Source organism: Poecilia mexicana, unplaced genomic scaffold (assembly GCF_051168715.1).
Source record: "Poecilia mexicana isolate PSO_F unplaced genomic scaffold, ASM5116871v1 scaffold_17, whole genome shotgun sequence".
Classification (NCBI taxonomy): Eukaryota; Metazoa; Chordata; class Actinopteri; order Cyprinodontiformes; family Poeciliidae; genus Poecilia; species Poecilia mexicana.
In genome coordinates, this window is record NW_028263386.1 from 562015 (window position 1) to 633654 (window position 71640).

The 71640-nt window shown below is 41.6% G+C and overlaps 3 protein-coding genes and 4 long non-coding RNA genes across 8 annotated transcripts in view; 5 read left to right on the forward strand and 2 right to left on the reverse strand.

Moving 5' to 3' along the window:
• Positions 1–5070, forward strand: part of LOC106911465 (uncharacterized) — a 13298-nt gene extending 8228 nt beyond the window's left edge. Inside the window, exons 5-7 of the mRNA XM_088014765.1 lie at positions 4387–4471; positions 4545–4849; positions 5059–5070. Of these exons, the coding sequence (XP_087870891.1) occupies positions 4387–4471; positions 4545–4849; positions 5059–5070 (402 nt within the window). The remainder of the gene's footprint in view (positions 1–4386; positions 4472–4544; positions 4850–5058) is intronic.
• Positions 5071–7018: 1948 nt separating this feature from the next.
• LOC148154475 (uncharacterized) lies at positions 7019–8187 on the forward strand. The gene is made up of 2 exons (XR_015765832.1): positions 7019–7741; positions 7857–8187. It is a non-coding gene; the product is annotated as an uncharacterized LOC148154475 (long non-coding RNA).
• A 6423-nt stretch (positions 8188–14610) lies between these two features.
• On the reverse strand, positions 14611–23055 carry LOC106912511 (uncharacterized). Of its 2 annotated transcripts, none has more exons than XR_015765835.1 (3): positions 22339–23055; positions 22069–22254; positions 14611–15023 (listed from the first exon to the last, which is right to left on the reverse strand). It is a non-coding gene; the product is annotated as an uncharacterized LOC106912511 (long non-coding RNA). The 2 variants fall into 2 exon arrangements; XR_015765834.1 differs by lacking the exon at positions 14611–15023 and adding an exon at positions 20315–20436.
• Positions 23056–24457: 1402 nt separating this feature from the next.
• On the forward strand, positions 24458–25741 carry LOC148154476 (uncharacterized). The gene is made up of 2 exons (XR_015765831.1): positions 24458–24694; positions 24822–25741. It is a non-coding gene; the product is annotated as an uncharacterized LOC148154476 (long non-coding RNA).
• A 15451-nt stretch (positions 25742–41192) lies between these two features.
• Positions 41193–46504, reverse strand: LOC148154477 (uncharacterized). Its single transcript, XR_015765833.1, has 2 exons — positions 46366–46504; positions 41193–42616 (listed from the first exon to the last, which is right to left on the reverse strand). It is a non-coding gene; the product is annotated as an uncharacterized LOC148154477 (long non-coding RNA).
• A 13163-nt stretch (positions 46505–59667) lies between these two features.
• LOC106910657 (E3 ubiquitin-protein ligase TRIM21-like) lies at positions 59668–64971 on the forward strand. The gene is made up of 2 exons (XM_088014727.1): positions 59668–59753; positions 63017–64971. The coding sequence occupies exon 2, from the start codon at positions 63026–63028 to the stop codon at positions 64664–64666; it is 1641 nt and encodes a 546-aa protein (XP_087870853.1). The 5' UTR covers positions 59668–59753; positions 63017–63025; the 3' UTR covers positions 64667–64971.
• A 5768-nt stretch (positions 64972–70739) lies between these two features.
• Positions 70740–71640, forward strand: part of LOC106910675 (uncharacterized) — a 5431-nt gene continuing 4530 nt past the window's right edge. The window contains exons 1-2 of the mRNA XM_088014766.1: positions 70740–70930; positions 71058–71440. Coding sequence (XP_087870892.1) covers positions 70888–70930; positions 71058–71440 — 426 coding nt within the window. The 5' untranslated portion in view covers positions 70740–70887. The remainder of the gene's footprint in view (positions 70931–71057; positions 71441–71640) is intronic.

Here is a 71640-nt window from a genome sequence, read left to right on the forward strand (position 1 = left end):
AGACGGTCCATTAGCATTGTTATCACATTTTATGCTATTAGTTAATAAAAATCTCTAAATGACAATATTATCAGATCAAATCCACAGTGAAGCAACTGGTGATGAAACTTCCAGCAACATAAAGGTCAAAGTTCATTCTCATATTTATTTAGGTTTTTTAAAAACATTTTTTAAAGATATTCAAACTTCAGAAATATGAGCTGAAGCCTCACAGGTTAAACATTTGACTCTTTTCTTCCTGTTCAAATCTTTTGGAATATTTCAGAAGTGATGAAGGTTTTTGGGTCATCAGGATCACTGATCACATCTCAACTGTTCATAACTCCACCTCTCCTCTCCACCAGGGGGCGACATGCTCCAGCAGGCGGCGCTCTCCTTGTGCTCTGTGCTCCAGCATCGTGTCAATAAGAAGTGGTGCTGTGAAGAGAACAACAGTCAGACTGAATGTTGAACATCAGCTGCTTTCTCCTGCTGGTTTAAACCTTGTTGGACAGATGGAACATTGGCTGTGGATTATTCTGGCTGCTCTTTTCTCTGGTAAGATACAAAGATCAACATGTTTCCTCCACATGGAGGAGAAGTCTGGAAAGCTGCTGATTGTTCTCCTTTAATCAATCATCTCTATTGATCCATCTCTTCCTCTGCATGTTCTGTTCTTCCCCAGAGTGTAAAGGAGACTCAGTGACGCAGACAGAAAGAGAAGTTGTTGCTGCTGCAGGAGAAACTCGGACTCTGGGATGTACCTTTGAAACCAGTGTTGGAGGTTATACTGTGTTCTGGTATAAACAAGAAGAAAACAGTTTCCCAAAGTACATGTTGAAGCAGCTGTCATCAATGAAAGATAAAGCTCCAGAGTTCAACAGCAGCAGATTTGATGCTGAACTCAACAGCATCATAAAATCCTTCAACCTGAAGATCCAGGATCTCCGTCCCTCAGACTCTGCTGTGTACTACTGCGCTCTGCAGCCCACAGTGACAGGAAACACCAGAACCCTGTGCAAAAACCTGCAGTACTCCACAGCAGCCACTAGAGGGCCTCACTCCCTGTTAAACCACTAAAACCTGCAGTACTCCACAGCGGCCACTAGAGGGCCTCACTCCCTGTTAAACCACTAAAACCTGCAGTACTCCACAGCAGCCACTAGAGGGCCTCACTCCCTGTTAAACCAGGATTCAGTCTGATTGTGGAGCTGAGAGTAAAACAGACTGCGAGTTTCTGCGTCACTGAACTGTGTGATGAGAAAGTTTGGCTGATGATGTTTGAATCCAGGTCTGTTTATGACCTTCATCTCCAATAAATCTGGATCTAGTTATTTTAAACGCCACATTTAGCAGTAATTAGTTTAATTTGTACTTGAAGTTGTGAAAAAAACTGAACTTTTACTTGAATTTGTTTTGCTTTGAGAAAAGTATTTTACTTAGTTACATTTTAAATCATATAAATTATTGAATAAAAATAAAACATAAGGAAACACCACCTCGCTGAACTTAATGCTTCAGTTTAGCTGTAAGTAAAGACGTGCATTTGATGGAAAAAAACACTTCAGCTTTTTTTCTTCAAGAGAACTGATGAGATTTGATTTCATGCTTTTGTGTAGTTTTGTATTTTCATGCAAAAATCTTACTGTACTTGAATGTGTTTATTTTATAATTATTTTTTCTTGGATCATTACACATCCGATGGGAAATACGTGGATATTTAATAAATGTTTTATCAGGTTCTTGTGATCATAATTTCTATCGACTGAAACTGAAAACAAAATCAGGAGTTTAGTTTGGAGTCGGTTATTTAGACAGGAGGGACAAACAGCTAAAATAAGATATTGGACATTAATGTCAATATTTTGTGCTGCATCTTCATTTCTAAAGTTGCTCCTTTAAATAAACGGTTTGAGGCCAACATGTTCTCCTTTCCTTTGTGAAGAGCAGAACTTTGTTTTGCTCTTCACAAAGGAACTAAAGTCACATTTTAATGAGGGATTTGTTACTTTTATCTGTATCTAAGTGCAGGTGACATCAAATACCTGAGTTACATTATGGGATGTGTAAACCTTGATAATCGATTCATGTTTCATCTCTTGTCTTTTCTGTTGAACAAATTAGTTGTTTTCTGCCCTTTTATCAAGTTTTGATTGAATTAAAAATAATCCATGTCTCGCTACGTTTCATTTTAAGGTGAGTAAAGGAGAAGTGATTTATTGTCGGTCCTGTCCCGGTGCACGTGGACCAGCTGTGTAAAACGTCCCAGTCCATAAATCAAACGCACCAATCCGTTTGGTTCCAGTCAAATCTCCGGTTATAACTTAATAATCAGTTGTTTTCGGGGTGTGCTGTGTTTTAATTGAGCAAAATGACGTCAAACACCAACTAGATTTTCTCCGTTTGCTTCTAATTGGGACGTTTTGTGACCAGCAGACAGACGTTAAACGTGGCAGAGAACGGTTTGAGGGCTGCAGACGAAAACTTCGAGCTCCAGGAGGGGAGAAGCTCCAGCAGCAGGACGGATCAGAAACACTTTGGAATGAAAAATCAAGCACAGAGATAAACAGATTAAGATTTAGGCTGCAAACTGAGTCCAGAACTTCAGTTTGGATCTCTGAATGATCCATGTTGTCCTAATGACTGATGACAATAAATAGAATCACCTGTAATCAAGTCCCGTATAAATGCACCTGCTCTGTGATTGTCTCTGGTTGTGTTTAAAGCGCAGAGAGAATCATGAGGCCAAGGAACACAGCAGGCAGGGCCCAGAAGTTTAAAGCCGGATTTGGATACAAAAAGAGCTTTAAACACCTGAAGGAGCTCTGAGCAGCGATCATGTTGAAATGGAAGGAGCATCAGACCAAATCTACCCAGACCCGGGCGTCCCTCTAAACCTTCATCTGGAACAAGGAGAAAACTGATCAGAGATGCAGCCAAGAGGCCCAGGATCGCTCTGGATGAACTGCAGAGATGTACAGCTCAGGTGGGAGAGTCTGTCCATAGGACAACAATCAGTGGGACACTGGATAAATCTGGCCTTTATGGAAGAGACGATATCCATAAAAATCTGGTTTAAAGTTTCCCACAAGCACCTGGGAGACACAAACATGTGGAAGAAGGAGCTCTGGTCAGATATGTTTGGCATAAAAGCAACACAGCTCATCACCCTGAACACACCATCCCCACTGCCAGACATGGTGGTGGCAGCATCATGGTCTGGGCTGCTTTTCTTCAGCAGGGACAGAGAAGATGGAAAACATTGATGGAAGACGGATGGAGCTGAAAACGGAACCATTCTGGAAGAAAACCTGAGACTGGGACGGAGATTTACCTTCAGCAAGACAAAGATCCCAAACATGAAGCAAAACCTACAATGGAACAGTTCACAAATAAACTTATCCAGGTGTTAGAATGGCCTAGTCAAAGTCCAGACCTGAATCCAATGGAGAATCTGTGGGAAGAGCTGGAAGATGCTGTTCACTCTCCATCCAGCCTCACTGAGCTCCAGCTGCTAAAGGAAGACAAAAACCAAACGACTGGCAGCTGTAATCACACCACAAGGTGGCGCTATAGAGAGTTAATGCAAGGGGACCAATGATATTGCATGCAGCCCTTTGCAGGTTTTTATTTCTTAAAAATGTTTAAAATATCCAATAAATTTTGTTCCACCAAACGATTGTGTCCCACTTGTTGATTCTTCACAAAATAATAAAAATTTTAGATTTTTGTTTGAAGCCTGAAAAGCAGCAAAAGGTTGAAAAGTTCAAGGAGGCCGAATACTTTCACAGGCCGCTGAATGAGTCAAACTGCAGCCGTTCTCCCAGCGCAGAATCTTTTACCGGTATGCAGCACCGCATCGTACCGCCGTCCGTCCTGCTTCTCCCTTTCTCCAGCAGTCAACAGCGAGAGGCGGGGTCCCTCCCCTAGTCCCCAGTCCATCTCAGATATTTATAATTAGTTATTATTCAACACCTGAGAGCAGCTGATTGATCAGATTGAATCTTGTAACAAAACCAACAACTAATTGAGGATTTTCCAGAGTTGTTGTCATATTCAGGAAATGCTGAATATGACCTCATTTAAAATAAAAATAATTCAACAACTTTATTTATTTCAACGTAGACCAGAGGTGTATACCTCCAGACCCGAATGAAATGTTTTATTGGCCAGCTCCTCCAGAACCGGATAACATTCAGAGAGGGCGGTTCAGCCGTCACATTCACCTGAATTCAAACAGAACAGCTGCTAAACTAATGGAATACATTGTGGAATGGGCCTGGCCTTACCCAACATGGCGCTCTAATGTACAACCTGACCTGAATGCAACATGGAGTCAAAACAGCCACAGAGAGGAGGAGCTGATCTGTCCCTGAACTCTAAAGAGACTCAAACTTCCTCCTTCAGCTCAGCTCTCCAACATTAACTCTGCTCAACATGCTGTCTCTGCTCACATCTGGATTCTCTCTGCTGGTTCTGATCACTGGATCAGGTTGGTTGGAGTCTTTCAGAGAATAATCTGATCCTTGTTGTTCTTCACTTATATCACTTTTTTCTTCCTTCAGCTGTAAACTGTCAACAACTCACTGCAGGGAAGACTGAGGAGTTCAGTTCAGAGGGCAGCTCTGCTACTCTGACCTACAATTACTCTAAAACTGCTGTTTATAGTGATTATTTCTTCTGGTATCGACAATATCCTGGAGAACCTCCAGAGTTCCTGATCTCCCACTCAGGAACAGGAGATAAACTCCTGAGTCCGGTTCCTGGTTTCTCCTTCAACGTGAGTGAAGATAAAACCCGGATGGATCTGCTGATCTCCTCTGCTGCAGTGGCAGACTCTGCTGTGTACTACTGCGCTGTGCAGCCCACAGTGACAGGAAACACCAGAACCCTGTGCAAAAACCTGCAGTACTCCACAGCAGCCACTAGAGGGCCGCACTCCCTGTTAAACCACTAAAACCTGCATTACTCCACAGCAGCCACTAGAGGGCCTCACTCCCTGTTAAACCACTAAAACCTGCAGTACTCCACAGCAGCCACTAGAGGGCCTCACTCCCTGTTAATCCTCTGGTTGTTGAGTCTTTGGACTGAAGACAACAGTACGGTGGCCGACAGGTGCAAATGCGCAGCAAAAGAGAAAACATGCAAACAAAAGAAAAGACACCCCCCCGAATCAAATGCAGCAAACAAAAAAGAAAACACCCCCGAATCAAATGCAGCAAACAAAAAAGAAAACACCCCCGAATTAGAAAACACCCCCGAATTAAATGCAGCAAACAAAAAAGAAAACACCCCCGAATTAGAAAACACCCCCGAATTAGAAAACACCCCCGAATTAGAAAACACCCCCGAATCAAATGCAGCAAACAAAAAAGAAAACACCCCCGAATTAGAAAACACCCCCGAATTAAATGCAGCAAACAAAAAAGAAAACACCCCCGAATTAGAAAACACCCCCGAATTAAATGCAGCAAACAAAAAAGAAAACACCCCCGAATTAGAAAACACCCCCGAATCAAATGCAGCAAACAAAAAAGAAAACACCCCCGAATTAGAAAACACCCCCGAATTAGAAAACACCCCCGAATTAGAAAACACCCCCGAATCAAATGCAGCAAACAAAAAAGAAAACACCCCCGAATTAGAAAACACCCCCGAATTAGAAAACACCCCCGAAGCAGCAATGGCGACAAAATAATTTTTGCTGTATTACACTTAAAATTACACAAATTTATTTTTTACAATGTTTTTAGGCGAGAATGTAGATGTGTAGATCTGAAATATCTGCTCGGTTCATTAATAAATCACCTACTTCCAATATTGCTCCGACGTTTTCGGAGATGTCTTCTCCCGCTGCATTAACAGCCAGCTTCACTCGCAAGCTGTCAGCTGGCCGGGCGCTCCATGTAGATATTAATAAAGTATTTAATTTATTCCTGAGCAAATGGGTTTGACTGATTAAAGTTAAGCCTTCAAACATAGTTTATTTAACTGTAATGTCTTACTACCTGAGATCTGGAGAGTATTTGAAAATGAATAATATCCCTTGTATACATGAAACATTTTAGAATCAGACAGATTTTCTTTTTACTATGGAACAACTTTTATTACAAAAGGTGAAGAATAATACAGAAATAAAGAGTAAAAAACAACTGAGTCCGTTTTTTTTCCTTCGCTGCTCTGTGCTTCACGTTGTCACGGTTGCTAAGCAACATAACGCCGAGATGGAGGCTAGGCAGCTAGCCGGAGGCTACAGCTTCTCTCTTCTGGTCGTCCATATTCGTGGCCTTCGAAGGATCCGTCTTCTGTAGATCGGGCCGTTTCTCACATAGACATAATAAAAGGACAGACGCCTAATGAACCGCTCTCGTCTTATCAATACATACTTATATAAGTATACAAACATAAATAAATAATCATTAATACTGAATAATATACATTAGGCTATGCATGATTATGCACGCACACACACACACACACACACACATATACATATATATATATATATATATATATATATATATATATATATATATATATATATATATATATATATATATATATATATATAATGTTTTCCAGCCTACGAGTTCTGGTTTAAGAGTGATTCAGCAGCTGAGATTGGGTCCAAAATCCGATACGAGATTCATCCGTGCTGTGCAGTGAATCTGTCTCTCCCTTCTTCCTCACGTCGTAGGAAACCTTCAAAACAAAAACGGGACATTTTCGAGTTATCCTACGTTGACAGAGTTAAATAATTAAATAATAGCCATTGTCATCTGTGTAAACTTTGCTGGTGAATGTTATGATTTTTATAATATTGTTTCATTTCTATAGTAGGCTCTTGTATCAGATAATCTAAATGTTGGAGAATGACTGAAACATTTTAAGATTTACGGAATCTCGGTTAGCTGTCAGAGCGGGGGCTGAACACCAAGCACTATAGCTAGCATTAGCTGGTATTTCGCCAGTGGACATAAATACAGTATAGTAATATCCTAATCACAAAAATACACAGTAATATGTCCATCTTACTTGCGAAAAGTCTGTCGAGCCCTCACGTCAGTAGTCCGTCGATCCGATCAACAATATTCCGCAGTGCTGAAGGCATCTTCTGCTGTTTTGGTTGAGCAAAGCAAAGTGTATTTGCGCCGGAGCAGCCAATCGTGGGGGGGAGGGTGTACTCTTTTATTATGTCTATGCTTCGAAGGATCAGTTTCTCAGGGCCCTTGAAAGGATGCAGAGCCTGAATTCGGACACAGCTATTTTTTGTTATAGACTCCCCATAGTGGTCTGGAGCACTTCCGTTTTCAACACTTTTTGTTTGCTGCATTTCATTCGGGGGTGTTTTCTAATTCGGGGGTGTTTTCTTTTTTGTTTGCTGCATTTCATTCGGGGGTGTTTTCTAATTCGGGGGTGTTTTCTAATTCGGGGGTGTTTTCTTTTTTGTTTGCTGCATTTGATTCGGGGGTGTGTCTTTTCTTTTGTTTGCATGTTTTCTCTTTTGGTGCGCATTTGCACCTGTCGGCCACCGTACAACAGAGACATGAAACTGTAAAGATCAGAGACAGAGCTGCTGAGGAAGCAGAAAACTCTCTGATTGGTCGAGGTGAAGTGGCCCCGCCCACTGACCTTCAGCTCATCCAATGACATCATTTCCTCCTCCTGCTGCAGTGGAAGAACCTTGTTGATCTGCTGTGTGGCTCTAAGGACTCCAAAGACATGTTGGTCTCCCTCGTTTTGCTTCTGTCTCTCAGTAGAGGTGAGTTTTAGATCAGGGATTCTAGTTCAGGTCCAGCAGGAGACAACATCTGGGTCTCCTGTCCTCCACTGGTCCAGACGTGGTTCTGACCTTCAGGCTCCTGTTTGTCCTCCAGAAACAACACGGTTCCTGATCATGGATCAGCAGCATCGTCTTCCTCCACTGAGCTGACCATCAGAGAGCTAACCCTGGCAGACACAGCTCTCTGCTACTGGAAACACAGTGATACAAAGTGGAGAAGAGGCTGTACAAAAACCTGAACACAGATATCTGACTCCTCTTCAAAGAGGAGGGAAGTGGTATTCACAGCTCAGCTTCATATCAGATGGATTCTGATCATTCCTGCCTGATCAGAGTCTCTGTGGTTGCAGCTGCTAATCACCGAGGAGCTCAGATACCTCACTCACAGGGCGTGTGGGGAAATAAAGACACCAGTAGAAATGCTACTCTTCCTCATTCAATCCATTCAGATTTCTGCTTCTGTAGACGTTCCTCCTGATCATCAGACTCCAACATTATGCCCCACACAGGGTGTTACCTAGTGTTGCATCCCTTACCTCAGCTCCCATTTGCATTTCCTAACATCTGGGTTCCTTTAGGTTAGCTTAGCTTTAGCTTAGCAACTAGCTAAAAGAGACAAAAGGAAAACAGAATTATTTATTCCCAACACTTAGAATCTGTCGGATATCATGTAAACCAGTGTTTTTCAGCCTTTTTTGAGCCAAGGTAATTGTTTTAATTGAAAAAATCAGAGGCACACCACCAACCAAAAATGTAAACAAAGATACTCTGTAGCCGCCTATGTTACATATATAGTCATTCTTATCAAAGTGTCTTGAATAGGAATCAAATAAACACAAAAAATTATTTTTTATCATATTTTACATTTCTTATTTCAAATTGCACTCAACATGTCCACTTCAGAAATACACCTGAACACCTGAACAGCCACAACACTGCATTAATGCAGATAATTAATTTGTTATCAAATCTTTTAAGACCAATTACCGTATTTTCCGGACTATGAGCGCACCATACTGTAAACCGCACCTTCACATCTTTTGAACCCTCCCAGAAACTTACTTATATCAGCCGCACCGGGCTGCAGGCCGCTGGCATCTCTGCCGCTCTCGGTTTCTCCGTCCTGCCTGCTGCTAGCATGTGGTTGTTCTAAATGAAAATTAGCTCGTTCTTCTTTGATTTCCAATTTTGACTTCCAATGACTCACTTCCTGCTAAAGAGCCCCCTGGTGGTTGAAGAAAAATCCACAGAAAAGCCGCATGTTCAAAGTGTAGGAAAGAAGTAGCAGCTTACAGTCTGGAAAATACGGGAGGTTAAATTGGATAATTTCCACGGCACACCTGACCATCGCTCGCGGTACACTAGTGTGCCGCGGCACAGCGGTTGAAAAACACTGGTCTAAACAAATGGTTGTTTAGACCAGTCGTACATCAGTTGGTCCAGTCTGCACTTGCTGTTCAGTCTTTATTTCGGCGTAACGGTGTGGTTCCACAAAATATAAGTAATAATACAGCATCAGTGTCTGATGAATAAATGACTGAAATAATAACACACTTACTACACTAATAACACAAACATTCTGTTCTAAATAAACACAACACAAAAAACCACATTGTGTAGCTCAAATGCGCCCGTGAACGAAGCTTGCAATCAATTAACACTAAAACTTAAATATTCAGATGCATAAACAATATTCTTCACTCTCTAACATCACTTACTTGTATTCCACGCACACATCGAAAATAAAAAGGTAACTACAAACTGCAAACGGTAACTCAAACTACACAAATGTGATCGGTAACTCTCGGCTCCTTTTCTTCTCTCCTTTTTCATCTGCGCTGATCCACAGGTGCTCTAAGCTCCGCCCCCTTAACGGCCTCAGCACCTGAGCAGCCTTTTTCACAACCACAATATAATTATTCTCTCGCCGTTAAATAAAACTCAGCAACACGAAGTCAAACCGTCTCCTTCCAGCATACATGTTGATTTTTCCTTCTTTGTTTCTTTCTGAGACTAGGCCTGACACAAAATGAACTGTAAAATGAAAAAAGTCATTCAGTTAATGATTCGGTAACTTAGAATCAGCACAACATTTACTCTGTACTTCTCTAAGATGACTAGGACAGATTCATCACTGCTGAATTTGTGGTGTTAAAACTTTATTACAAATGATAATAGATGCATTGACATGTAGAAATATAATTTCTACAATATAAATGTAATAGAGCTTGATCCACCATCACTGGACGCAACTGAAGCTCCATAAAATCTCACAGTAAAAGTCACATTAAGACACAATCAGAGCGCATCAAGCTGAACCCATCCTCCACACAAACCAGCTTTTTATTATGTTAAAGTTTTAAGAAGAAACAATAACAGGGACCGCAACCAGTAAAAATGTTGCTTTATAAGTCACAACAGTGGAAGTGTACATTTTATCTTTAGGGTTTTATGTAACATCATGCTAATGCTACATTATTGTTGGTGAATAAAATAGCAGTGAGCACAGATCCTAATCAACAATCACTGCTGGATCTGCTCCTCTCTTCTTCTGCAGATTAACAGGAACAACTAAAGTTTGTTCTGTAGGACACAATGTCTGCAAGAAAAAAATACGTTTTGTTTCATTTACATTGTTTTCCAGCACATGAAAATGATAGCATACGTAATAAATTAAAATAAAAGCTGTTCACTTACAATATATTTGTTTAGAAACAAAGGGAAAGTTATTGGACTCTACAATTCGGAAGAGAAAAGTCTTTTTAATGAGATCCAAACGTTTTAAAGTTTTGACAAACCTTAAAGGCTCTTCATCTCGTGGAGCCGTTTCAGTGAAGTGAGTGTTCGTGGAGGGAAACTTGCTGTTCTGCTCAGTCAGAAAAATCGCATCGTATTTTCACTTAAACTTTTAAAATAGTTTCATGATTTTGGTTACGCCCATAAAATTTAAACCGAGGTAACACTGAACAATAAATCGTTGGGTAAAATGTTTGAAAAGAGGAGAGTTAAAGACGCAGTAACCTAAAAAACTGCAGATGCTGAGAATGAATCAAACTCATGTAACAAAGCGTACTGATTCACCTCTGCAAAACTTTGAGTCACCAAGCTTGATTCATTTTAAACCTTTTCTATTTAATCAGTTTGATTTCAGATGCAGGCAATGACATTTTTTATAGAAACATAAAATGTACCAATTTTCCACCTTTAAGATGACTAGAAGACTCACTGACACACTGATGGCGATGAGTTCAGCCAAAAGTAAAACATTCAGATTCCCAGAGACACACCGAGGCAGAGTCTGTCTTTGCAGCCGTTCGAACCTTAACAAAAACCTGAGCCTTAGAAAAATGTAATTAAATACATGCTAGATTTCTCTGTAACTTTATTCTTACCTGTGTGATTAGACCTGTGTGTCCAACAGGCTCCATGTGTCAGAGGGTGGTTTGGTGGTGGTGAAACGAGGACGCAGGCAGACCCAGGATGTAGATGAAAATGATGAATTTAATGGTGGAATCCAAAGTACAGAACAACAGGGAACAGCAACACGAGGAACACACGACGACGATCCGACAAGGGACAAAGACAACAGGAGGACTTAAATACACAGGGAGGGTAATCAAGGAATGAGACACACATGGGAAGCCATCAACCGGGAAGACGCAGAGACTCTCGGGAAGTAAACTGAACACAGAAAAACCTTAATATAAATACGCAAAAACAGGGATCATGACACCATGTTGACGTAAATTTCCTCCATGGCTTCAGACTCTGTGCTGCTTTTAACACTGACTATGAAATCCCCTGCAGTTGAACTAAGTGAAAAACTGTGGGGAGGAGGTGAGATGTCTGGTGTTCAACATAAAAAATAATGTATTTTAGAGATGACCAAATAAAGAAATTCATGTGTGCGGTTTCACTATTATTTTCTTAAATATCTTACTGTCAGGAAAATAAATTTAAAATAAGCTAGTTTTAAAACTTAACATGTCTTGATTCAAATGGCCTAATTGTGGTTTTAAAATCAGTAACTTATTCTGGCCTATTGACCTTTATGTTACCTGTAGTTCCAGCAGATGGTTTGCTAGGATCGTTTGAACTGCCTTTTGTCTGTGTGGGAAAACAATCAGGAGAAGTTCCAGCTTTTCACACTCATCTGTGAAAGGCCGTAAACACAGCAGGAGTTTCTGGCTTGAGATAAAGGGTCAGAGATAGCTCCTGGTTGGATGAGCAAAGATACGCCTTATTTGAATAAATTAAAGAAAAGAAGATAAAACTTTCCACACAGAAGTAACAGATTAGATTTGCTCTTGCAACTTCTCCAAAGACGTCTTTGCTTTTTGTTTGTCGTTTCCATCTTTTGTCTTTTTCTCTCTCAGGTAAATTCATGTGTTGTTTGTGCTCTGAGGTTTCTGATGTGTTGTGATGTGTTTGTCTGGTCATAGTCTGCATCTGTCTTGAATAAATGCTGATTATTGTGACGCTGTTATCTCTGCGTGATCTCAGTCTTTGCGCACAGCATTTTTCTGAACCCGGGCATAAGAGAGGATTTAACGAGTCAAAAGGTTTTTAAAGTTCAAGAATTTTTCCTCTTAACACTACACAACAAGACTCTTGAAGGTTTCAATAGTTACATAAATTCATATTTGCTGATTTGGTTCTGTATCAATGAATATTTATTTCTCCTTAGTTTTCCTCCAGCTCAGTTAATCCTACTTATAATAAACCCTTTAAACTTTTCTATTGGTGAAGAAAATAATTGACTTTTACATTCATGCACCACTTTGTTGGTCACTGCATGGGATCAAACATTTAAAATAGTTTTAAATCACTGATATAAGGATGAAAAATACATCTGATGTTGTGATGGTCCTGCTCCTGTGTCCAAACATATTTCCTACAGAGTGATACATTGTTGGAGCAGATGACCGGTTCTCTCCTTGGTCATATGGACCCGACAGTTTTACAGGTCTCATTCTGTCCTGATAACTAGTCATAGTCTTTCTCCCAGTAAGTACAACTATCATCTTAGTATTTTTCTTTCTAAATCCTCTTTTATTTCTTGTCCAGTAGCAGAAACACTGACATCAAGAAACCACAATCCCTGAATTAGGAGGGAATGTGGGGCAAATGTGACGAAAGATTTTCATTATTACCAAACTTCTATCAATGTTGGATCAAAGAATTATGGAATTGTATGTATTTATTCATATTTTAAAGCTATGGACTTTTAGATCTTCCATCTAGTAAAAGCTGCATGACTGGCTACTGGAGTCTAAAAGTCAGTCACCAAGTTTCCTCATCTTCTGAAACAACCATGAGGCAGAGCAGCAGTTTGACAAACAGCTTAGTGAAGCACCGCCTCACTGGGGGGGAATCAAGAGGCTGACATGCCAATCAGGTGCGAGTTGGGCAGGTTAGAGTAACGGAAACCAGACGCTGCATTCAAAGCTTGATAAAGACCATCAAGCCCTGTGAAAATATTCACAAACCTATCAAACATTTGTTTATATATCCAAAAGTTCCTGCTTTGAAGACGAGGTCTAAATGGCCACACACCACGAACTCCAACAACACACTTATAGTCTAAAAAACCTAGTAAAATTCACAGCATCGCTGTGCCCTAGTCTCTTGCCGTATCCAAACCCCCCCATCCCCCTGTCTCTCTCTGCGTGTCTCCGTTCTACCTAGCAACAGACCGTCAACACATTTTCATTGGTTGTTTCGAAATGTGGTACATTTAGACCCCACAAAATAAGGCAGAAATGATCGATCTCATTTCTGGCTTTATTTTGAAGTAAATAACCACAAAACCAATATAAAAACACCACTTTTATAAAGTTTGAAGTCCGTGCTGTCCAACAGAGTTGAAATGAAAACTCGGTATGCGTCCGTGTTATTACGAAGCCTTATTAACGCGTCACATGCTTGTACGCCACACGGCGGGCAGCGACTCCTAGGGCCCTTGTGTTTACAAATGGGCCCCACACACATAAAACTTGTACCATTTGCCTCAGTCCTCTAAGTTTGCCTCAGTCCTCACACGCACAAGGGTTCAGATGAGTACAAACAACAAGTTGATAATTAAGTGATGTTCACTTAAACTCTTTTTTTTTAAATCTAATGTTTTATTTTACCGTGAGGAAGGCTGGAGTCCAGCTTTAGCAGACGGCTGGAGGCCTCAGTACCTGTTTGCTCTCAGGCAAAACTTTGGTAAGATTAAATTTAGTCGGCTAAAGAGACAGTTCATTCTCTAACCTAACAAATCCCTTGAGGTAGTCAACTGTCTTGTTCAGATCTTGTTAGTCATTTCCATAGTATAACTATCAATTTGTTTGTGTCTAGATGCAATATAATCATTCAATTCACAATTGAAGTTGCATTATCAGGATTCAGAAAATTAAATATTTCATAGTATATTTCAATCATTCCATTCAGACAGTTTAGGCTCCCTGATGAGGAGAGATTACCTGTTCAAGAAAATATAAATATTTTTGATTGCTTTGAGTTTAATGATATTTTAGTTAATCTGACTATGATCTTCAAAATACAGAAACATATTTCACTCTGCTCCTTTAACTCTCCTTGAACAGCTACCCCATCCCCATGCGATAGCCTTGACTGACACAGTGAGCTAACGATTCCTCATGTGGACAGGAGAACAAACCTCCTGTGATATATTTTAACGTGCAGTTGGTTGATCAATAGTTTCTCAGCTTTGCACATCTTGATACTTTTCTTCTAGTGCTACTTGGAGAAAACGATAAAGTACCGAGTGGGCAACAGCAGACCCCCTACTCTGCTTCAACCGATAATTCATGAATGTCCTGGATTTCATGACAATGAGAGGAGCTACCACCCGCTGTGGTCTGAAGTGTGAAATTAATTAACATATAAACCTCCACTCACACATTCCCCACTTAACCCGCGCCAACAGGAAAGTCCCGCCCACCAGTCAAATTTTGACAGATGGGTGTTCCTATTAACTACTGAAGTGAGGTCAGGAGAACATTAATTGTTTTACTAAATCAGCTTCAATCAGCTGGAAGGAGAATTTAAATCCATCCTTCTGGACTAAATCACAGAATCTTAACCGTCTCCTGCTGGACAGACTGGGTCACTTTTTTCTAAGATTTGTAACAAGCAGAGTTTGTAACATCTGATCCACCAAACCTGCTTCCTCTCCACCAGGGGGCGACATGCTCCAGCAGGCGGCGCTCTCCTTGTGCTCTGTGCTCCAGCATCGTGTCAATAAGAAGTGGTGCTGTGAAGAGAACAACAGTCAGACTGAATGTTGAACATCAGCTGCTTTCTCCTGCTGGTTTAAACCTTGTTGGACAGATGGAACATTGGCTGTGGATTATTCTGGCTGCTCTTTTCTCTGGTAAGATACAAAGATCAACATGTTTCCTCCACATGGAGGAGAAGTCTGGAAAGCTGCTGATTGTTCTCCTTTAATCAATCATCTCTATTGATCCATCTCTTCCTCTGCATGTTCTGTTCTTCCCCAGAGTGTAAAGGAGACTCAGTGACGCAGACAGAAAGAGAAGTTGTTGCTGCTGCAGGAGAAACTCGGATTCTGGGATGTACCTTTGAAACAGCTTATACGACACCCACATTGTTCTGGTATAAACAAGAAGAAAACAGTTTCCCAAAGTACATGCTGAAGCGTTACTCCAAAACTGTAGAGAATTCTCCAGAGTTCAGCAAAGACAGATTTGATGCTGATCTCAACACCGAGGCAAAAGAGAAATCCTTCAACCTGACGATCTCGGATCTCCGTCCGTCAGACTCTGCTGTGTACTACTGCGCTCTGCAGCCCACAGTGACAGGAAACACCAGAACCCTGTACAAAAACCTGCAGTACTTCACAGCAGCCACTAGAGGGCCTCACTCCCTGTTAAACTATTAAAACCTGCAGTACTCCACAGCAGCCACTAGAGGGCCTCACTCCCTTTAATCCACTGGTTGTTGAGTCTTTAGACTGAAGACAACAGAGATGTGATGTTGCGACTGAAGTTGGTGCAGAAATACTCCAGGAAGTCTGCAGACATGTGTAACACCTGACATTCAGCATCCCAGAGTTTTACAGACTTTCTAAAATATGTTAAATATCTTTAACTGTTCAAATCTCAGAGAAATTCGATCCTCTTCTGCTCTCTTTAGTCATGTGTCCCTTCAGGCAGACCGTATGGAGAAGCTGGTTTCCTACATATGCCAGGAAAAGGATTTCTGGAGATTTTATCACAACTGCTGAATTGACTACCAGATCACAGAGGCATCAACACAGGCAGGTTGCATTAATAAAGTATGAACTTGTTTCAACGTTTTAGATTTTTTGCATAGTTGAGTCCAGGGGTATTTCATTGTAGCCACTAATCCAAAAACCCCTGGAGGTCAAAGGTTCAGTCCTTCGGCTTGCAGTCGGCTCAGATCAACTTCCTTCATCATCAGAACACTTCAGTAATCTCAAACTATTGATTTCAAAATTCACATTAAAAATAACTTTATTAATACCAAAGGGAAATTAAATGTTGTAACTCATTAATTTATCATTAGTCAATCATTAATTCTTCAGTTATTGAAGATGCTGATGGCAGGAAAGATCTCCTGTAGCAGTCTGTGTTACAGCGAGTCTGAAGAAGCCTCTGACTGAAGATGCTCGGGGTTGGTCATAATCTTCTTGATTTTATGAAGAATCGTTCTTTGTATCATCATCTCCAGAGGTTCCACAGTCAGAACCAGAACAGAACCAGAACCAGCCTTCTTATTCAAGCTGTTGAGACTCTTTAGCTTCTGGTTCTAGTGGTTCTGATGGTTCCGGTGGTTCTGACAGCAGATCCAAACCCTGAAGGATCTTCTCTTCCTCCGTCTCTGTTCCTTCCTCTTGTCCAGATGAACATCCAGGTTTTTATGTTCCTCATCACCTCCACTTCTTCTCCAATGATGGAAATAGGGTTTGACCTTTGACCCTGTTCCTCCTGAAACCAACAAGCATCTCCTTAGTTTTGTTCACATTTCAGATGATTTGACTGTTCCCTCCATGACCCAAAGCGGTCCACCAGCTCTCTGTACTCAGCCTCTGGTCGTCTCTGATGAACCAACAGCTGCAGAGTAATCTGAGTGTTTCTGTAATCTGAGTGTTCCTGTAATCTGAGTTTTTCTGTAATCTGAGTGTTTCTGTAATCTGAGTTTTTCTGTAATCTGAGTGTTTCTGTAATCTGAGTGTTCCTGTAATCTGAGTGTTTCCGTAATCTGAGTGTTTCTGTAATCTGAGTGTTCCTGTAATCTGAGTGTTTCTGTAATCTGAGTGTTTCTGTAATCTGAGTGTTCCTGTAATCTGAGTGTTTCTGTAATCTGAGTGTTTCCGTAATCTGAGTGTTTCCGTAATCTGAGTGTTCCTGTAATCTGAGTGTTCCTGTAATCTGAGTGTTTCTGTAATCTGAGTGTTTCTGTAATCTGAGTGTTTCTGTAATCTGAGTGTTTCTGTAATCTGAGTGTTTCTGTAGATGACAGGAGTCAGACTTATTCTGGAGTCCTGAAGTGTAGAGAGAGAAAAGGAACGGAGAGAGTACAGAGCCACAGCTCGGTCCTCCAGTCTCTACCTGTGGTCTGTCATCAGGTGTCATGGATCCAGGTGAGGGCCAAACAGCAGGGGGTCCTGATATGAGCTTGTTCAGGTGCGCCTGATGATGATGATGTGTTGTCATGGCAACTGGTTTGTAGTCGTTGATGACTAAAGTCCATCAGAAAGCAACTGAAGCTGAGAGTCTGTTCAACAGGAGGAAGAGGAGGAAGAGGAGGAGCTGATCTGTTCCTGATCTCTAAGAGACTCAAACTTCCTCCTTCAGTTCAGTTCAGCTCTCCAACATTAACTCTGCTCAACATGGACTATTATGGTCTGTCTCTGCTCATCACCTCCCTGCTAACAGGTCAGATTGGATCGAGATGCTTTGAACTGTTAAGATTTAAATGTTTCCTATAAAAATCTTTACAACTTAAAGACTGAAACATATTTCTTCTTTAAGGTGTCAGCTGTGATCAACTTACTCCTGTTGATGAGGAAGTCTTCAGATTAGACGGCAGCTCTGCTATTGTGTCCTATAAATCTTCAAAACAAGCCACGACTGATTCTTTCTTCTGGTATCGTCAATATCCTGGAAAACCTCCAGAGTTCCTGATCTCCCACACAGGAAATGGAGCAAAACTCCTGAATCCGGTTCCTGGTTTCTCCTTCAGCGTGGATGATGATGAAACCCGGATGGATCTGCTGATCTCCTCTGCTGCAGTGACAGACTCTGCTGTGTACTACTGCGCTGTGCAGCCCACAGTGACAGGAAACACCAGAACCCTGTGCAAAAACCTGCAGTACTCCACAGCGGCCACTAGAGGGCCTCACTCCCTGTTAAACCACTAAACCTGCAGTACTCCACAGCAGCCACTAGAGGGCCTCACTCCCTGTTAAACCACTAAAACCTGCAGTACTCCACAGCAGCCACTAGAGGGCCTCACTCCCTGTTAATCCTCTGGTTGTTGAGTCTTTGGACTGAAGACAACAGAGACATGAAGCAGTAAAGATCAGAGACAGAGCTGCTGAGGAAGCAGAAAACTCTCTGATTGGTCGAGTTGCTTTGAGGGTTTTTGTTGGATTTTGTTTATTTTTAATTTGATAATTTTAATGTTGCCTACAACTTTCTTCAGATGACCGTTTATAACTGACGACATACATATCGTTGATCATAGACCAGAAAACCTGACCACCTACCTTTTTGGTAGGCTACCCATCATGTGTTTCCTGAGTAGATCAATGTCCGTGGAACCTTTAGACCACATTGTTGAACTTTTTATCAATTTCCTTGAACTAATGTTGTGCAGTTTTGAGGACAGGTTGCGGTACGCAGCTTCTCTGTGTTTTAGAGTCCAGTTACATGGCGACCGCGTTGCTGTCCACATTCCCATCAGTTTCAGTTCAAAGTCTCCATCTCTTTTTAGTCCATGTACCACTAAGTTTTCCTGTTGAAAATGACAAAGCATTAAATTCCCAAACATGAGCTCAAAACTTTTACAGATAAATCCTTAATGTGATGCACTGTCCCCAAGTGCAGAGGGCAACTTCTTGAGTGTCATATTGGCTAAAATGCTGAACTCATCCAGGTAGTTTGCATCATGCATTGCATAGAGAATCTGCAAAAGAAAAGGTTGTGAACCTGAAGTTTTTTCCAGTGAAATCTGCTAATTCCCAGATCTCTCTCTGACAGGCTTGAGATGCAGCGACTGAAGAACAACCTGCAGATGGCCACTAGTATCTCGTTCCAATGGTACTTCAGAGGATTTCTGTTGAAGAAATTTAATTTCTCTTGTTTGACAAAGCTGAAAGGTTTTGTGGTTGCATTAATAATGTCCTGATTTCGTTTCATGTCCAGTAAATGGTCAAGATCCTCATTTCCTGATCTGTGATTTATATTTTCTATGCTTTCATACCGATTATATGTTTTCTCTTGGTCACAAGTGAAAGACACATTATTTTTTTGGATACAGAAGTTAATGGGGCCACAATGCTGGATCAACAAATTCCTTTTCCACATCTTTCAGCCTCATAATCCAAAAGGGGGAACATCCTTTAATTGTTCAATTTGCCATATAATTGTTCAGTCCATCTGCAGCGGATTGTTTTTCACTTATGAAGCTCTGATTTTAATAGTTTGGCCACACAAGCCTCACCCTCCTCACCCAGTTTTCTTAATATTTGTTCATCTTTCTTTTGATGTTTCTTCCTTCAACAGTTTATGTCTCACAGTCAAAGCTGCCAAATCAGCTTCAGCATCAAAATGAACAGATGAAGTAGAAAAAGAAGCTCAGGCTTTTCCTCCAGAAGCTGATTTAGGCGACACACTGGTTCTGCTTTCTACATCTGACACACCTTCACAAACACAAAAACAACTGAGTTTATTCATACAGCATCAATTCACCAAAAAGCAAAGAAGCAATAACTACGGTGGCCGACAGGTGCAAATGTGCAGCAACAGAGAAAACATGCAAACAAAAAAGAGACGCAAACAAAAGTCCCTCCTGCTTTGTAATGAAGCGATTCATTGTTGAACTGAGCAGATATTTCAGATCTATACATCTACATTATCATCTAAAAACTTTGTAAAAAATCATTTTGTGTAATTTTAAGTGTAACACAGCACAAATAATTCTGCCGCCATTGCTGCTTTTCTGAACACCCGTTTTAAAGGATGCAGACCCTAAATTCGGACTCAGCTGTTTTTGTTCGACTCCCCCTAGTGGTCTGGAGCACTTCCGTTTTCTTCTTTAGTTTGCTGCATTTCATTTGTTTGCGTCTTTTTTTGCTTGCATGTTTTCTCTGTTGCTGCGCATTTGCACCTGTCGGCCACCGTGAATAACAGTTAACGTGTCAAGTTCAGTTTATATTTCAGCTCCGTTCAAATTTTCAAAGTAAGTCAGCAGAATGCATCAAGTAACTGTCTTTATAGCAATCAGACACAGAGACCCAGTGGATCATCTCCAGAAGGACTACATGGACTTACTGGCAGCAGCAGCTCAGCCGGCGCCCCCTGCAGGAAGGAAGATGCTCCAGTTAAGAGAACATTGTGCTTTAATTATCCTCATCTGCTCTCCTAGGAAATGGACTAAAGTTTTTACTGAAGCAGGAGCTAGAAGAAAAAAAACATTAAACATGCCTGAATAAACAGCCATCACTCAACATTCGCTGCTATAATTGTTATTTACTGAAAAGCTCCGCTGTCGACAGCATGCAGGTTGTGTCGCGATGCAATAAGGTGTAGCTGAGACAAAACAAGCAGGAGATCGCAGGACAAAGTATCGACCGTCTGTTAGCATCACAAACTATTCAAGGAAACATGATCCAGTTTTATGTGAAGAAAGAGACGAATGTCCGAATGAAAGTCTGGGTACAACGGTTCTGAAAACCAGATAGTGAACTTTACCTCTGTGACCTCTGACCTCCAGCAGATTGCACGTTCTTCCAGCAACAAAAATAATCATATTTACTTTTAAATTGCAGCAGATCACAAATAATATTGATTTGAACTATTGATAACTGCAGTAGGTGATCCTGACAGGCATGAATGCTGACGTCCCAAATATCTAGACTGAATTTCAAACAACATGTTCGGTAGATGTAAAAAAATAATTGCTTCAGTTTTCTTCAGATAAAAGACTTTATTTTAACTCCAAATGTATTTGCAGCTAGTATTCAAATGATCATTTAACACTTAATATTTCAATCAGGGCTTGTGAAAGTGATATTTACCATGCCTCTAAGTCATTGGGCTCTTTGCACGTCAGCTTCCACGTTCGGGGAAACGCGGCTCGGTCGGTTCGGTCCCTAACCCTTATGCTAGTAGGCAATATTCTCGGACATTTTTCTTATAAAAATGTGCTATTTATGCATCTAAACATTCTAATCCATTCTAGCGGACAATGTTTTTACCTTAATTTATTCTTAGGCCAAGTAACGGGGAGGTTCCGGTTCGGGCTTTTTGCTAACGGACCATGAAGAAGCTCAACAGCCTCGTAGCTTAACAGCAGAGCAGCTCTGGAGTCAGAGATCTGGTTCAGCTGTTCAGGTTCAGTGTTGTTGCTTTTACACCGTGTTCCTTCAGGCCTCCGTGTTATTTAGTTTTCCATGTTCAGAGCTCAGATTGTTTACTGCAGGGTGTTCAGGCGGATCGGCTGTCTGGCTCTGGTTCCCATCAACTCTTTCAGGCTGAATACAGAAGTGATTCATGGAAATAACAGGAGGCTCCTTTAGTCACCATCCGTCTGCCCGGTAGTTTTAGGCTGAAGAAGCTGAGTGAAGTGAAGGCTGCAAACTTTAACTGGTAGCGACGGATACAAGCCGCCGACTTCTTGATTCAGGATCGCTTGGAAATTAATGAAAACTTAAAAGTCCCTTATTAGGAAGACAACAATGTTCATGCATCTGAAATACGCCTTTCATTCCAGGTAATCACATTACCTGGAATGGAAAGCTGCAGCTTACCTCCGCATTCAGGGAAGCTGGTTCTGATCAGTTTTGGTTCTGCAAATCAGTTTTTGAGGAATCAGAACTGATTTTTAACCTTGAACTTCAGATTCCAACCAGCTTGTTGCATCAAAACATCCGCAGGTCACATGACCACCACAGCTTCACAAACAGCGCAAAAGCCGCAAAACTGAAGGATTTGAAGCGCAGCAGAAACTTTCTGCGCCTGCAGCTCATCGGCCTCAGCAGAGGAAACTTCCAGACGCGGAGGCCTTCAGCAGCTTCAGGACGCTCTTACCTTGACACGTCTCGGTGCGCCGTTGTTTCATGAGTCCAGCAGATCCTTGTGTGGCTGCAGTGATCTGCCTCGATCCGCTGCCGACCCCTGACGCCATCTTTGTTTTGTTTTCAGGGAGTCCAGCAGCCGAACCGAACGCGCTGAGGTCCGGCCGTTTCTGTTCCGCCGCGCTGCTTAGAAAATCCGCTAAAAAACAAACAAAAGAAAAAAAATACCTTCAGCAACGAAAACCTGAGCAACTTAGAAAAACGTTTCCGGAATATAGCTTACAGGTAAATGATAGCAGCGGTCTCCTGCGGTGTACTGCAGCGCCAAATTACTTTTTCTTCTTCTTGTGTTCAATGGCGGCTGGCAGACCAACTATAATGGAGCATTACCGCCACCAACTGGACGGGTTGATGGACAGGAAATTAACAGTAAAAACAGTAAAATAACTCGGATACATTACCAATAATACTTAGAGCCACTGTAACCGGTGTGTACTAGCAGTGTTCTTCACTAATATCCTAGTCTTATACAGTCGGTTAACCTTGATGTGTTCAGACCAAGAAGGGACTCAGACCACTGGAGCTGCTGGTTGATCTTTAATGCAGGTTGCTGGCAGAGCCCTGCACAAATAGAAATAAAAAAGCCCTTTAACATGCAGCTCTTCCACACACAGGAGTCGGAATTCCCCCAGCAGAAACCCTGTGGCTAACTAATAACAATATCTGCTCTGATATTTAAGAAAAATATTCTGAACCTGTCAAAAGAAATTTATGTATTCAAACATAAACATTCACAGCTGCATGTGCTTTCAATTATTTTATACATTTCATAAAACATGAACTTAACCAAGAGCGAAGAAAATGTCCAACCTCTTCTCAGGCAGCCTAGCGCCATCTGAGGGTACTACAGTACTGACGTCATAAGATGCTCTTAAAGTGACAGTACAGGTACTAGTGTTCACCAAAATAAATAAAATAATACAATTCTTAAAATATAACAATAAATAGGATCTTTCAGTTTTAATCAGGGTTTGGTGAAATTTCAAACATTATAGAAATAAATAAAAGCACATTTTCTAAACTTGTTACACAAGGAAATAAATTAGCATTAGTTAATTTATCTTCATTTATTTGTATTTTTCAAAATGTTTTGGCCTTTTATTTGACTTGCATTGCTTCCAAAACATTTAAAATGGTACATTTGATGTTGATTTCATTAATTGCTTTCTTTAACTTGCTTCCTGATTCACAATTCACTGATTTCCATAAACATGCTGCAGCATTTCAGACAGATTACAGTTATATTTAATAGGGAGATATGGGCTTAAAGAAAAGGTTTCCCAGCTAATACAGGAATGTTTTATGTTTGAACCTGACGTTCTCCAGCCATGTCTGAACATCCACTCATCACAGGACAAATAAATATTGCTGTAATTTGCATGTAATTTTTGTTTTGTTAGGAAAGGTTTGCACCTCTGAGACGTTTTTAGAAGATGACTTTAAAAACGTCTATGCTTTGATATAAATTTGTTATAAATGTATTACTGATTGCACTTTAAAAATGAGGTAACTTTATGTTATTAAAGGTAAAGTTTAGACAGTAATGATTTCTTGGTTAATGTCCACTTTGTATTAAAAGTGTCATAATTTACCGAATGGCACTTTATGACAACAGTCATAAATATTCATGAAGGCTTATTGATGTTTATTACAGTGTCATGTCAGTCTTATTCAACCCCCTTCAAATAAAGTGTTACCATATAATCTCATTTATTCTCCAGAAGAGGCCAGGCAGTTTATATTTAGACATGTTTATTTTTTAAATACATTTATTTTCAGGTATTGATTACTCTGATTTTCATGTTTGTAATGTTTACATGAATTAATTTAGCACATCTGTGCTGTCATAACCAAAGTGTCATTTTGCTTCATGTTGAGTCTCTTTCTATGTTCAGACCATTAAACTAAATAATGAGGCTCATCTTGGAATTTCTATTCCGTTTGGTTTCTAACTAATAATTTGCTAACAGAAAGTCGTTTTGCTGAACATTTTATGTTTGCTGTTTGTCTCTCAAAGATCAGCGACTGACCTTGTAGATGTTTGAGGGTAAATCAGCTCAACCAGAGTTTGGCAGTTAAAACTTTACATTGTGTTACTATATCCCTTAAAGAAGTAGAGATGGTCGCTTGGTGCTGCAGGGTTTTTGTTACTGGTTGTTTTCAGCCACTAAGAGGAGCCACTGAATGTGAGATGATGATAAATCACTCAGTTGACATCTGAAGAAGTTATACTATCACTTCTGACATGATTGTTAAAACTCTGGTTGCAGCTGATCATTTCTGCTATCAATATCCAGTAAAACCAGTAAAACCAGTTCCTGAACATCTGCCCAGCTGCTGGAGCCTCGTCTCCTCTCTGGTGAACTCCACCTCTCCTCTCCACCAGGGGGCGACATGCTCCAGCAGGCGGCGCTCTCCTTGTGCTCTGTGCTCCAGCATCGTGTCAATAAGAAGTGGTGCTGTGAAGAGAACAACAGTCAGACTGAATGTTGAACATCAGCTGCTTTCTCCTGCTGGTTTAAACCTTGTTGGACAGATGGAACATTGGCTGTGGATTATTCTGGCTGCTCTTTTCTCTGGTAAGATACAAAGATCAACATGTTTCCTCCACATGGAGGAGAAGTCTGGAAAGCTGCTGATTGTTCTCCTTTAATCAATCATCTCTATTGATCCATCTCTTCCTCTGCATGTTCTGTTCTTCCCCAGAGTGTAAAGGAGACTCAGTGACGCAGACAGAAAGAGAAGTTGTTGCTGCTGCAGGAGAAACTCGGATTCTGGGATGTACCTTTGAAGCCAGTGGTACAAATTATGCCTTGTTCTGGTATAAACAAGAAGAAAACAGTTTCCCAAAGTACATGTTGAAAGAATATGTGAAGGTACCAGACAAAGCTCCAGAGTTCGACAACAACAGATTTAATGCAGAGATCAACGACAAATCCTTCAACCTGAAGATCCAGGATCTCCGTCCGTCAGACTCTGCTGTGTACTACTGCGCTCTGCAGCCCACAGTGACAGGAAACACCAGAACCCTGTGCAAAAACCTGCAGTACTCCACAGCGGCCACTAGAGGGCCTCGTCACAACATTATGTCCGATCCATCAGATTTAAGGAGGACCCAAGCAGACAGATAATGATAGAATATTTGAATGAAAAGTAAATAAGAAAGAAAACAAAAAAGAAAACCTTAAAACAAGTTTGCGGAAAAGAATCCTGCATGTTCTAATTCTCCCCCTGGTGATTGTAACCATAGACATGAATACATAGACGCCTCATGGAGGGGTTTAGAGGTCATGGAGCGGGTCATAGGTCATGGAGCGGGTCATAGGTCATGGAGCGGGTCATAGGTCATGGAGCGGGTCGGCCCGTTGCTGCGATACGTCACAGCGTCCGCCATATTGAATGTGGAATATGTCCCAGTAAGCTAATACAGGTAAATGGACCGAACTTCACAAAGTGCCGTTCTACAAAGTATTTTAAATTAATTCCTGTCATTGACACATTTTCTCACACATTAATATATTTGGTAATCAGAGAAATGACTAAAGAGAGTTTCTAACTTCTGATGTGATTATTTAATGTTTTGGGGCATTTCTGAATAAAGAGCTCAATGTTTTATTTGGTAGAAATGATTCTGATCATTTTTATATTAACATTGATGAACAGACATTTTTACAGTGTTTAAAGGACATATTTACATAATTCCATAGTTGAATTTGAGAAATGAGTTGATTTATAAATCAGTCATTGTCAAACATTAAACTACATATTTTTCTTACTTTTTTCCAGAGAAAAATATTTATTACAGGACGTCAACTAGCAAAGAGTGAAAATAATTCTAACAGAGTAAATTATTTTTATTTCATTACATAAGCTGCATTAATACACTGATACTTCAGATTGAGATATTTACACAAAGTGAAAGAATAAAACATTTATTTATTATACTAGGAACACTGGTCACAGGCTTCAGTCTGCTGGTCACACTGGGAGAACTCAATGACTTCTGAGACGTCCTGGTTCACAGGCTGAAGCCAAGGATAAAAGAGAAATTATCCAAAAGTGAAACTACATATATGTTTCCTTGACATTCATAAAAAGCCATTTTCAGCATGTTGGGCTCTGACTCGTAGCATCTTTATAGCTAAATACCGACATGGAGAAGCTGAGCTGGAAACAGACTGAAGAACAGCAGCTCCAGCTCTGATCCTGACTTATCTTTCCTCACTAAATCCTCTGGTTTCTAATGAACTTCTCCTCTAACAGCGGTTTCTCATCAGCTCTCATTAGGAAACAGTGTGAAAACGTTAGCTGCTATGCTAACAATCAGCGGTTACTTTGGGCCAATTTAGGAAATATTTCTCGGTTGTTTAGAAGCAAATTTCTGGCTGCAAAGTAATTCTGATCTTTCATCCTTACCTGGTGAAGGTAATCCTAATGAATCCAGTTTGTTTCGTAAATCAGTTGAAACACAGAACAGGACTGAAGGAGCTCCGATCCTCTGCTGCCACATACAAGATGGCGGACGATGTTACGTAGGACTCAGCGCTCAGTGAGGCGTCTAGTATTCATGTCTATGGTGGTAACAACCTCCTCAGCATGTCAGTGTTCTGCTTAGGCCTTGTTAAGAAAATAAATTTAAAATAAGTTTTAAAACTTAACATGTCTTGATTGAAATAGCCTAATTATAGTTTTCAGATTAATAACTTATTCTGGCCTGTTTATGTTGCCTGTAGTTACAGCAGATGGTTTGCTAAAATCTTTTGAACTGCCCTTTGTCTGTGTGGGAAACAATCAGGAGAAGTTCCAGCTTTTCACACTCATCTGTGAAAAGCCATAAAACAGCAGGAGTTCAGGAGAGTCTCTGCTTCCATTTTGTTTAGATAATGGGGACAAAAGGCCTTAGATCGTGACTTGCAGGGAGTTTTAGAGAGGGTCAGAGACAGATCCTGGTTGGATGAGCAAAGATACGCCTCATTGAATATATTAAAGACAAGAATACGTCTTTACTATAAAAGTTTGTACACAGAAGTAACAAATCAGATTTGCTCTTGCAATTCTCCAAAGACGTCTTTCTTTCTTTCTTTCTTTCTTTCTTTCTTTCTTTCTTTCTTTCTTTCTTTCTTTCTTTCTTTCTTTCTTTCTTTCTTTCTTTCTTTCGCACTGCATGCTGGGAGTTGGTGGAGGAGCGTGTGGAGAGAGAGCTGGGAGATTGAGAATTTCTAACTTGTTTGTTCTATGTTTGTTGGGTTTTCTTTAAGTTTTGTTCTTAAAATAGTGTGGTTGTAGAGTTGGGTTGAGTGTAATTGGTTACTTTTCTGTGAGTAACACCGGCATTTTTGCCTTTTTGGCAAAATGCCGGAAATGGATTTGACCAAACTTACGAGACAACATGGTTTGAAGATCTTACCCATTAGTCCCACTATGACAGTAGAGGATTGTAGTTTGGCGGTGGGAGAAGTTGTAGGTTGTAGCAGCATTAAATCTGCTGCTCGGATGAACAGCGCTGTGGTTATTTTTGTTGACAGCGTGGAGAAGGCAAACAAAGTGATTGAGAAAGGCATTATCGTGAATGATGTTTTTTTGTCCGTTTCCCCTTTGAGTACGCCAGCTAAAAAAGTTACGATTGGGAATATACCCATAAGGGTATATTCCCAAAGGTATCCTTAATCTATAAGGGTAGATTATTGGTGGTGAAAGCAAAATATGAATGTTTTAATATTGCGTTTGTAAATGTGTATGCTCCAAATACAAGACGAGAGAGGGGTTTTTTTCTAAATAAACTTGAGGATGTTGTATGTAAATGTGACATGGATGATTTTCTTTTTTTGGGTGGAGACTTTAACTGTACAGAAAACGATCAGTTGGATAGGAATCATTTTGAACCTCATCCAGCTTCGACAACTCTCTTAAAACATTTGATTGATGTGTTTTCTTTGGTTGATGTTTGGAGAGAAATGCACACTCAAAAAAGACAGTATACTTGGACTAGAAATACAGATAATTTCTTTTCTGCAGCGAGGTTGGATAGAATGTATAGTTTTAGACATAATTTTGGAATTTTTAAACATTGTAACATTCATCCTGTAAGTTTTTCAGATCATGCGTTGGTTTCTTGTAGTGTTTTTATTGCCAACATCAAACATAAGTCTGCCTATTGGCATTTTAATGCTGCTTTGTTACTGGACACTAATTTTAAGGAGGCTTTTATTTCTTTTTGGAGAGTGCACAAAACCAGAAAAGAGGATTTTGTATCTTTAAGGCAGTGGTGGGATCATGGGAAGGTTGAAATTAAGGAACTATGTCAACAGTACACTGTCAATGTTTCATCTAGTCTAACCAAGTCTATTAGAGATCTGGAGATTGAAATAGTGGAGTTGCAGGCTTCTGCACAATCCACAGGAGATCGAGGTTGTTTTGAGAACCTCAAGTCAAAAAAAGCTGCTTTGACTGATTTGCTGGGCTCAAGGACACAGGGAGCGCTGGTTCGATGCCGTTTTCAGAAGGTTGCTTTAATGGATGCTCCAACCAAGTTTTTTCTTCTCATTGGAAAAGAAGCAAGGACAGTGCAAGTTCATGCATGGTTTGAAATCAGCTGCGGATGTTCTTTTGACTGCAGACGGTGACATCAGGCGGAGAGCAGCTGATTTCTATGCAGATCTGTATAGCTCTGAATACATTGAGGATGAAGACAGTTTCAACGACTTTTGCAATGATCTTCCAAGAGTTTCTTCGGATTTTGCCAAGGAGCTGGAGGAACCTATAACTCTTGAGGAGATTCATGTTGCACTGCAAAGTATGGAAGGAGGGAAAGCGCCTGGCATCGATGGACTTCCCAGTGAATTTTACAAAGCTTTCTGGTCTGACCTCTGCGTTGACCTGTTGGAGGTTTTTGAGGAGAGTTTTGCTGAAGGATTTCTACCTCAGAGCTGCAGGAGAGCAGTTCTTACGTTGCTGCCAAAGAAAGGTGATCTCCAGGAGATTAAAAACTGGCGACCTGTTTCTCTGTTGTGTACAGACTATAAACTGTTGTCGAAGGTGCTGGCAAACAGACTGAAAGAGGTGATGGATCAAGTTATTCATCAAACACAAACTTATTGTGTCCCTGGCAGATCGATGTTTGATAATATTTCTTTAATTAGAGACATTTTGGACGTCTCCAGATCATTGGGATGTGATGCTGGTTTGGTTTCTTTGGACCAGGAAAAGGCTTTTGACAGAGTTGAGCACAGTTACCTGTGGAAGGTGCTGGATAGGTTTGGTCTCAGCTCTGGATTTATTGCCAAGATTATGGTTCTATATGAAAACATTGAGAGTGTACTGAAAATGAATGGGTGTTTGTGTAAACCTTTTAGAGTCACAAGGGGTGTTCGACAAGGTTGTTCTTTGTCCGGAATGTTATATGCTCTTTCTATTGAACCACTGTTGAAGAAAATCAGGTCACATATTGAGGGACTAGCTTTACCAGGGTGCAATGTATCTTTTTCTTTATCAGCTTATGCTGACGATGTGATTGTTATCATTAAAAATCAAGAAGAAGTGAATAATCTAGGTAGAATTGTTGATCTATTTTCAAAATTATCAGCCGCTCGTGTCAACTGGGCTAAGAGTGAGGCTCTGGCAATAGGAAGTTGGTTTCCTGGACTTCCTCAGCTTCCAGGTAGTTTGAAATGGAAAAGAGGGGGTTTGAAATATCTTGGTGTATATTTGGGGGACGAGGACACAGAAAAAAAGAACTGGGAGGGAGTGATGGAGAAAGTAGAGGGAAGGTTAAAGAAGTGGAGATGGTTGTTACCGCAGATGTCTTATAGAGGGAGGGTGCTCATCATAAATAATTTAATTGCTTCATTATTGTGGCATAAAGTAGCATGTTTAGAACCACCTGTTGGGTTACTTAATAGAATTCAATCTTGTATGCTTAAGTTTTTTTGTGATGACAAACACTGGGTATCTCAGGCAGTGCTCTTCTTACCTAAAGAGGAAGGTGGGCAGGGGTTGGTTCATCTAGAGAGCAGGACTGCCACGTTCAGGTTACAGTTTATTCAGAAATTTCTAATGGGGAGGGAGGAGGATGTTTTTTGGAAACCAATAACAAGCATTGTTTTGAAAAGAATAGGAGGTTTTGATTTAGATGGTTCGTTGTTTTTATTAAACTGCAAACTGCTGTGTTTGTATGAAATGTCAATGTTCTATAAAAGTGTGTTTAGGGCATGGACAATTTTTGAATGGAAAAGACTGGAACCAACTGTGTCTTTGTTTTGGCTTCTAGAAGAACCTTTATTTTTGAGGCACGTTTGGCTTTAGAAGATGAAGTTGGAATGTCAAGAAGATTACTTCATAATAAAGTTCTGAAATTAAGACATCTTGTGGAAACGGCTGGACCAGAACTTCAAAACACAGAGGCGACTGCTTCCCTGCTTGGGATAAAATCGATTCGAGTCATGAAGACTATTTTAGACCGGTGGCTTGGAAAGTTGACACTGGATGAAAAACAGATGCTGGTGGACTGTTATAATGGAGAAGAACTCCCTGATTCTACGGATCCTTTTCCAGAGATGGGACTAAATATTGATTTCTCAGATTTGACGGGTCCTCTTTTGTTCATTCAGAAAAATTTTATTTTTTGCATGTTGAATGGGAATTTTTTTTATAAATTGGTTGTTCAAGGGTTGAATAAGAAACAGTTGAGTGGAAGAACTGATACTGTTTGGAGAGATAAGTTCAAAGTAACAGATAATCAGAAACCAATATGGAGGGTTCTTTATAAGCCCCCCTTGAGTAAGAGGGTAAGTGATTTACAGTGGAGGATTCTGCATGGTGCTGTGAGTGTTAACAGCTTTTTGTCGAAATTTAAAAAAGACATAAATGAATTTTGTCCCTTTTGTGAGGAAATAGAAACTATTTTTCATATGTTTCTTGAGTGTAAACGACTTTTATCATTGTTTTTGTTGTTAGAGGATGTTTTTAAAAAATGTGGTGTCTCTTGGTCTGAAGTAGCTTTTATTTTTGGTGCAGGTTATACAAAAAAGGAAGCCAATAAGTGGAATTTGTTAAATTTTCTTATTGGACAGGCAAAATTTTCAATTTATATTAGCAGGAAGAATAAGTTAAAAGGTGTTATGGGGGAAAAGGTTGACAAGATGTTTATTTTGATGGTGAAAAACAGAGTAAAAGCAGAGTTTATGTTTTTTGCATTGATGAATAACTTAACAGAGTTTTTATCTTTGTGGTGTTTAAATGATGTTGTGTGCTCTGTGGATGATAGAAAGCTAGTCTTTAATTCAATGTTTTTGTGAAAAGTAATCAATGCTGAAATGTATTGTTATTGAAAAATAAATGTGTTGTTAAAAATCAAATCAAATCTTTCTTTCTTTCTTTCTTTCTTTCTTTCTTTCTTTCTTTCTTTCCATTTGTGTCAGGTAAACAGTGGTGCAAAAAGTGGGTATGCAGCGCATGCAATGCATAGGGGCGCAGCACCAGAGGGGGCGCCAAAACCCCGTCTGGTTTTGGCGCCGCACATAATGAGGTAAATCTACCGTGAGTTTCACCCTTCACGTATCCTCGCCTCGGGGGGAAGCGAGCGTATGTTTTCTACGGGGGGGGGCGATTCATGTTTTGGCCTCCACCTGAATAATGTGCAGTTGCGCCACTGCAGGTAAATGAATGTATGTCTCTGTTGTTCTGCAGTTCCTGTTGTAATTTCATGTGTTGTCTTCTATTGGATTAAACTCTGTAACTCTGTGACATCTGCACTCATTGTTGTTTTCTGTGTAGCTACACGCGGCCCGCCGGGAGAACCTGGGATTCGTGAGAAGAAGATCAAGCTAGAGAGTTTCTTAAGATATATTATAACCTACAATCTTCTTCAACAGCCTCTAATGATCCATCATTGGATCCAGGTGTGTTAAACCAGGGGGAGACTGAACCATGCAGGATGCCGGGAACCAGGACCCACTTTGGGGACCCCTGATGTATGTGATGTTTGTTCACTCACTTTGTGTGACACAGCGCCCCCAGAGGTGAGGCATAGCACTGCACCGCCTCACATGAACTTTTCCATGTATTTAAAGAGGTAAGATGTAAAATCAGTGATCCTGGTCATAAAACTTTTGATATTACCAATAATAAAAACACATTTATGGAAAAGTTTTCCTCATCATTGATCAGGGCAAAATGATGATGTCAGCATGTATTTAATTTTTTAGTTACCAGATGAGGTAGAGCCTCTCCTGTAATCCTGACAGTGGATCACTGATGAATGATAATCTGCTGCTTCTTTGCAGCAGGTTATCATTCAGAGGAAAGCTGAGGAGGAGCTGAGAGCTGAAGGGAGGAGCTGATCTGTCCCTGAACTCTAAAGAGACTCAAACCTCTTCATTTCAGTTCAACTCTCCAACATTCACTCTGCTCAACATGCTGTCTCTGCTCATCGCCTCTCTGCTAACAGGTCAGCATTCCTCTGTTTTTAAAAATGTTGAAGTTTAATAAATGTACATTAATTTCCAGAAACTAAAACTAACTGATTTCTCTTCTAGGAGTCAGATGCCAACAACTCACTGCGCTTCAGAATGAAGAGTTTGCTGTAGAAAACAGCAAAGTTACTCTGTCCTACAGTTACTCCAAACCAGCAGTTGGAACTGATTATTTCTTCTGGTATCGACAATATCCTGGAAAACCTCCAGAGTTCCTGATCTCACACACGGGAACAGGAACACAAACATCTCAGCAGCTTCTTGGTTTCTCCTTCAGCGTGAGTGATGATAAAACCCGGATGGATCTGCTGATCTCCTCTGCTGCAGTGACAGACTCTGCTGTGTACTACTGCGCTGTGAGGCCCACAGTGACAGGAAACACCAGGGGCCTGTGCAAAAACCTGCAGTACTCCACAGCAGCCACTAGAGGGCCTCACTCCCTGTTAAAGCACTAAAACCTGCAGTACTCCACAGCAGCCACTAGAGGGCCTCACTCCCTGTTAAACCACTAAAACCTGCAGTACTCCACAGCAGCCACTAGAGGGCCTCACTCCCTGTTAAACCACTAAAACCTGCAGTACTCCACAGCAGCCACTAGAGGGCCTCACTCCCTGTTAAACCACTAAAACCTGCAGTATTCCACAGCAGCCACTAGAGGGCCGCACTCCCTGTTAAACCACTAAAACCTGCAGTACTCCACAGCAGCCACTAGAGGGCCTCACTCCCTGTTAAACCACTAAAACCTGCAGTACTCCACAGCAGCCACTAGAGGGCCTCACTCCCTGTTAATCCTCTGGTTGTTGAGTCTTGGACTGAAGACAACAGAGACATGAAGCAGTAAAGATCAGAGACAGAGCTGCTGAGGAAGCAGAAAACTCTCTGATTGGTCGAGGTGAAGTGGCCCCGCCCACTGACCTTCAGCTCATCCAATGACATCATTTCCTCCTCCTGCTGCAGTGGAAGAACCTTGTTGATCTGCTGTGTGGCTCTAAGGACTCCAAAGACATGTTGCTCTCCCTCGTTTTGCTTCTGTCTTTGGGTGTTGGAGATACTTCAATGCTCAGGCTCCTGAAAAAAATCATATTAATTTAACAACAATACATTGTTATTGCACCTAATAACGTGTAAAACATCTTAGATAAAAGTAGGCAGAAAACTCTCTGATTGGTTGAGTTGAAGTGGCCCCGCCCACTGACCTTAGATAAAAGTAGGGCTGAAACGATTCGAGTACCTGGATTATTAAAATTCCTCAAGGAAAATGTACCTTCCTCGAAGGTTCGTTAATTTATATTTTATTATTTAGCGCACCGTGTTCCGGCCGGGTTATTACGGCGCAGAGCTCTGACTTCCTCCTCTGAGTTGTTGAGGAAAGCTAAGTGTTAGCAGCATAACGTCAAAGCATAAGTTTTCAACTTTTGCCTGGGAGCATTTTATTGATTAATGATAATGTCCAGGTTTTTGTTGATTTTGGGGGGACCAAGATCTTTAAAATAATTGGCACAAAGCCTTTCTCCTCCTGCCTGGCGGTTCAGAGCGAACAGCGGGTTTGACAGACTGAACACTGTGGGCGACAAAGATGTACGACAAGAGACAGACAACAGGTGACATTAAATACACCGGGGGTAATCACGGAACAAGAGACGCCATCAAGACAGGACGGCACAGAGACTCAGAACCAAAAATAAACGCAGAGAAACTCAAATCACTGCACAGTCTGCCCCCAGTGATCAGTTCTGTCTGCCTCCATTTCACATTTTTCAGAGCGTCGGGTCCGAAAAGGACAATAGGAGAGACAGAGGGACTCGCTGTGGTTTGGTCGCACCTTGCTGCTGCTCAGAGTCAAGATCTGCAGAACAAATGAACCAACCAGTTTTTTACTCTTGTAGACAAAACAAAAATAAAAAGCATCATTTTAAAGTTATTCATCACTGAAGCAACAATATAGTGATTTGAACATTACAAAACACAAAAATGATAAAGAAAAGCATCAACGATCTGAGAATGGTTTCCAGCACTGATCTGGGATTTTAAATCCAAGAATTCATTGACCCACGTTCAGTTTTTGGAGTTGAGGCGTGTGACTGCGTGAACATGTGACATCATGTAAAATGGCTGAGCTGCAGGAAGTCGTTCTGCTGTTAAACTGCAGTGAGCTGCTCTGCTATCAATCAGTACTTGCTGCGCTGCTGCTCTGATGCTTTTATACCTGAACCCGGGACTGAGTGGCAAAAAATGTAGAAGACAATTCAACTGCTAGGCACTGTTCAACCTAAAGAGGGCAGCACCGAGACGCACAAGGGCAAAATATTCAAGAACTAAACACATTTTCACAAAAGTGTCCAAATTTTCACAGAAACATAAAGCCAGAATCCAAAATAAACTGTTCAGTTGATCAAAAGTTGATTTTGGGGTTGGATGCACTGTCTGGGCTGAGATAAATGACATTAGAACAATGAAAAGAAATTCTGATTGTGAATTACATTGTTTTTGCATCGTTGATGCTTAAATTTCAAATGGAGCGAAGTGTAGAGCGAGCCAGGGCCCAGGTTGTCAACAAATCAGACTTTATTTAAATAGGAAGTTTGATCCCTGATGGTAAACATGTCGGTTTTACTGGGATTTTTATTTTCCTCTTTCCTCATTAAACTATATAAAAGAAAGAAGGTGATAGATATGATCCAATCAGACAGGACACATTTAATCGCAGATATTATCTTGGTTTAACTTTTATATGAAAACTATTCTGACAAACCAGCATCTTTCAATTTTCATCACTGTCCTGAACATCTGTCCAGCTGCTGGTGAACTCCACCTCTCCTCTCCACCAGGGGGCGACATGCTCCAGCAGGCGGCGCTCTCCTTGTGCTCTGTGCTCCAGCATCGTGTCAATAAGAAGTGGTGCTGTGAAGAGAACAACAGTCAGACTGAATGTTGAACATCAGCTGCTTTCTCCTGCTGGTTTAAACCTTGTTGGACAGATGGAACATTGGCTGTGGATTATTCTGGCTGCTCTTTTCTCTGGTAAGATACAAAGATCAACATGTTTCCTCCACATGGAGGAGAAGTCTGGAAAGCTGCTGATTGTTCTCCTTTAATCAATCATCTCTATTGATCCATCTCTTCCTCTGCATGTTCTGTTCTTCCCCAGAGTGTAAAGGAGACTCAGTGACGCAGACAGAAAGAGAAGTTGTTGCTGCTGCAGGAGAAACTCGGATTCTGGGATGTAATTATGACAGCAGTCGAACAGATGACACTTTGATCTGGTATAAAAAGGAAGAAAACAGTTTCCCAAAGTACATCCTCAAGCAATACTTCAAAACCAGAGACAAAGCTCCAGAGTTCAGCAACAACAGATTCAATGCAGAGATCAACGACAAATCCTTCAACCTGAAGATCCAGGATCTCCGTCCGTCAGACTCTGCTGTGTACTACTGTGCTCTGCAGCCCACAGTGACAGGAAACACCAGGAGCCTCATACATAAAGCTGCGTGCGCACAAAAAAAGTGCGTTCCCATATTTTACGCACAAGTCGGCATGTATAAAAATTGACTTTGTGTCAAAGTTTGCGTAAATATCTGTACATGTTTTCACTGGCGTGAAAATGTGCAGCAGCCACACAAACATTTTCTGTGAACAATATTTAACCACAAAGCATCAAAACTCACATAAATACACTGAAGTCTGACCACATTCAGCTATTTAGACCAAGAAGCATCAAACTGATGTTTTTCATGATTTTAATATTTTATTGTTTGATTGTAAACGATGAAACTGAACCCCATTCATCCCCAGACAATAAAATAACACGATCACAAAATAAAGAAAATAAAAATAAAAGGCTGTGAAAACCTCACTAGAATGTAAACAACACTTTTCCTCAGTTTTTGTCTCATAAAGATGTAACGCATCGGTCTGTGAACCGAAGCGCATGAAATGCATCTATGGGCTCATTTAATTCCCACTAAAGAAGAAAACAGGGTTGGATCAGCAGATTAACTCCAACAGGTTTGATTATTCAAGGTGATCCAGGTGTGGAGACAATCCCATATATCAGTAGCTGCATCCAGGTGAGCCGTAAATGTGGAGCTTTGGCTCTGATGGAGAACAAAGGAAGGATTCAGAGGGAGGATTGATCAGAGATCATATTGATCTGATGGTTTATTAGTGTTTAGATTCATCCAGACCGATCACCCTGGATCTCTGAGCAGAACTTAAAGAAGGAGCCGAGCGGTACCGGTACCGGTCCAGCTGCAGCCATCCTTCAGTAAAGCTTTGTGAAAGCGCCTTATGGACATAAAGCAACTTTATTCTGTAAATGTACGACTTATATACATGATTCTACTATTTAATAAACGTCCACATTCCACTCAGAGACCCTCTGACTCTCTGTCTGTCTTTAAATCCCGGCTGAACGTTTTGCTGCTGTTCACACAGGCATTTACAGGATCTCTTTATTTTTACATTTGGATTTTATTTTTCTTTAAAATGTAGTTTTATTTTTGTGCCCTCAAAGCACCTTTTAAATAAAATATATAATTATTATTATAAATACTCATACTGCTTCAAACAAGGACGTTGCCATGGTTACTGCTTCAGTGGTGACAGACTTCCGGGTATTTATACTAATTTACATTAATATGTATTTATGGAGGCAACAGGCGACCAGCAGCTGCTCTACTGACCGCAAATTAGGATTTATAAAGGAAAGATGCGCACAGCTTTATGCATCCCATGTTTTTTGTGCGCCGCACGTTTCTAAATTTTTCCATACGCTAAGTTTTAGTGTGAAAACTGCGCAGTCATTTTTGGTTGAAGCTCCTGAACTCTGCACAAAAACCTGCAGTACTCCACAGCAGCCACTAGAGGGCCTCACTCCCTGCTCTACCTCTATTGTTCAGCATAACTCAGTCTTAAACAAAATAATCAGCATTATTTGACTATATTTCAGTTTAGAGCAGTTTATTTCCTACATAAACCATTTATAAGAATAGAATCAGCCAAAGAGAAACAGTGATGAAAATCTGCCGGGATAAACTGGATTCAAAGGGACGACAGGACAGGGTTTCCACCTTTCGCCCACCACGGCGCGTCGCCCGACTTGTCCGCTGCAGTGATAGACATTATTTTATGGCGGTGTTTTCTGTTTTTAAAAATTCATCCATAGAGCAATCGTTCATGCACAGAGGTCGGTTAGAGTACCCAAAACTGTACTCCAATCAGAGTGGCATACCTTAAACACGTTTAATTAAGCAAGAGTAAAAAGTATTTGGTAAACTACTCAAGTACTGAGTAACTGATCATAACACCTGATTTCATATTTAAAATGTGCCCTCAGCCAAAAGTATAAAAGTTATGTGAACATTCTGGTATTTTAGTCATTGTTTTTTGAAACAAAACAAAACAATATTTCATCATTTGATATAATAAGTGAGCCAAAAAGCCACTTGTGTCTCCAGATTCAGGTTGCAGATCCCTGCAGATGGAAAATGTCCTATCTCAATATAGCAGCTAAAAGTGCAGCACTCAAACATTTAATTCATTGTTAAAGCAAAATTGTGAAGGTTAAAACAAAAAGTGATCAACCACTCAGCATTAACATAAGACATTTATTTAGTATAACTCCTTACGTGCCCCATTGGCCCCCATCTAGATCCGCCCCTGAACACTGAATTCATAAAATGTCAACATTTCAAAATAAAACATGCAGAAAGCCCCAACAAACCTTTAAAAGTAGGAAGAATTGATGTATTTACTGTTAATCTATTTGTATTTGTTCTTTAAATGATCATTTTTATTTTGGCTGATAAATAACCAATATCGTCGGTAACACTTTATTTGAAGGGGGGTGAATAAGACTGTCATGACACTGTAATAAACATGTCATAACACCATCATGAACATGAATAATCCTTCATGAATATTTATGACTGTTGTCATAAAGCGTCATTCGGTAAATTATGACACTTTTAATACAAAGTTGACATTATTCAAAATGTCTTTGTTATGACAACTTGACATTAACCAATAAATCATTACTGATATAAATTTGTTATAAAAGTATTACTGATTGTACTTTAAAAATGAGGTAACTTTATGTTATTAAAGGTAAAATTTAAACAGTGATGATTTCCTGGTTAATGTCAAGTTGTCATAAAGACATTTTACATTTATCCACAAATGTAAAAATTATGAAGTAGTTGGTTAAAACTTTTACTTAGAAATTGCTGAATTAGATTTTGGTGACATTTTCTAATTAATCACATTAACTGGTTAGTTTTTATGGTATTTTTCGATATTGCTGATGTAATGTATGATTTGGGCTGACAGCATCGTGGAGTTTAAACGGTCTCTGTGTCAGAGTGCAGCAGGTGAATCGGATCAGCAGAACAAAGATGGCCGACCCATTTCAAAATGTTCTGTATCAACAACCAGGTCCTTCTCTTTCAATAAAAAACTTTATCAGTAGGTTTATGTTGTTTGTTTTAAAAAAAATTAAACGCATCATATTTCCACCAGAAAGCAGCTGAAGCTGTGAGGAAGAGGAGGAAGAGGAGGAGCTGATCTGTTCCTGAACTCAGAGACTCAAACTTCCTCCTTCAGTTCAGTTCAACTCTCCAACATTAACTCTGCTCAACATGGACTATTATGGTCTGTCTCTGCTGGTCGCCTCTGTGCTAACAGGTCAGATTAACTTTGATTTCACTGAAATAATGATCAAAATTTAAAACCTGAGCCACTCAGGAAAACGTCTCTTCCTTCAGGTGTGAACTGTAAAGACCTTGTTCCAGTTCAGAAGGAAGAGTCCAGTGTGGAGGGGAGAACCGTTTCTCTGTCCCACCCTAAAGACTCATCTGGGAGGTATTTCTTCTGGTACCGACAGCATCAGGGAAAATCACCAGAGTTTCTCATTTCTCACTCGCCTTCAGGAGAAGTAGGGATGCAAGGAACCACTGGACTGAAGATCCAAGTAGACAAAAGTGAAATAAAGCTGCTGATCTCCTCTGCTGCAGTGACAGACTCTGCTGTGTACTACTGCGCTCTGCAGCCCACAGTGACAGGAAACACCAGAACCCTGTACAAAAACCTGCAGTACTCCACAGCAGCCACTAGAGGGCCTCACTCCCTGTTAAACCACTAAAACCTGCAGTTTTCCACAGCAGCCACTAGAGGGCCTCAATCCCTGTTAAACCACTAAAACCTGCAGTACTCCACAGCAGCCACTAGAGGGCCTCACTCCCTGTTAAACCACTAAAACCTGCAGTACTCCACAGCAGCCACGAGAGGGCCTCACTCCCTGTTAAACCACTAAAACCTGCAGTACTCCACAGCAGCCACTAGAGGGCCTCACTCCCTGTTAAACCACTAAAACCTGCAGTACTCCACAGCAGCCACTAGAGGGCCTCACTCCCTGTTAATCCTCTGGTTGTTGAGTCTTTGGACTGAAGACAACAGAGACATGAAGCAGTAAAGATCAGAGACAGAGCTGCTGAGGAAGCAGAAAACTCTCTGATTGGTCGAGGTGAAGTGGCCCCGCCCACTGACCTTCAGCTCATCCAATGACATCATTTCCTCCTCCTGCTGCAGTGGAAGAACCTTGTTGATCTGCTGTGTGGCTCTAAGGACTCCAAAGACATGTTGCTCTCCCTCGTTTTGCTTCTGTCTCTCAGTAGAGGTGAGTTTTAGATCAGGGATTCTAGTTCAGGTCCAGCTGCTGCATTAACACAGATACAGACTGAATTTCACTGCTTTCTGTTTTCTCTTCTCTGATTGAATGAAAATCAACTTTTCATCATCCTGGAAGTTGAACTGACATTTCTACAGTTGATGATGTTCGTCTAATGGCTTCATTTTCTCCACTTTTTCCAGGACTGGCTGCTGCAGACATAATCTCTGCTGTTAGACATGAAGTCAGAGGGACAGAAGGACAATCTGTCTCACTCAGCTGTAACTACGAGACAATATCTGACTATGCTGACCTTCACTGGTACAAACATCCTTCTGACCTTCAGGCTCCTCAGTTTCTACTCTTAAAAAAATGGAAAAGGAGGCTCAGCTGATTTCAACCTTGATCAAAAACGATTCAAATCCCAAACATCATCTTCGTCCACTGAGCTGACCATCAGAGAGCTAACCCTGGCAGACACAGCTCTCTACTACTGCGCTCTGGAAACACAGTGATACAAAGTGGAGAAGAGGCTGTACAAAAACCTGAACACAGATATCTGACTCCTCTTCAAAGAGGAGGGAAGTGGTATTCACAGCTCAGCTTCATATCAGATGGATTCTGATCATTCCTGCCTGATCAGAGTCTCTGTGGTTGCAGCTGCCAGACAAGCAAGTCTAATTACTTCAAAAAATGTTGATCTACTGGGATTTTCACACACAACCACCTGTGGTTAACAGAAACCTCTCTACCTTCCGACCATTTTTATCTTCACCTTCTTCACTTACGTCTTCCTCATTCTCACCTCATTTCATTCTGCTACAGGAAGGACAGACAAAATAAAGCAATACAGCTTTAGCTTAGTTTGCTTATTCCTGTTGGTAGTTGGATTAGGATCGATCGATGTCTTAAAATTCATGGAGCTCCTGCAGCATGCATGAAAACTCAAGGTTCTGGTCATTTTTATTTTGATAACTTTTGATAACTTGGCAGGTTTACCAAGTTTGAAGTCATTAGCTCAGAACAGCTTGGAGCTCGACAAAGTGGAACATTTATGAAACAACACTGGGTTTAAGGCAAGGCATTTACCTCCAAGAGACATTTTTCATGGAGGTTCCATCTATGTACCAGCTTCAGCTCTAGGATTTACCAGTTGGCCTGTTTCACATTAGGGGGCGTTGTAGAGTCAGTTGGCCATGCCTATTTTGAATTCTATTAAAATGCAAAAATTTCAGTTGGGGGAAATTTTTGGGTTAAAGTTTGAGTTTCGCTTTGTGTTGAGGCTTCCAAATTAGCGTTTCTTTTGTGCAAAGAAAAATAAACAGTTGAATTAAAATAGGCCTTCGCAGCACTTTCACTGTTCTGGTCTAAATATTAATACAACTTAAAGCTACGCACAATTTATAAAAATAGTTAGAAAAAACTGATATTGCATCTAGTGGTAGCAAGATATGGTACTGCACAATGCCAGTGTTGTAGAAATTGCAAAGATGAGAGATAAGAGTGGTGCAGATGTTTGGACATCTGCACCACTCTTAGTGCTTCATTGCTGGTTGTGGATGATGTGCAGTCTGACTGCAGTTGGGATGAATGTAACTTTCTTTCCTGCACCGTTGGTGGATCAGTCTGCTGCTGAAGGCCCCACAGCCTCATACAGGGTGAGAAGAGTTGATCACAACTGCCTTCAGTTTAGCTAACGTCTTTTTCTCACCCGCCGCCTCAATGGAGTCCAGAGAGCAGTTCAGACTGAGCCAGCTTCCAAGCCCAGCAGATTATAGAGGATCACTGAAGCCATCAGAGTCATAGAAAGTCCTGAACACAACAAATGTCCTCAGCAGGTAGAGAAGACAAGACATCTGTGTTATGTGAGCATTCCAGTTTGTTATTGGGCTGTTCACCCAGATGCTTACTGGTACAATCTGAGAAGCTCCTGGAATCAGTCACCTTGTCTTGCTGACATTGATGTGCAGATGGTTCAGTTCACACCAAGCAGCGAAGACGGAGATAACCTCTCCTGACACACGTCCAACAATGACTGCGTCATCTGAAAACTTCTGGAAGTGGCAGATATCCAAGCTGTTGCTAAAGTCTGATGTGTAAAGTGTGAAAAGGAAAGGAGAGAGCACTGAACCCTGTGGATTCCCCATGCAGCAGTCTACCACATGAGACAGTCGCAGAGCCTCTCATCCTGTTAGTGAGGAAGTCTGTGGTCCAGGCTGCCAGGTGGCAGCTGACCCCAGTTCCCTCCAGCTTCTCCTGGAGCAGTGAAGGCTGGGTTGTGTTGAAAGCTCCTACAGTCTTCCCTTTGCCCTCCAGATGCAGCAGTGGCTGGTGCAGCAGGTCAACGCCAGCATCAACCACACCAGAGCCTGTAGAGGAATATAACTATATTAATAGTTAAAAATCATGTTGTTGGTTGATTCACATTAAGATATGTTCTGACCGAAAAGAAATGTACTGTGTCAAATGGACTGGGCCAACCTGACCTAGAAGTCAGGAAGGATTTCAGGTTGGAGAGATTTGGAATAACAATCGCTAGAGAGGGAAAGTTAAGCTGCTGTGCAAGAAACTTCTGGTAAAAGTCTTTCCCTGTTTGCGTGCGAGAGAGTCGGCCAGGAATGGGAAAGAATCTCTGTTTGGACAGATAAGGAACCAACAACTTGACTAATTGTCCTTCTGATGAAGTCAAATCCCTTTTCTCAGAACTTCCAACACACATCCAGTGTAAGACGGAGCCAGAATTGCTACGCAAGCGAATTTCGGTAACGCCATTGGTCAAAGCTTCCCAAATACACAACAGTAGGGCTGGAACTTTATAAAAACTGATGTCAGAAGTAAGAGGCAAGACATTTTGGATTTCTGAGACGATGAAAATGAGATGTGTGAATCCGCAGATGTGCATTAAATATCTTCCTGTTTATCTATGAGCAGAGAGAATGGAGTTTGGTTATCATTTCTTTATTTATGTATTCCATGAGTTTAGCACCTTTAAATTCCTCCAAAAGCCCCGATGGACTGCTGGGGAGCCATCACATGTTCACCAGGAGATGGGCACAAACACAGAGTTAATGCAGAGGTTCCTGAATGGTTACTAGGATTCTTTTAGTTCAGTCACTTACAAGGAATTTATGTAAACTTTACATCTTTTCCATCTACAGTGGCTCATCTGTCCTCATATGGTCACTGATATCTGTGATCTGTGTATAATTGTTAATCCAACCTGCTGTCAGTGAGCATCAATACTCAGTGAGTTGTTGTTTTACTCAGTGCATTGTGGGGCATGCCCACTGGGTGATCAGACAAAATGAGCAACAGCTGGACAATAAAAGCCCCCCCCCAAAATATTACCAGTTTAAAAGCCTCAGATGTCTCATGTTATGTGGAGCCGTTGGCATGTTGGATGCAGGACGTCCAGCAGAGCAGCAGCTGCACGGCTCAGTGTCCGTTTCCAGCAGTCTGGCTCTACTGCAGATCGCCACATCGGCTCGTCCGTCTGAGGATCGGCTCAGACCAGCGACACACAGCTGATGAGACTATTGGTCTGCACAACAGACGCATCAAACCTCAGACTGTCTGTTACTGCCCACAAGAAGCCAACTGGGTCAGAATCAAACTCCTTAACCTGACCCCTATCAACAGGAAATCTTGGAAACAGGAAATCTGACAAAAGATTAGATTGGGCCCCCGCCCCATCCCACGCAGCTGCTGTTACAATTTTTTGAGTCTGTCTGACCCATAAAAAGCATCACAGTTTTAAAGGCCTGCATCTGCCTTGCATTCTTTGATCCAATACTGATAATTAGCACAATATTTACTGCTCATGAATTTAACATCCAACAGTCCAGATCCAGTATGGAAGTAGGTTGCTTAAATTTGTTCTATTAGTTTTAGATACTGAATGTCTCCCCATGAGCAACAGTCAAAAGCAACGTGCAAAATACACATAAAGCAATCCAGACTTCTCAACAATGCTGCCACTGACTGGTTGTTTCTAGCACTGGGAGAAGGCAGAGGAAATAGATTTTTCACAGATTACCTCTCATACCAAACTGTCACAACATAATGACAGTTTTAAAAAATATGAGAAAAAAAATGTATATAAAAGTTACATACTGCAGCTTTAGTTTCACTCAGGAGAAAACAGGTCAGGAGGGACGTGGGTTAGAGCTGCTGCTGACTGACTCACCTGTTGTAAACAGTGACATCAGTAAAGCGTTACTGATCACTTTTTTCAGTAATGAGTAATCTAACGCGTTGCTATTTCAAATCAAGTAGCCAGACTACAGTTACTTATCAAAATCATTTTTATGACTTTCTTCTTTTGGAAATTAATTGTATTTCCTCTACGTATCTTGTCGAGGGACCGACGTCTCTATGCGACAGTATCAGCAGCGACAGAAATGTAAACAATGGAGAGAGGAGGGAGATGACCATTTTGTTGGTCAAAAAACAGGAACTATTTTGAGTTTCTGTTGCCAAATCCAATTATTATAAGCGGCTTTGCGCTTGTTTCTTTTTTTTTAAATCACTTGCAAACTTATTGAGTTGCAGGTTGCGCCTTTTTGGGCTCGTTTTTGAACGTAAAGTTGCTCATTTGGGCTTGGAAATAAGCAGAGACTCATAAGAAATCCCAGAATTTGTCTGATATCCAGTTAGTTTTAGTCCATTTCCCGAATGATCCGTCCCGCTGTGTCTTTGTTGATGTTAAAATATTACCTGTGAATAAGCTTCGTGTTGCACTCCAGAAAATTGCAAACATGGAGACTATGAGCAGGGCAATAAACGTGAAAACAGCCACAAATGAACGAGTCCGTAAAGTTGTGCAACTAAACGCCATTATAATTATTAATATTAAGATAAGTGTCACAAATCTGTGCAGCCACCTGAGCTGTGGAGCCGCAGGAGGAGCTCTGTGTGCTGTGACTCCAAACACAGGGCCGTAACCTGTAAGCTGGGGGGCCTTTAAAATCCTTCTTAGAGTTTTCTAGACAATAGTGGAACACAAAAACACAAATTACAAACTTTTTTTTACTGGTGTAACGATTAAAAATCTCCTCTTCAGTTCAACCAAGTGGAGACACATAGTTGATGTTATAAAATAACTTACAATTAAGTTTTGGAAAAGCTCAATGTAATTTTCACAGGTAGCAGAGAGTTGTTGTTAGCAGCTGCTGGAAGTAACTAAAAAAGTTACTTTTAATGTAACTTAGTTACTTTCCAAACCAAGTAGTCAGTAATCTGATTAAAGTTACTTTTTCAAAGTAACTTTGCCATCACTGGTTGTAAAATGGTAAAAGGTAAAAGGAACAAGTTAAATGTATGAATATGTTGGTAATTTTTTTCCTGAATTCATCAAATGGTAGTGAAATGGAGGTAAACAGTAGTTTGTAGCTAAGCTAATTATGCTAAATGGTTGATAATCTCACACAGTCTACCCACCTCTCTTGGAGATAAACTGGATTATAAATTAACACTCTTGCCTTTTTGTCTCTCTATTTTTTTAAAAGTTTATAACTTTTCTTAGCAGCAGAGTAACTGCCACAGTCATTTGTGTTTCCTACTGGTTGCTGCTAACAGCGTCACTCTGAAGCTCCAACAGGAACGAACCATTTAACGCAGACGGGGGTTCAGGGCAAATATGGATGTGAGTTTTTTGGTCTGGGAGTGGGGACATTACATTTTTACTGCTAAAGACAATCTTTGAAAATTCAATATGATTAATTTTGTTATTGATAGGGACCTGTGTTTTTTTTTTTTTTAATTTCTATGAACAAAAAATAAATACTTAAACTGTGCAGGGGCCCCTGCTGGTCAGGGCCCCTAGACTTGTCATCACTCCCCCCCTATACCGCCCCTGGCTATCAGGTTCAAAGGACTGTCGATCCACTAAAAATGGCCAAACCTCAATGATATCAATGGTGATTTGAAGATCAGTACTGAAAATATAGTTCATGTTTCTCTATATATTCCGTAACTCAAATGTTCATAAAACTCTTATATTTGACATGGGGCTTTATATTTTTGTTCAGTGTATTTTTATTTTTTCAAATTAATTAAAATCTATGAAACTCAAAACTGGCCATCTTTGAAATGTTTCTACAAATTATATGGAGATCACCTGTGGTAAATTCAGCTGATTATGAGCTGGAGCCTCGTCCTGGTGAACTCCTCTCCTCTCCACCAGGGGGCGACATGCTCCAGCAGGCGGCGCTCTCCTTGTGCTCTGTGCTCCAGCATCGTGTCAATAAGAAGTGGTGCTGTGAAGAGAACAACAGTCAGACTGAATGTTGAACATCAGCTGCTTTCTCCTGCTGGTTTAAACCTTGTTGGACAGATGGAACATTGGCTGTGGATTATTCTGGCTGCTCTTTTCTCTGGTAAGATACAAAGATCAACATGTTTCCTCCACATGGAGGAGAAGTCTGGAAAGCTGCTGATTGTTCTCCTTTAATCAATCATCTCTATTGATCCATCTCTTCCTCTGCATGTTCTGTTCTTCCCCAGAGTGTAAAGGAGACTCAGTGACGCAGACAGAAAGAGAAGTTGTTGCTGCTGCAGGAAGCTCAGTGACTCTGGGATGTACCTATCAGACCAGCTATGCTGCTACATTGTTCTGGTACAAGCTAGAAGTAAATAGTTATCCAGAGTACATGCTGAAGCGATTCTCAGCAGGAGGAGATAATGCTCCAGGATTCAAGAAAGATAAATTTGATGCTCAGCACGAGAAAACTTCGTTTAACCTGACGATCCAGGATCTCCGTCCCTCAGACTCTGCTGTGTACTACTGCGCTCTGCAGCCCACAGTGACAGGAAACACCAGAAAACCTGCACAAAAACCTGCAGTTCTCCACAGCGGCCACTAGAGGGCCTCACTCCCTGTTAAACCACTAAAACCTGCAGTTCTCCACAGCGGCCACTAGAGGGCCTCACTCCCTGTTAAACCTTTACATTCAGGATTAAGTCAGATTTTCTATGTGGGGATAAAAATGTGAGTGAGAGAGAAAATGATTTCTCTGGGATTAAATCCTGTTCAGTTCTTCTTTAAAGCTTCAGAATTAGAATGAATTTGTTCCCATCGCCAGTGAACACATTCACCCGCTAGGAAACCGTTTTTGATGTTATCATGCGAAAATAAATAAAATATGGATCAGAAAGAAAAATTTGTATATATGTGCAGAGTAGCAGGTGGATAACGAGGCTGTGTTGTTTATCGGCTTAATGGCTGAAGGAAAGAAACTATGTCACTTATGTAGAACCCAAAGTTAATTTCAGCATTAAAATCCATTTCCTCTGCATTTTGTTTGTTTGGGGTTAATAATGCAAATTTGCTTTATTATAGAAACATAGCATTAAGCTTCACTGTTCAGGACAAAAACTATGTTTTGTCACAAACAACTAAAGGCTCAGACACAGATGTAAAGAAAGGATGGCAGAGGTCAAAGGTTAAACAATGGTTAGATTTTCTTCAACTATTTCTTCAAGTCAAAGTTGAACTAGCAACATTTATCAGACCAAAATATATTATGATTCAAACTAAATTTAATGTCTTCACAATCTAAGAGATGAAGACCAAAGACTGAAACCTGAAATGTAATCAAAATATCCTTTAGGAAAGTTTTAATTTTGGGTGCATATAGAACCAGATTATTCCAGATTTTCACTTTTTGGCTTTCAGTCTGGCAGATTTACATGCAGAACAAATTTTGCATGTTTCTGTGATTAATTGTGCTTCATAAATGTCAGAGTTTAAACATCGTCATAGAATTTTAAATCACAAAACATTAATTTACAGATTCTTGAAAAAGTAAAATTACTTTAATTTGTAGTTTGTAATAATTAAATGCTATAGAGCTATTTTATTTGCATAGATTTTTTTACTGTAATCATCAGATATTAGCGTGCTTCTTGTCTAGATATTTTCTTCAAAAAGTGGTTGTAACATCAGAATGAATTCTGTAGTTTCAAATATTGAAAATGTTAAAATAAAATAGACTGCAGCATAGTTTATTGATTGCAAAGACGAAATTGTTTAGATATTTTAATATTCTCGGTCCTAAAACTAAACTGATCCTTTGATTTGTCAGCTAACATCAGCAGTAAACTCACTAAATGATGGAGATCAATGAAAGAAAATCCTTCATTCAGTAAAAACATCCCATAATCCAACGAAGCTCTTACTGGTTCCTGGAAACACCAAGTAAAAATTACCTCTAAATATTCAACCTGCTTTTCATTTTGTGTGTTTGGAATAATTTTCTGTTCATTTAATGCAGTTTGAACTTAGATCAGATTTTAGTCTTAAAGAAAATTAAACGCATCGTATTTCCAAATGGGGTGATCTGTAGAGCTTCTCCTTGGACCCCTGTGGTCGTAACACATAGGACAGGAGGCCATGGATTAACATATGCAGGAAGGAAGAGGCCAGTATCATTTAAATTATCTTGGGAAACAGGAACTTGCCGAGTTCACGGGAGATCAGAATCCTTCTGTGGACATCTGGGTTGTGTGAAGATTTTGAACCACTAACATTTAATTTACAAGATATTTATTTTAGTTATTGATGGTATGCTTTGACTGAAAATTGTATTATTTAGTTCTAGAATTAATTTAGACGATGATAAATGGATTTGAAAACTGTATTATTTCTGACTGTTAGAATTAAATGAAAATGTTTTGTCTGTATTAGAAAATTGTTCAGGATTTATGCTAAATGGGGTTTTGGAAAATGATTGTGTTAACTTGTATACTTAGGATTGAATATTATGTTTCATAGGTTAGAAAAAGGAATTGTACCTCATTTTGTTCTGTTGATTTTATGTGTTATTTTTGGTTTAAGGCAGGACTCAATCTTTTGGGATGCTGAGTGCAGAGGAGCAAAACTGGGTTTGTTAACATAAACTTTCCTTAAACTAATTACAGAATTTAAGTTTGTTCCTGAGAATCTATGTAGGGAGAGACTCCGGCTTTCACACATATCTGTGAAATCCTTTTCTCTGTATATCTTTTATTTAGATGGTTTTAAAACCACAGGAGTTCAGGATGAGGCTCTCCTCTTCGTTTGTTAAGCAAAAGAGCAAATGGCCTTTGTTCACAGCAGTAAATTAGGGGAAGTTCTAAGTTCTTCTGAGTGTCCAAGGTAGCTTCCAGTTGGTCAAGCGGAGGTACGCCTTAATTGAATATATTAAAAAGGAAAGACACACCTACATTATAAAAGTTCGTCCACAGGAGTAAGAAGTCAGATTGCTGCCACTATATTGCCTTTTTGCACCAGCTCTCTCCAAAGACGCGTCTTTGCCTTTTGTTTTCTATCTTTTTGTCTCAGGTAATCAATGTATGTTTCTGTTGTTCTGCAGTTTTGTTGTTAATTCATAAGTTGTTTCTTATTGGATTAAATTCTGTAATTCTGCGACGTCAACACGCATTGTTGTTTTCCTTGTGGCTACACGTGGCCCGCCGAGAGGACCTGGGATCCAGAGGAAGAGAGAGAGCCAAACTTTTACCAAAGTTAACTATTATAGATAATTTTCTTCCTTAACACCGTCCAGGCAGGGACTTAGAACAGGAACTGGAAATGGAGATAAGTGATGAACTCTGGAAGGCCGCTTTAGAAAATATACATAAGTGCTCTGCTAACTCCAGACACTGTCTTATTCAATTTAAAATCATTCACAGACTTCATTACTGTAAGGTGAAACTACATAACATTTTTCCTAACATTGTGCGACAAACGCCATATTGAAGAAGCCGCGCTTCTCCCCTCTTCCTCTCTGTGTACTAAATGAACCCTGACGCATTCAAAACTTTATCAGATATGTTCCATACAGAGCTGAGGCTGGACCCACTTCTGATTGTACTCAGAGTTTCTGTTCAGCTTTTTCAGTTTAATAAATGCCAACAACAATTTTTATCTTATGCCTTTATCATAGGAAAAAACTAGAGTTGATGTTTTGGAAAAAATTAGAGGTTTTATCTGTTAAGCTGTGGCTGGAGGAAGTGCTGAGGCTCTCTCATTTGGAAAGATTACGGTTCTCATTAGCAAATGAATTAAAGCAATTTAATAAAACTTGGCAACCCTCTTGGCAATATATTGATAACTCTATTTGAAGAGGATTTGATCTGAGCCTCGGTGTTATAAGATATAAGTCCTAGGAAAAGGGAGGCATTTCTGTTTTGTTTTTGTATCGTCTCTTATGTTTTATGTTCACATAAGGAAAATGAGGACAAATTTGTATTGTTGATGCTTCAGTGTGAAGGTCTGATCCCTCAATAAAACTGTTGGCAATAAAGAGAGCAGCTGAAGCTGTGAGGAAGAGGAGGAAGAGGAGGAGCTGATCTGTTCCTGAACTCAGAGACTCAAACTTCCTCCTTCAGTTCAGTTCAACTCTCCAACATTAACTCTGCTCAACATGGACTATTATGGTCTGTCTCTGCTGGTCGCCTCTGTGCTAACAGGTCAGATTAACTTTGATTTCACTGAAATAATGATCAAAATTTAAAACCTGAGCCACTCAGGAAAACGTCTCTTCCTTCAGGTGTGAACTGTAAAGACCTTGTTCCAGTTCAGAAGGAAGAGTCCAGTGTGGAGGGGAGAACCGTTTCTCTGTCCCACCCTAAAGACTCATCTGGGACGTATTTCTTCTGGTACCGACAGCATCAGGGAAAATCACCAGAGTTTCTCATTTCTCACTCGCCTTCAGGAGAAGTAGGGATGCAAGGAACCACTGGACTGAAGATCCAAGTAGACAAAAGTGGAATAAAGCTGCTGATCTCCTCTGCTGCAGTGACAGACTCTGCTGTGTACTACTGCGCTCTGCAGCCCACAGTGACAGGAAACACCAGAACCCTGTACAAAAACCTGCAGTACTCCACAGCGGCCACTAGAGGGCCTCACTCCCTGTTAAACCACTAAAACCTGCAGTACTCCACAGCGGCCACTAGAGGGCCTCAATCCCTGTTAAACCACTAAAACCTGCAGTACTCCACAGCAGCCACTAGAGGGCCTCACTCCCTGTTAATCCTCTGGTTGTTGAGTCTTTGGACTGAAGACAACAGAGACATGAAGCAGTAAAGATCAGAGACAGAGCTGCTGAGGAAGCAGAAAACTCTCTGATTGGTCGAGGTGAAGTGGCCCCGCCCACTGACCTTCAGCTCATCCAATGACATCATTTCCTCCTCCTGCTGCAGTGGAAGAACCTTGTTGATCTGCTGTGTGGCTCTAAGGACTCCAAAGACATGTTGCTCTCCCTCGTTTTGCTTCTGTCTCTCAGTAGAGGTGAGTTTTAGATCAGGGATTCTAGTTCAGGTCCAGCAGGAGACAACATCTGGGTCTCCTGTCCTCCACTGGTCCAGACGTGGTTCTGACCTTCAGGCTCCTGTTTGTCCTCTAGAAACAACACGGTTCCTGATCATGGATCAGCAGCATCGTCTTCCTCCACTGAGCTGACCATCAGAGAGCTAACCCTGGCAGACACAGCTCTCCGCTACTGGAAACACAGAGAAGAGGCTGTACAAAAACCTGAACACAGATATCTGACTCCTCTTCAAAGAGGAGGGAAGTGGTATTCACAGCTCAGCTTCATATCAGATGGATTCTGATCATTCCTGCCTGATCAGAGTCTCTGTGGTTGCAGCTGCTAATCACCGAGGAGCTCAGATACCTCACTCACAGGGCGTGTGGGGAAATAAAGACACCAGTAGAAATGCTACTCTTCCTCATTCAGTCCATTCAGATTTCTGCTTCTATAGACGTTCCTCCTGATCATCAGACTCCAACAGTTTGAAAACACTTGTTAGGTCAGAATCTGATCAATATGTGTATGATTGTGTATGACCTTAGCATATGTACATTTTGCTCACTTTAAAAGATCAAACCGATTCTTTAGTTGTTTACAAGGTGCCACTGAAATGTATTTAGTCACCTAAATGTGGTAAAATTCCTGTTCTCCCCTGCAGCAGCTTCTGGCCCAGTTTGCCACGTTATGGATTAAATGATTCTGTTCTTCCTCTGTCTGTTTCATCTGAAAACTGAGCAGATAGAAGAGATTGGCTCTTCTGGAGGCGGTACCAGCAGAATGAACTGGTTGATCGATCTGTGATTTAGCTGCATGAGTGAAGGCTGGACCTTGCAAACGCCAAACATTTCAAACATTGCTGTCTGCTGCCAGAGAGATGCTCAGTGTGGAAGATGTGGAGTATGAGTTTAGTCTTCATTTGGACTTTTGGACCAGAATGACCGTGATTTAACAAGCAGGATATCTCTCTGAAGAATCAGGAGCAATATGCAGTAAAACCAGTTCCTCCTGACCCACTGCCCACCGCTGGAGCCTCGTCTCCTCTCTGGTGAACTCCACCTCTCCTCTCCACCAGGGGGCGACATGCTCCAGCAGGCGGCGCTCTCCTTGTGCTCTGTGCTCCAGCATCGTGTCAATAAGAAGTGGTGCTGTGAAGAGAACAACAGTCAGACTGAATGTTGAACATCAGCTGCTTTCTCCTGCTGGTTTAAACCTTGTTGGACAGATGGAACATTGGCTGTGGATTATTCTGGCTGCTCTTTTCTCTGGTAAGATACAAAGATCAACATGTTTCCTCCACATGGAGGAGAAGTCTGGAAAGCTGCTGATTGTTCTCCTTTAATCAATCATCTCTATTGATCCATCTCTTCCTCTGCATGTTCTGTTCTTCCCCAGAGTGTAAAGGAGACTCAGTGACGCAGACAGAAAGAGAAGTTGTTGCTGCTGCAGGAGAAACTTGGATTCTGGGATGTAATTATGAGACTAGTGAAACTTTCCCAAGTTTATTCTGGTACAGGCAAGAAGAAAACAGTTTCCCAAAGTTCATGCTGAAGCAACGATTATCAGCCAAAGATAAAGCTCCAGAGTTCAACAGCAGCAGATTTGATGCTGACCTCAATAAAGACGACAAATCCTTCAACCTGAAGATCCAGGATCTCCGTCCCTCAGACTCTGCTGTGTACTACTGCGCTCTGCAGCCCACAGTGACAGGAAACACCAGGGGCCTCATGCAAAAACCTGCAGTACTCCACAGCAGCCACTAGAGGGCCTCCAATAGTGTGTCTTTCATTCATTAGTTGTCATGTGTTAATAATATAATACATTAAGTTAGAAGCCTCTTTGAGTGCCCTGAAGAACACTGAACAGAAATAGCAGCACAACAAGAAACACAAATTAAAATCACATTAACAAATGTAAAGAATCAGGTGATCAGTGAGTGATCAGTCTTACAACGATGAGCAGAAACGACAGTGAAATGAAGAGGAGGAAGATGTAAGGCTGTGGGAGGAAGTAGAAATATGAAGGACTTCAGAAAGGGGCAGAGCAGTAAGGTTGGGATTAACTTTGGATCTATACAGGAGATTTTCATCTGTATTCTGAATTTAACCAGAATAAGGCTGATGAGGTGACCTGGATGTGGAGTAGTGATGTGCAGATGAAGCCTCATTGGGTGTGTGGCATATTTCCCAAACTGTCTCACTCGCAGTGACATCTACTGGATTTAAAAAGTAATTGCAGGCAAATTCAGTAAAGACTGTAGACTGACTGAAGAAGGTTCATTCACATATTTTTACTTAGAAACATCAGCTGCTGTTACAGCTTTGGGCCGAGACCATGGTCCATTTACAAACTATTTCCTTGTTCTTACATGGACTTATTTACAAGAGCATGAAAACACAAAGAAACACAATTAGCAATAATGACAAACCTGAACTGGGACCAGATGGTTGAGTTGAAGGTCCAGTTCAATCTCTGGAAACACCAGGGTTCATCCTAGAGTGTTAACCAGTTAGTCAGAGTGTTAACCAGTTAGTCACAGAGTGTTAACCGGTTAGTCACAGAGTGTTAACCGGTTAGTCAGAGTGTTAACCAGTTAGTCACAGAGTGTCAACCGGTTATTCACAGAGTGTTAACCGGTTAGTCAGTGTTAACCGGTTAGTCACAGAGTGTTAACCGGTTAGTCACAGAGTGTTATCCGGTTAGTCAGAGTGTTAACCGGTTCATCCCAGAGTGTTAACCGGTTAGTCAGAGTGTTAACCGGTTAGTCACAGTGTTAACCAGTTAGTCAGAGTGTTAACTGGTTCATCACAGAGTGTTAACCGGTTAGTCACAGAGTGTTAACCGGTTAGTCAGAGTGTTAACCGGTTCATCACAGAGTGTTAACCGGTTAGTCACAGTGTTAACCGGTTAGTCAGAGTGTTAACAGGTTAGTCACAGTGTTAACTGGTTAGTCAGAGTGTTAACCAGTTAGTCACAGAGTGTTAACTGGTTAGTCACAGAGTGTTAACCAGTTAGTCACAGAGTGTTAACCGGTTCATCCCAGAGTGTTAACCGGTTAGTCAGAGTGTTAACCAGTTAGTCACAGAGTGTTAACCGGTTAGTCCCAGAGTGTTAACCGGCTCCTCCTCTCATGCCGGGCGGTGAGGCCTCAGCATCGTGGAAGAGCTCCAGTTACAGTAAGATAAAACCTGGGGGCAAATCCAACATTTCATCTACAATATAGATAAAGTTAGTTCATGTAAACTAATTCAAATATCCTGTAGAAAGGAATTGGAATAATCTGAAAGAAAAGTGATCAAAAGTGGAAATGATGACGGAATAATAATTTACCTTATTCTCCATTGTAAGGTCAAAATGATCCCAGATGGGAGAAAACTTCCTCTTCCTCTGCTGATCCATGCCGGTGTTCAAATACGAGTCAAAAACCAACACAAAGACCACAAAGTGTCTCCATCCAACAAAACTCACAAACGTGTCAACAGTTTCTCTCTCAAATACAATTTGCAGCATTCACCACCAAACGACACAGGAAGTGTTTCGGTCACATGGTTTTCCTTAAAGTGAAAACCACGTGACACGGGGTTTCATCTTGTTTGCTCTGCGCGTGTGCCGAGGTTTCTGTGTCGTCTGGCCCATCACTAATGTGGAGTGTTGGGAGTAGATGGAAACAGGGGCGCTGCCAGAAATCTTGGGCCCCCTGACAAAAGATTAGATTGGGCCCCCGCCCCATCCCGCGCAGCTGCTGTTACAATTTTTTGAGTCTGTCTGACCCATAAAAAGCGTCACAGTTTTAAAGGCCTGCATCTGCCTTGCTTTCTTTGGTCCAATACTGATAATTAGCACAATATTTACTGCTCATGAATTTAACATCCAACAGTCCACATCCAGTATGGAAGTAGGTTGTTTAAATTTGTTCTATTAGTTTTAGATAGTGAAATGTCAGTATTCACAGTTTGAATCTGCACAGCTCTGTGCTATGCTAGCTGCAGCATGGCACAAATCAAGGGGAAGGAAGGATGAGTAGCACCACATGAGATTGTGATTGACAGCAGTAAAACTCTCCTGTCACTGACTGGTTGTTTCTAGCACTGGGAGAAAGCAGAGGAAATAGATTTTTCACAGATTACCTCTCATACCAAACTGTCACAACATAATGACAGTTTTAACAAATATGTGGAAAAAATATTTATATAAAAGTTACATACTGCAGGAGAGGACGGGTCAGGGGGGACGTGGGTTAGAGCTGCTGCTGACTGACTGTTAAGTGATAAACGGTATGAAGGACAAGTTAAATGTATGAATATGTTGGTAATTTTTTTCCTGAATTCATCAAATGGTAGTGAAATGGAGGCAAACAGTAGTTTGTAGCTAAGCTAATTATGCTAAATGGTTGATAATCTCACACAGTCTACCCACCTCTCTTGGAGATAAACTGGGTTATAAATTAAACTCTTGCCTTTTTGTCTCCCTCCATTTTTTTTGAAAACCTGATTTTATAACTTTTCTTAGCAGCAGAGTAACTGCCACAGTCATTTGTGTTTCCTACTGTCTGCTGCTAACAGCGTCACTCTGAAGCTCCAACAGGAACGAACCATTTAACGCAGACGGGGGTTCAGGGCAAATATGGATGTGAGTTTTTTGGTCTGGGAGTGGGGACATTACATTTTTACTGCTAAAGACAATCTTTGAAAATTCAATATGATTAACTTTGTTATTGATAGGGCCCTGTGTTTTTTTTAAAAAATTTCTATGAACCAAAAATAAATAATTAAATTGTGGAGGGGCCCCTGCTGGTCAGGGCCCCTACAGTTGTCATCGTTTTTCCCCCCTATACCGCGCCCCTGGATGGGAATAAAGAGAACAGCTCGTGAAGCACAGAGTGACACCCCAACTCCTAACCTGAGGTGAGGAGGAGAGTTTGGATCCATCAGGTGAAAGGGAGAAACCGTCAGTTTTAGATGATACAGATTTGGTTCCTACATGGAGGATTCCAGTTTTGTTGGTGTTCAGTTTAAGGAAGTAAGAGGTGAAACAAGAATGCTTCAGATGAGCATGAGTTAGAAAAAAGAAAGCAGGAAAGAGCAGGGTGTCATCTGCATAGCAGGGAAAAAGAAGGTTAAGTTCCTGGAAAATATGGTAGAAAGAAAAAAGGTAAATGAGAAAGTGTAAGGATCCCAGGACAGAACCCTGAGGCACAGCAGGGGGCAGCAGAGGAAGGATGGGAACAGAAGGACTCTAGTTGGATGAAGAGATTGCAGCAGAGAGGAAGAAATGAAACCTGTAGAGGAGAGTGTGAGCAATGCCATATGAAGATGATCTGTGGAGAAGGACACAGTGTCAAAGGTCACACTGAGATCAGAGGGCAGAAAGTAGACCAGAGGCGGCCGCCATTGGATGATCACTGGAAACCAGACTGGAAATGTTCATAGAGGTCATTGAGTTACATTTTAAGTTGAGAGACGACTGTCTTTGATTAGTTTGGAGATAAAACGTAAATTAGAGATGGCATCAAGAGTATTTTAATTGTTGGGATCTTTAGTTTCTTCAGTATTTTCAGTAATAGTAGCGTTTTGAAAAGATCAGCAGCAGTTCCAGAGGTAAATAAGGAGTGAATGATGACAGTAATGAACGGAAGAAGAGCCTGAAGGTTGGAACCAGGGATGTTGGGATTGGATCAAGTATGCCAGTGGAAGATTTACACTTATGGAGCTGCTCTGGGCAGTCTGTCAGAGGCCATGCCCAAGAGAGCAGGGACTCAAACCAGCAACCCAATGATTACTAGATGAACTCGCTCCACCGTTGAAACCATGGAGGTGAGAAAGGGAGGCGACTGTTACAGAAAGTACAAGAGGAGAAAGTGATGTTCTCACTCTTTGTAACATGGTCCGCCTGTAAGAAGGAGGTTATCAGCTGCTTTCTGCAGAGCTGGCACGGTTATTGGTTTCTCTTATAGTCCAAATCAATAACTAATAATTGACTTTTCTAATTTTAACTTTGAGGAGCAAATGTATGAGCAGATGTTTGTCTCTGTGATGGTTCGCCTCCCATTTATGATCAAACAGAAAATACAAACACACATCCTCCCCATTTGCAACAGAAATCGCCTCACTGACTGAACCTCACCTTCAGCAACAACCAGTAAAATGTTTCTCTCTGGCTCCTCCCACCACTGCTGAGCTCAGCCAATGAGAAGGCTCGTCTCTGCACAGCTAGAAGCAGCTTGATGATGATGTTAGTTTTCCTTCTGCTGCAGTGGATCATCTCAGTTCAGCTGCTCTCTGACCTGAACTCCTGGAACATGTTGCTTTCCCTCCAGCTCTTCTCTCTCTACATAGGTGAGTATCAGAAGAGAGAAGCTCTGATTTTCTCTCTCTGAACTTCACTGCGACCACATGTGGAGGGAAGAGCCTCTGAGTCTCCTGATGCCTGAATCTGCTGCAGACTGACTGACATCATTTTACAGCCATGGGCTCCATGAACACCGTCACACAGGAGCAGAGGGAACACGTCGCTTCAGAGGGAAGCCACACCAGTTTGAGCTGCGGATATACTGGTTCTATCTATAATGTCCAGTGGTACCGACAGCAGCAGGGATCCAGACCAGAGTTCCTGCTCTACATCACAGAGACGGGATCGATCCATCCAACTCGCTCCGATTTCTCAGCTGACATCAATAAAACTCAGAAACGAGGAAATCTGCTGATCTCCTCTGCTGCAGTGACAGACTCTGCTGTGTACTACTGCGCTGTGCAGCCCACAGTGACAGGAAACACCAGAACCCTGTACAAAAACCTGCAGTACTCCACAGCGGCCACTAGAGGGCCTCACTCCCTGTTAAACCACAAAAACCTGCAGTACTCCACAGCAGCCGCTAGAGGGCCTCACTCCCTGTTAAACCACTAAAACCTGCAGTACTCCACAGCGGCCACTAGAGAGCCTCACTCCCTGTTAAACCACTAAAACCTGCAGTACTCCACAGCAGCCACTAGAGGGCCTCAATCCCTGTTAAACCACTAAAACCTGCAGTACTCCACAGCAGCCACTAGAGGGCCTCAATCCCTGTTAAACCACTAAAACCTGCAGTACTCCACAGCAGCCACTAGAGGGCCTCACTCCCTGTTAATCCTCTGGTTGCTGAGTCTTTGGACTGAAGACAACAGAGACATGAAGCAGTAAAGATCAGAGACAGAGCTGCTGAGGAAGCAGAAAACTGTGATAATTCTGTAATCATGTTTCTATATTTATTTTGTTTACATAAATAACTTTACTAAGTTATTTGTTCAGGTTAACATTCCTTGAAACTGAATCAGGTTTGATCCATCAAACAGGATGACGAATGTAGAGCAAAATCCTTTGGGGCCCTCTGGACCTGATAAAGCGTTACACAAGTACAGGACATTTAGCACCACCTGCTGGTAAGGAGTGTGGACCAAATGTGGCCCAAAGAAACTCAAATCCTTTTAAATGACTGTCTTAACAAACAGAACATGACCTGGTAGCTTTTACTTCTTGAGTCTTTCTGAAAAAAAATCACCAGATGTAGTTTTGGCTGTGATTGGCTGATACATGAATCCAATCACTGGGGGTATATAAAGATATACCCCCAGTGATTTATAGATTACTTAATGTAGTGAGGGATGATGAAGAAATGAAAAGTTGAATTTTCACAGAGCATCAGCATGCAGAGCCTGAAGCGAGGAGGATTCCCCCCTCTCTGTCAGCCTTCCTTCCACATTAGCAGTTCTCTTTAGGTGTGTTTTGTTAATCATTTGATTGAAGTAAAATTGTAAGAAAAATCTTTATTTTTAAATTGTTAGAAAGTCTATTTTCTAAAATAACATCACTGGGTGAGGATATGGGCCCTGATCAAATGCTGCCGTCATCCCCTCCATAGAAATACAATCTGATAAGACATTTTTAAAGTAACTTATTAATATTAACTCTGTTAAACTCTGTCTTTAAGTTTATACATATTCCTTTCTCTGTAATGCTAAGAAATACAAATACAATGTAAGTGGATTTATTTCCATACTTATTGAGGTAATTGTGGCTCATTGAGAAAAACAGGTGAGAGTGAGAGGTGGAGCAACACTGGAAAGTTTCACTTCCAGTTTCCAGAAATGAAAGTAAAATGAGTGAACAGCAGAGCTGCAGTCGAGACTAATTTCTCAGTCTGTGTTCATTTCTTCTTTCTCAACAACTGAGTCAAACAGCGGTGAGTACAGCTGGTCATATTCACTGTTTCTATCTGCAGCAATCTGAACAGTTTCAATAAGCAGCAAGCTGGGAATAATCTTCTCATTGCTTTCAGAAGCATACAGACTTTAAGCTAAACATTTATTTTCCAAATGTTTTTAACTTACATTAAAACTACATTTTTCATGCTGTAAAAGCGGATCTTACGATTTCATTCCAACTAAAAATAAAGAATTATCCCATCAGCAGTTCAACTGTCAGTTTAATTTAGCTTCAGTTAAATTAAACTAGAAGTGAGGATACAGTGAAAGAGCAGCTAAGAAGAAGAGGCCAAACAAAGGGAATACTCTGTTTGGCTGGACAGTAGCAGTTGGGATGAAACATGGAAGGCAGTTGGTGATCCTGTGGAGGTATGGGAGTGTCTAATCTGTTCAACAAGGTCAGAGGGAGTGAGAAAACACCTGGAGAATGGAGGAGAAGTGTGCTGGTGCCAGGAAGATGACCAAAACTGTGACAACAGCAGAGGAATGAAGTCGAAGAATCATTCAATGTTATGGAAAAGAGTTGCTGAAGCCAGACTGAGGTTTGCATCTGTGAGCAGCAGCAGCAGCAGCAGCAGCAGCAGCAGCAGCAGCAGCGTTTCTTGTCAAGAAAATGTTCTACAATCTCTGCTTTGCGGATGTTGATAGAGAATGTCAGAGGAGCTGCATTGTGTTTTTATTGATCTAGAAATGACAGGGTTTCTAGAGAGGTGCTTTGGTTCTGCATAAGGAAATCTGGAGAAGCAGGTTAGTGTGGTGAAGGAGCTGTATGTCAGACTGTGGTGAGGTGTGCTGTAGGAGTGACAGAGGAGTTCAAGGTGGAAGTGGGACTTCAAGGATCGGCTCTGAACCTTTCCTGTTTGCTGTAGTGATGGACAGGTTGATGAAGTTAGACAGGAATCTCCATGGACTATGATGTCTGTAGATGACATTGAGCAGAGAACAGGTGGCGGAAAATCTCAAGAAATGGAGAGAAGTGATGTTTAGATGTGTCAAGACAGAATACATTTGTGAATGAGAGGGACTCAGGTGGAGACATGAGGTTACAAGGTGACTCTCTGTGGTGACCCCTAAATGGAAAAGCCGAAAGGAAAAGAAGAAGTTTGAGCTTCAGTTGATAACAGGAAGGCTCCTCCCAGTTTAAAGTTTGCAGAAGGACTCTCCCTGTTGGAATAATCACAGTAAATAATTCTGATGAGATAAAATGTTATTTTATGATATATAGGAGCAAAGTCCACAGCGAGACACTGCCAGCTGCCACCTGACCAGCTTCTTACAGACTGTTCTCCCTGTTTATGTAAATCATTTTATTGGTACAGACAGAAGGCCAGTCATTTCTGGAGCCAGGCCCCACCTTCTTGGAGTCCCCGGGAGGGGTAGTGGAGAGTGCCCCTCCTGGGGACTCCCTTCTTCTACTGAGGGACTTCAGCACTCACATGGGCAATGAAAATGAGACCTGGAGGGCTGTGATTGGGAGGATCGGCCCCACTGATCTGAACCAGATTGTTGTTCTGTTGTTGGACTTCTGTGCTGGTCAGGGACTGTCTATTAGTAACACCATGTTTAGGCATAAGGTTGTCCATGTGTGCTCTTGGCACCAGGACATCCAAGGCTAAGGGTGGGGAAATCCTGGTCCTCGAAGGCCAGTGTCCTGCAACTCTTAGATGTTTCTCTGGTCCAACACACTTCAATTAAACAACTGAATCACCTCCTAAGTGAACTCAAGTTCTCCAGAGTCCTGCTAATGACCTCATTCTTTGACTCCTGAGTGTTGAAGTAGAGACACATCTAAAAGTTGCAGGACCCTGGCTCTCAAGGACAGGAGTTGCACACGTCTGCCCTAGGTGGCGGTTCAATGATCAACTTTGTTGTTGTCTCATCAGATCTGTGACCGTATGTCTTGGACATACCTTGAAGAGGTGCAGAGCTGTCCACTGACCACTACTGTGGTGAGTTGACTCTGGTGGTGGGGAGGAAGCCGGTCAGACCTGGCAGGCCCAAACATATTATGAGGGCCTGCTAGGAATGTCTGACAGAGTCTCCTGTGAGATGGAGCTTTAACTTCCAACTTCAGAAGAGTTATGAACATGTTACAAGGGGGCACTGAGTCTGAGTGGACCATGTTCCGTGCCTCTGTTGTTGAGGTGTCTTATCAGAGCTGTGGCCATGAGGTTGTCGGTGCCAGAGGACGTATAGGAGTTTGTCCAACTAGTCTACATGTGATCTGTGGACTTGGAGAAGGACCTTGTCCCTCAGGGAGCCCTGTGGGGGCACTGTGGGAGTATGGGGTACCTTTGATACAGGCTTTTAGGTCCCTGTATGACCGGTGCCAGAGTCTGGTCCGCATTGCCGGTAGTAAGTCAGGCTTGTTTCCGGTGAGGGTTGGACTCTACCAAGGCTGCCCTTTGTCACCGATTCTGTTCATTACTTTCATGGCCAGAATTTCTAGGTGCAGCCAAGCAGCTGAGGGGATCAGCTTTGGTGGCCTAAGGATTGCATCTTTGTTTTTTGTGGATGATGAGGTCCTATTGGATTCATCAGGTCGTGATCTGCAGCTCTTGCTGCAGCCGAGTGTGAAGCGGCCGGGATGAGAATCAGTGCCTCCAAATCTGAGGCCATGGTCTTGAGCCGGAAAAAGGTAGAGTACCTTCTCTGGGTCGGGGGGAGGCAGTCCTGCAAAAGTGGAGGAGTTTAAGTATCTCGGGATCTTGTTCACGAATGAGTGAAAAATGGAGCGGAAGATTGACAGGCGAATTGGCCTGGCTCTTGATTTACCGGTCGATCCACATTCCTACCCTCATCTATGGTCATGAGCTTTGGGTCATGACCAAAAGAACGATATCATGGATACAAGCAGCTCTCCCTTAGAGGTAAGATAAGAAGCTCGGTCATCATGGAGGGACTCAGAGTAGAGCCGCTGCTCCTTCACGTCAGGAGGAGTCAGTTCTCAGGCATCTGGTTAGGATGGATGCCTCCCCGGTAAGGAGTTTGGGTTCCCACCAGGAGGAGGCCCAGGGGAAGACCCAGGACACAGTAGAGGGACTATGTTTCTCTGCTGGTCTGGAAATGCCTTGGGATTCCCCTGGAAGAGCTGGCCCAAGTGGCTGGGGAGAGGGAAGTCTGGACCTCACTACTTAGGCTGTTACTCCTGCTGAACTCCCTTCATGGAACCTGATCAGAACATCTCAGACCTTCAGATCAGATAATCTGCTAATCATTGATCTGTGTCTCCTGTCCTCAGAGTTCAGACATGTCTTCTGGCAGCAGCCTGCGGTCTGAGGATCAGTTTCTGTGCTCCATCTGTCTGGACGTGTTCACTGATCCAGTCAGCACACCATGTGGACACAACTTCTGCAAGACCTGCATCACTCAGCACTGGGACGGAAATGGCCCCTACAAGTGTCCGCTGTGTAATGAGCTTTTCACCCCTAAACCTGAGCTGAGAGTCAACACCTTCATCAAAGAGATGGTTGATCAGTTCAGACTTGGAGCTCAGCAGGAAGCCAGCAGCAGCTCAGAGCAACAAGCTGCCAAACCAGGAGACGTTCCCTGTGACGTCTGCACTGGACCCAAACTGAAGGCCCTGAAGTCCTGCCTGGTGTGTCTGACCTCCTACTGCCAGACTCACCTGGAGCCTCACCTGACCGCTCCACGTCTGAAGAAACATCAGCTGATGGAGCCGGTGGAGAACCTGGAGGACAGGATGTGTCTGCAGCACGATAAACCTCTGGAGCTGTTCTGTAGGACCGACCAGACATGCGTCTGCTTGGTCTGCTCTGTTTTTGACCACAAGAACCACAAGTTGGTTCCTCTGAGAGAAGAATCTGAAGGAAAGAAGGCAGAGCTGAGGAAGACGGAGGCTGAAGTTCAGGAGATGATCCACAAGAGACGACTGAAGATCCAGGAGATCAGAGAGTCGGTGAAGATCAGTAGAGATGCTGCAGACAGAGAGAAAGCAGAAGGTGTTCAGGTCTTCACAGCTCTGATGGAGTCTGCTGAGAGAGGCCTGAAGGAGCTCCTCAAGGAGATCCAAGACAAACAGGAAGCTACAGAGAAACAGGCTGAAGACTTCATCAGAGATCTGGAGCAGGAGATCTCTGAGCTGAAGAAGAGGAGCTCTGAGGTGAAGCAGCTCTCACAGGATGAAGATCCCCTCCACCTCCTCCAAAGCTGCTCCTCCCTGAAAGCTGCTCCACCCACCAAGACCTGGACAGAGGTCAGAGTTCATCCACCATACTATGAGGGGACTGTGGTCAGAGCTGTGGCTCAGATTGAGGAAGAATTCAGGCATAAGATTAGCAAGTTGCTAGAGGCTGAGCTGAAGAGGGTCCAGCAGTTTGCAGTGGATGTGACTCTGGATCCTGATTCGGCTCATCCTAACCTCATCCTGTCTGATGATGGGAAACAGGTGAAACATGGAGATGTGAGGAAGAATCTCCCAGACAATCCAGAGAGATTTTCTCACTGTGTTTCTGTTTTAGGACAGCAGAGTTTCTCTTCAGGCAGATTTTACTTTGAGGTTCAGGTTAAAGGAAAGACTGACTGGGCTTTAGGAGTGGCCAGAGAGTCTGTAGACAGGAAGGGGACAATCAGCCTCAGGCCTCAGAATGGTTTCTGGACATTTTGGTTGAGAAATGGATACGAGTACAAAGCTGGTGCTGGACCTTCAGTCCGTCTCCATCTCCATCCTGGTCCTCAGAAGGTCGGGGTGTTTGTGGATTATGATGAGGGTCTGGTCTCCTTCTATGATGTAGATGCTGTGGATGTGATCTACTCCTTTACTGGCTGTGGCTTCTCTCAGAAACTCTACCCGTTCTTAAGTCCATCTCTTAATGATGGAGGTAAAAACTCGTCTGCCCTGATCATCTGTCCTGTTCATCACAATCATTGATCTGATGAATCTCGAGAGGTGAGCTGGGAAACATCCTCAGCAGGAATTCAACAGTTCACATCAATTTCTGCAGTTTTTATCTTCTCACATCAGCTTTCTAAAACTACCAGCTCATTATTTCTTCTTGGATTTGTATGTAAGTAGTTGAAAGTGCCTGTCTGAGTTTGAATCTTCTCTTTGTTTTCTCTGCTGTGACTTTGATGATGAGATGCTGCTCTTGTATCTGAAGACTGCATCCAGAATGCTAAAACTAGAGACTAAAGTGACTTTAGACACTAAACTATTCATTTTCCAACTACTTCTAATAATCATTCTGATCTATAAAAAGAAAACTTGTGAGATTTTATGAGACTAATGTTCTGATCAAAGTTGTAGTTTTGAATATTTTGGTTCTGAAATAAAACACCATATAATCCAACTGAAGTTTGTTTAATCTTCATCCTGCAAATTAGCAGCTTTAGAATCTTTAAAATTCAGATCTAGATGAAGTAGCAACTCTGGGAAAAAGTTGCAAAATCATTTTGGATCACTGACTTTTCAGTTCGCGTGACAAATGGACAGTCATGTCTCCAAAGACTGTCCAACTCTTTGGACCTAAAGGGGATGTTGGACCTCCAGTTTACTCAAATGGACTGATTGGGCTACATCTCCCAGCATTCGTTGCACTGGAAGCCACATCTGTAGATTTGACAACTACAATAAATACCATATCTGCAGAGTTAAGGGTTTCTTTTGGAGAGAACCTCCAATGAAGACATCTGTGTGTAACTTGTTCTTTAACTTTTTGGACAGAAAAAGGACATTAAGACCTTCAAATTGTAACCTGGTCAACTTTGTTGCTGTTAGTGCCTCTGGCATTTCTCGGTCCCCTAATGGTCAAACGGAGACACCTGGACCACCTGGCCCTCCATTTCCAGCATGTCATGGAGGATCGTTTGAAGTGGCGTCTGCATAGTTGACGTTGCAACCCAGCAACGGTCAATGGCTCAATGTTGGAGCCTGTTCTCCTGGATATTATTCCCAGTCTGAATGGGAGACGGCTCGTCTCACAGCAGGACAGGACTTTCTTTGACCGTCTTGGCAGAAACAAATAGGGATGCATAGTTACTTTGAAAAAGTAACTTTAATTGGATTACTGATTACTTGATTTGAAAAGTAACTAAGTTACATTAAAAGTAACTTTTTTAGTTACTTTCACCAGCTGCTGACAGCGCTCCACTACCTGTGAAAATTACATTAATCTTTGTCATAACTTAGCTGCAAGTTATTTAATAACATCAACAATGTGTCTCCACTTATAAGGTTGAACTGAAGGGGATATTGTTTAATGGTTACAGCAGTACAAAAAAACTTTAATAATTTGTGTGTTCCTGTATTGTCTGGAAAACTAAGAAAGATTTTAACCCCCTCCCCCCCACCCCCCGGCCTCCAGGTTCTGCGTTACGGCCCTGTGTTTGGTGTCACAGCACACAGAGCTCCTCCTGCCGCTCCACAGCTCAGATGGCTGCACAGATTGTGACACTTATCTTAATATTAATTATTATAATGGCGTTTAGTTGCACAACTTCACAGACTCGTTCATTCGTGGCTGTTTTCACGTTTATTGTGCCGTTCATATTAGTCTCCATGTTTGCAGTTTTTCTGGAGCGCAACACGAAGCTCTATGTCGTTCACAGGTAATAAACTTGACATTAACTGCTCTAATATTGGACATAGAACTGATTTTATTCTGACATAACTGAAGTGCTACTGGGAGGTAGCCTGCCTTATAATAAAAGTAATATAAAGATTAAAAATAGACCAGGTTGGAACATGTGTCTAAATACCACAGCGAAGCTACTACTTCTTGGGCTCTAGCAGGTAAACCTAGGCAGGACCCTATATTTGAACATAAAAATTTATCTAATGCAAAATACAAACATGCACTATGCTTCATTTGACGGAACGAGCAAACCATCAGGGCTGATTCCTAAGGGCCCCCCTCAGTGGAGCAATAATAATTTCTATATCATTATAATATCAAAAACACAATTTCACTATGAAGTGATTTGTTTTTAAAATAATATTTGATAATGTATGTAGAAATCACTATTTTATGGATAAAAAGGAAAAAAATAAATTGCTCTTGGGGCCCCCTGGTGGCCGCAGTAGGTACCGCACGCTCCGCCAGTAACATTAAAAATTCCTACAGGCAACGTAGTGATTTGATGACCTAGTCCAGTGGTGCCCAACCCCCGGTCCGTGGACCGATACCGGTCTGTGGACCAATTGGTACCGGGCCGAGCAAGAAATAATTAAATATTTCCGTTTTATGTATTATTTGAGTCTGGAGGATCTTTTATTTTGAAAATCCTTTAACCGGTTTCCCTCAGTTACTTGCGCGCCAACACTGAGCCCACAAGCAGCAAAATGAGTGAGAAACAGATCAGGTGTCTTTGGAAAGTTTCTTTGCAAAGGGGAAAAGGCCCAGAGAAGAGACAGGAGGATGGATTTATCCCGGACCGGTAGGTGAGTCAAACATTACAAGCTGCTCTGTGTAACATGTGGCGACCGGCTGCTAATGAGGCAATGAAGCTTCAAGCTGCTTCACCTCGTAGAGACCCAGCAGGCTGTGGATATAAGCAACACTTCGGGTGTCATTGTCTCCATCACTCCCTGATGTCTCGTTGCAGAGAAACAAGCTCAGGGCTCCGTTAGTCATTATCGTGAGTTAAAATGTTCACGAAAGTAAAATGTTCGTCTTTGTGGCGCATCTGTATCTTATTTTGAAGGGATATGTAAACGTTACCATAGCGACCAGAGTCAGAGCGTTTGGACGAGAGGAGGTGAGTAGAGCTTGTGAGTCTTAAATCTGGTTTAGACGGAAAGATTTAAGGATGTCGGCCGATTCTCCAAACCTCTGTGACCACAGAGCTGATAAAAGTCCAACAGGTTCGATCGGTTCGTGTCTCCAAAGCAGGAGCAACAAACCACACGAACATCCCGATTCCAGAGGATAATCCAGTAAAATTCCCAACATAGCAAACGGGAATTTAGAATAACCAAACACGGATGACGATGTAGAAACAATAGTGACAGTTTGTGGAGACATTTAAGAGATAAAAGAAACAAAAAGAAAAGGTGGTGGATAAAAGACAGCGGGAGCAGCAGCTCTATCTGCTGCACTATGATTAGGAGGTGACTCTGTTTTCATAGTTAACATTTTTAACTGTATAAACATAATAATGACCTTTAGATTTAATAATAAACATTCCACATATCATCTCCAATATGTCAGCTGTTTGGGATTCCCCTCTGTTCTGACGTCACCGCGCTTTCTGATTGGCTACCTGTCACATTCAACAGGTTGTGTTCTCGTTCCCAGTCAGGGAAAACCCCACAGGCTGCGATAAAAGGGCCAAGACAACCAAACTGGGTATATTCAGGATTTAGCGGGAACCCCAACATGCAGCAGCTTTATCTGAAGGATCGTCCCCCAGGCCACAGTAAAATTTCCACATCTTGACCGGTCCGTGGTAAAAAAAAGGTTGGGGACCTCCGACCTAGTCTATACAATAAGATTTAAGTCTTTGTATTTTATTGAATATTATATATTGTATTATGTCATATCTTCAGTTAAATTTAAAATATATTTGACATAAACTCAATAAAAAATGTGAACATGAACCATAAAGTGAAAATTAAAGTGAACGTGTTTGGAATGAGGATGCTTGTGAACTGTTTTTTTTTCACAGATTTTTATTAAAAAATAAAAGTTTTTACAACAATTTGGAATTTAGCCTGTTATGCTTTTTTGACAAAACTTCTCCTGCTGTAGAAAAAAATGAAGAGAACACTACATTTACAGCAAACCCTTGTTTAGCTTAGGGGCCCTTGTTTAGGCCCCTAAACAAGGGGCCCCTTGTTTAGAGGCCCCTTGTTTAGGGGCCTAAACAATGGGGCCCCTAAACAAGGCCCCTTGTTTAGGGGCCCCATTGTTTAGGCCCCTATCATCCCTAAACAAGGGGCCTTGTTTAGGGGCCCTTGTTCCCTGGCACTGTCGATGGCGCTTCTGGGGCGAATATGATTGTAGATTTTTGGCAACACCACTATAGCAAGTTATTCACCTGTGTACAGAGCGAATCCTGTCTTGTTTAAGTTTTATATGAATGAGCTCTAAGCAGCTAAACCTGTGTAGAACGGGCTGCCTGGTTGGAGATACAATACGCTGATGACTTGGTGGTTTTTAGTCCAAGTTCAGCTGGTCTTCAGCAGCTGCTTAATGTGTGTTCAGCATACGGTGAGCCACATGATGGTAAATTCAATCCATCAAAAGGTACCATTTTGATCTGTCGCACTGAGGAGGACAAGAACCGGATATTTCCACATTTTAAGCTGTCTGGTTTTTACTGAATGTCTCACAGGAAGTGAAATATGTTGGTCATGTGCTGACAGACCGTCTGTCTGATGATGAGGACATTTACCGTCAGGTTACAGTGATATCTGCTCAGGCAAACATCCAGTCCGTAAGTTTGGATTCTGCTCTGATGAAGTGAAGCTGAACTTTAGATCATACTGAACATCACTGTATGCGGCACATTGGTGGTGCAATTTTAAAAAAGCCAGTCTTCATAGACTGAAGGTGGCTTATAATGATGCACTGTTTGTGAAATAAGCCCAGATGGACCAGAGCCAGTGAAGTGATTGTATCTGCTCGCATCAGCACTTTGATGGCTGCTTTAAGAAAGTTTATGTATAAATTTATGTGTCGCTTAAATGTGTAATAATAGAATTATTCTACTGTTGACTAACGTTAAATATAAGGCAGTAAAATACTCATCTGTACTTTGGAGACATTGGTATGATTGCCTCCTGAGTGGTTAGGAACCTTTTCTATTGTACTTTCTATTATTTTGTTATCTTTTTTATGTAATTTGGACTTTGAGTCTGTAAAATCTATCTATCTATCTAAGACACAGCAGGACGTATCATCCAGGAAATGATGGAGCCCAAGCCCCAAACTGCAGCCCGCGACTCATTAAATCTGCAAGCGACGTTAGAAACAAACAAGCCTAAAGCTGCTTATAATATTCAGACTTGGTGAACGAAACTCAAAACAGTTCCTGTTTTTCCAGCAACAAAATGCGCATCTCACTCTGTTTCTGTTGCTGCTGAGAAACGGCCATCACTCCCCAAGACGGTAGAGGAAATAAAATTTAATTACAAAAGATACGAGTAACGCACAGTCATGCTAAGTGATTTTGATAAGTAGCTGTAGTCTGAGTTACTGAAAAAAGTGATGGAAACAAATCAGCTTAAAAATGATGATTCTTGCATTGTTTCACATGTTGCTGATTCCATGCCGATCAGCAGGCCAGTGGCCTACTGACTGAAAACTTGCAGCATCTGTGAGATGATGCTGTGTGGAAATGCAACATGTTTCACAGGGGCCTTTTATCGCATCCAGCCTCAGACACAGCTGTGAGGTGGGAGGGATTATCTGCAAAGGGGGAGTGCTCACTGTCACAGATTTAGGTGGTTTGTTGACAATATTTGAGAGAAATGGTTAATTTGTGTTTACAGAAAATGTTTTAGATGTATGAGTTCAGCTCATGGAGAATGGGAGCAAAAACTAAATGTTACATTTATTTTATGTTCAGATTTGAGAAAAAGAACCATCTGATCAGGAGAAACAGATCAGAAGACAAAATGATTCCCACTGTTAGGTGAATTCAAGAAGCCAGAACTGAAAGTCTGAGGAAGATGTCGGCACGTCTCTGGGTCACGTTTCCTCTGTTCACAATGGTTCTTAAATCAGGAAGGATAACCGTCAACGATTCATTTGCTAGAAATCCTGGAATAAAAAGCATCAATTTGATCTGGTTTTTAGTGACATTTTTCACTTCCTTTAGAAGTTAACTGTCAAAAACTCACTGCAGTCCAGGATGAAGAGTCCAGTTGAGAATACAGCAGCTGATCATTTCTGCTATCATTATCCAGTTAAACCAGTAAAACCAGTTCCTCCTGACCCACTGCCCAGCTGCTGGAGCCTCGTCTCCTCTCTGGTGAACTCCACCTCTCCTCTCCACCAGGGGGCGACATGCTCCAGCAGGCGGCGCTCTCCTTGTGCTCTGTGCTCCAGCATCGTGTCAATAAGAAGTGGTGCTGTGAAGAGAACAACAGTCAGACTGAATGTTGAACATCAGCTGCTTTCTCCTGCTGGTTTAAACCTTGTTGGACAGATGGAACATTGGCTGTGGATTATTCTGGCTGCTCTTTTCTCTGGTAAGATACAAAGATCAACATGTTTCCTCCACATGGAGGAGAAGTCTGGAAAGCTGCTGATTGTTCTCCTTTAATCAATCATCTCTATTGATCCATCTCTTCCTCTGCATGTTCTGTTCTTCCCCAGAGTGTAAAGGAGACTCAGTGACGCAGACAGAAAGAGAAGTTGTTGCTGCTGCAGGAAGCTCAGTGACTCTGGGATGTAATTATGAGAGCAGTGTGAGTGTCACATTGTTCTGGTATAAACAAGAAGAAAACAGTTTCCCAGAGTACATGCTGAAGCAGCTGTCATCGTCAAAATATAAAGCTCCAGAGTTCGACAATGATAGATTTGATGCTGACCTTAATAAAGACGACAAATCCTTCAACCTGAAGATCCAGGATCTCCGTCCGTCAGACTCTGCTGTGTACTACTGCGCTCTGCAGCCCACAGTGACAGGAAACACCAGAACCCTGTGCAAAAACCTGCAGTACTCCACAGCAGCCACTAGAGGGCCTCACTCCCTGTTAAACCACTAAAACCTGCAGTACTCCACAGCAGCCACTAGAGGGCCTCACTCCCTGTTAAACCACTAAAACCTGCAGTACTCCACAGCAGCCACTAGAGGGCCTCATAGATCAGGTTACATTAATCAAATTTTATTTGTATAGCGCATGTCAGCAGTGAGGCATTGCAAAGAGCTTTACATCATTAAAGACACAAAAACGGT

Bases quoted from the DNA above. Each gene is read 5' to 3' on its own strand.
- LOC106910657 (XM_088014727.1), top strand. From the start codon at position 63,026: ATGTCTTCTGGCAGCAGCCTGCGGTCTGAGGATCAGTTTCTGTGCTCC.